The sequence below is a fragment of the Phyllostomus hastatus genome, unplaced genomic scaffold (assembly GCF_019186645.2).
Source record: "Phyllostomus hastatus isolate PE091 unplaced genomic scaffold, TTU_PhHast_1.1 phas_scaffold_501, whole genome shotgun sequence".
Classification (NCBI taxonomy): Eukaryota; Metazoa; Chordata; class Mammalia; order Chiroptera; family Phyllostomidae; genus Phyllostomus; species Phyllostomus hastatus.
Window position 1 is genome coordinate 57,913,463 of NW_025334033.1, and position 72,089 is coordinate 57,985,551.

Genomic DNA, 72,089 nt, shown 5'->3' on the forward strand with positions numbered 1-72,089 from the left:
CAAAGCAAAGTCATTAAGGTTTGTCTTATACATCATGGAAAACATTTTACTTTCACAAATAGCTTTGAGATTCAATCAGTATTTGGTACAAATTATGTGCTTTAGAGCAAAGCTAATATATGAATATAAAATGTTCTCTTAAATTTTCATACAGTCTGGACAATTTTATGTTTATCATCTGCTGTTGGTTGATCTGGTAAAATTAACTTTTATTTTTCCCCCAAAACTTTACAAACACAATGTATCGGTGCCTTCTACAGAAAAAGAAAAAGATTCACTTACTATGTCTATTTACACTTGGCAATGACTGAGAGCAATCCCTCACAAAGATTTATTTTTGTTCACCTGGGAAACCTTCTAGAACAGGGCTGTGTAGGTTAAGAAAGAATGAGAAGATAATAAGGAATGGTTGTTGACTTTGGAGAGAGAGAGCAGGACCTGAAGTCCAGAGCTGGTGAAACTTAAGAGGAAAAAGTTATTCAACCTGAAGAAAGGATCTGAGTTACAGTTTTAAAGCAAATGAGTGCATGCTCATTAATCCATCAAAACACAGACTCACTACCAAGAGTAACCCAGAATGCCAGTGCAATAAAGCACATGTGTCATTGGTGGACATGTAAATTGTAGCATGCCCTCTCGTGTTTGTTCATTTCTTTTGATGAATCAGTAAGTTTTTGTATTACCAGGCCACAGGAAGTCTCTAAATATTTCTAAGTATGAAAATATTTGATAAGAAAGAAGTTACAATACTAATTGATATTTTCAGTATGAAATATGATTGGGATTATCTTACTCCTTAACAAGTCCTGTGGATTTTCAAGGCATAAAACTCATTTGGTGATTTTTTTCAATTTTTCCTAGGACCCAAAATACAATATGAAAGTTCAAATAACCACATTGTTCTAGGAGATATGAGGAATTGCCTATATAGCTTTAAAACTCCTATGTCAACCTATAAGAAATCAAATTTAATATGCTTAAAGAAGATTAAATTATTACTGGAATTTCTGTAATTCCAACCACCTGTTTTTTTAAAAAAAAATTTAAGCACAGATTTAACAAGAAAAAGCTTTCACTAATGTGAGTATGAATAATCCATAGATTTAAGCTATCTGAAAATAATGCTTATCTTGCACTTAGTCCCATTTTAGCTCACCAGACAGTTATTTTCGAAGAGAATTCATGTTTGATTTACGGACCATCATGATGTAGTAATGAGATTAAATTTGAAAGTTAAAAAAATTGAAGAACAATGGGCTGGTCCAATTGTTAACACTACATGCTTTTTCCCCCCACCCTAAAGTGTTACTGTTAATTCGTCAGTGGAGAGCTTCCTCCCCTTTTCCTTTTTTATTTTATTGACTTGATTATAAATTTCATCTGACAATAGTTTCCACTAAAATGATGTAGGGTTAATTCTTTAGATAGGTGTTTGAAGGGTAATATTATTTGAGCATTCATCTTGTTTTCATGACTGTTAGTTATACAAAGAAAAAAATCAAAGGTTAGGATGTTTAATTCTATTTATACAGTCCTTGCTCACTGTTGATTTTATCTCATTAAATGTCAAACATTTATAGTAATGGTTCTAGTGTGTTTTGAGGAGATGAATATAGAGTATTAGATGGCCTAACAGTTGGAGGTATATACATTTTCATAGTATGAAATGCGGCATTGCATTTTACTTTATTGTGCAATATCTGTTCTTATATACCATTTTATAACAATTCACAATATTCCATATTGTGTGTTTGTAAAACAAAGACTACTTCTGAAAAATCCTTTAATTCCAGTTTCAGAGTGAGATACAGTTGGAAGAAAAGCTGAATATTACACTAATTACTTTGAGGTATAGCAGTAGTTTAGATTGTTACAGAAGAAGAGTTATTCTCCTGAGGAGTGACAGCTTCCAGAAAGCTGAATGCAAGACTAACCAAGCATAAAACTTTTATTTTGGGTCCTCTGTGCACTAGGAAAATGAAACTGGTTGCTTTAGCATTTGAGTCCTTTTTAAATAAATCATATCTGAAGGAAATTGAGAGGCCCAAATGCTACAGAGAGAAGCTATGAAGATATTCAAATTCAAGGTCACCAGAAGTCTTAGTGTGAAATCCATTTTTCTACCATAATTAAGGCAGTTCCCCACCAATTATAGGAGCACATTCTTAGGTGGTTAATAGAAGTTAAATCATTTTTTCTTATTTCTAGAATTAGCTATCTAATTCATAAAAGTAATTTTTTTAAATGGCTTTCTAAAGAACAGCTGTGATATCTATTGTATATGGAACATCCTTGCAGTCATGCTTGTTTTTTTGGCATTGAAATATAAATGAGAGTGATTTGCATAAGTAGAATATTATTTGCTCTGTTGATTATTTTCCTCTCTTTCCCCTTTTCAGCATATCATCAATTTCTATTATCGTAATGATAAGTGGTTCTTAGGGAGAAAATAAATGTTTGCTATTTTTGACCTCTCAAAATAGGCTAAAAATATGTTCATATAAAATTAGTATTAATTTAGACTTTTCTTAAATTAACCACAATATGTTCTTCGAACAAGGGTCAAATTCAAATCAAATGAGTTTAACTAAGGGTAGTACTTAGTATTAACATACAAAGAGTTACATCTTTATTTAAAAATACACAGACTTATCAAAATAATATTTAATGGCAAAATATGATTTTTGAAGGACTTAGTTTAATCAACTACCTTAAAATATAGATTTTTTTTGTATTTATTTAAAATTTTAGGTGAATATTTTATTCTGACCATTTCTGAAATAGAGTAAATACTTTCTTTAAAAGAAACAAAAGTTCCAATCTATTTTTTCTCCTGGGAAGTTATTTAAGCTGTTTTTAAAAAATTGATATGTTGAGGTCTTAACCCTCTGAATATGGCCATATCTGGAGATGGAGTCCTTATAAAGATAGCCAACTTAAAATGACATCATTAGAATGGACCCTAAGCTAATACACCTGGTGTGCTTATAAAAAGGGGAAATTAAGACACAGATAGACATGCATAGAGGAAAGATGATGTGAACACACAGGGAGAGGATGGCCATCTGCAGATAATGAGATGCCTGGAACAGATTCTTCTCTCAGAAACCTCAGAAGGAATCGAACCCACCAATATATTGATCTTGGACTTCTAGCCTCCAGAACTGTGAGACAATAATTTTCTGTGGCTTCAGGCTTTCGGTTTGTGGTACTTTGTTACAACAACTCAAGCAAAATAATAAACAGATTATTTACTACCATGTAGTCTATTTTCAATGAACATATTTTAAAACTGTCCTTTAATTGTCACTTAGGTATGCTATTAAGAACTTGCATTTAGAAGTACAATATAAGCATTAAGGGCATTGGGCTGCAGCATCCAACACACCTCTCTGGGCGATTTGTAGCAATTGCTTGTACCTCCATTTCATTTTTAATAAAATGGGATTAATAGATGCTCTTAATGAGAGTGGTTGTGAGGATTAAAATAGCTGAAATATATGAAGTTCTGATACAAGTGTATAACCTCTAATTAACACAATAAATTTAAGTGGCCATAATGGTGATAAATTTTTGATACAAATTAATATTGAAGTTTTAGCCACTGTGAAACAACCAGGATCAACTGCATTTCTAAAAGTTAAGATTTTCTAGGTATACAACTTCTCATGGGGTAGACCCTCCCACTACTTGGTGGTGCCATGTTATTGACAACCACCTCCCTCAAAACCTTCTTCATTGAAGAATGTGCATGAGCCGTGCATTGTCTTGCATCCTCTTAAGGGAAAAGATGTATCAGCTATCCCAATGATGAGATACTGAGTTCTAGTGAGGGATAACACATAGACACATGACTCTAATGCAGGAAGAACTGCAAGTTAAGATGAATTCCACATCTGAATTGTAGAATTCATTGCCTCTTACCTGTGCCTGCTTCCAGACTTCCCCACTCCTGTCTGTGCTTCTGAGAGAAGGCTTTTCTAATCATGTTGTCCCCTGCTTAGATCTTTTAACAAGTCATCTTTTAAATAACCAGTGTATTCATTCATCCCATCTTTACTTACAGCTTCACGTATGTCAGGTTTTGTGCTAGGCTCCCCATTTAGGCATGTGACATAGAAGGGCAAGAGAAGTGTCTGGGCTTAGTACTCTTCTCTTGAGTAGCTTTTATATACTTGCTGTGTTGAATATCTGTTGAAATATTGGAACCTAGAAGACTGCTTCTTTGGTGCCCCAGACAAAATTGGTCCCACTTGGTCACATTTGCATGGAGCCTGTGCTCACCTTAGTCATTGGAGTTAGCCATCCTGTATTATGTTTAATTATAGAGGAACTTCCTACTCTGCCACATTGTCTAATATGTGAATTCTTATAAAACACGTGTTTTCTCCTTTATATGCTCAAAACCTAGCACAGTAGCCAGTATAAATGGGGTGCTATAAATTAAAAACAAATTTATTTTTATAAATAGGGAAGGTAAAGAGAGAGTAAACAATCATGAAGAACTCAGTATTCATGCACAGCTTTGCATAAGGGAGGGAATAGACAAAAATATGGTGGAAAAATTGTCTGGCAGATGGAAAATCAAACCCAAAAGTACACATGTGGGGAAAGGAATATGTGCAGAAACTGCAAACAAGCCAATTTGGCCTGGGTCTAGTGTATATGAACGTGAATTTAAAGGCAAAATTTAAAGAAGCAAGTCCCATTTGCATTGTGGAGGCTTATAAATGCAAGACTAGGGAATCTCAACCTTAATCATTACAGCTCTGAAAACAGCACTCCATAACTCTCCATTGCCTCTGGCATAATCTGTTAACAGTTTGTAATTTGGAAAAGACATGGGAGGGAATTTTATTGACGTCCAGATACATTAACTCAAATTACTCTAGGTTTAATTCAACTTGAACATAATCCACTAATAGAATGTCGTTCTTAGTTACTTTAACATATTTTAAATAGACCACTTGGATGAATATGGTTCTTCAGATTTTTTTCTCTTAAATGGACAGTAAAAATTTACTCATTGTGTCCTATACATGCTGATAACTTTGATCCATTTATGCACATTAAAATCTCCTGGGAAATTGAGACACTTAAAACATAAATATATAATCAGTAACAAAGTGGGTTGCTAAGATATTATTCATGAGATCAAGAATAGTATTTCTTCACTAAATATTCATCTAATTCTCTGTAAAGCTTGAAGTAAACAGAATGAGAATGCAATGCTTGAGCTAACACAACATAGTGCCAAGATAATTTCAAGATGATGCAGAAACCCAGTCTACAGTTTATTTGAGGCCCTCGATTAAAAGATACATGCCCAGTATGTTAGTAGAAAAAAAATTCTCTAAAACAGCAAAATACGGCATGATTCAGACATTTAAAAATACATGTGCTATGTATGCCTGTATAAGATATATTTTGACGTCATTGGAAAATACTCACATACCTGACTTATTTGTGTCAACATGGATACATTTCAAAAACATAATATTGCATGAAGAAAAAGTTGAAAATTAGTCTTCAACTTGGATGCCATATAAGGCATTTAAATATGTCCAAAACAAAATGTGCATTATTTGATACACATAATATAGATGGAGCAAAAGAAGATTTATAGTTTTTCATGTGGAAAATAATAAAATAGTTAATAAATAATAATACAAAAATAAACTCCCGTACTCAAAACTATAAACCTACTTTAGACACACACTGTATGTACTAAAATTATATAGGTGGGAATGAGCTATACCGACTTTAGGGTCACCAATTTCTATAAGGAAGGCTGGAAAATATTAGACAAAGTGCTGGGTCCTTCGAGTGTCATTATGTACTTGTTGTTAAGTCAAATATTTGTATTTGTTAATTAAATAAATAAAATAATTGGCCCTGGCTGGTGTGGTTCAGTGGACTGAGTGCCAGCTTGTGAACCAAAGGGTTGCTGGTTCGATTTCCAGTAGGGGCACATGCCTGGGTTGTGGGCCAGGTCCCCAGTAGGGGGCATACAAAGGGCAACCACACATTGATGTTTGTCTCCCACTATTTCTCCTTCCCTCCCCTCTCTAAAAATAAATAAGTAAAATATTTTAAAACAAAATAAAATATTTGAAGTGAATTCAAGTCACTGGTAGGCGTGTCTTTGTCAAACCAAAACACTGGCTTTTAACAATAGCCTTGGCCTTTTGGAATAGTTGTTGACCACTTGCCTTCAATGACAGAGCAAAAACCTCTTGTCAAGGCAAACAATTCTAGGTTATATAATGTCTTTGCCTCCAGAAAAAGAAGAAGAAACTGGACTCCTTTACTTCAAAAAGACATGAAGATAGAAAGGACAGAAGGAAGGCAAGAAACTTAATTCTGCCTCTGTAGACAATACATTGCATGGTTTTGATATGTTTCTGGTATGTTGGAAATTATCTGAGCAGTATTATATAGCACACTTTAACATGACCTTTGCATTATTCTCCATAACAAAATTTTCTAAAATAAGTACATATGACATTTATAATCAGAAAAGTTATTTTTTTAATTACAAAATTGTCCCTGCCTGATGTGGCTCAGTGGATTGAGTGCCAGTCTGTGAAACAAAGGGTCACTGGTTTGATTCCCAGACAAGGCACATGCCTGGGTTGCAGGCCAGGTCCCCAGTGGGGGACACACAAAAGGCAACCACACATTGATTTTTCTCTCCCTCTCTGTCTCTCACCCTTCCCCTCTGTCTAAAAATAAATAAATAAAAAATATATTTTTTTGAAAAACCCAGTGGTTTCTAGGCTTAGGGGAAAGGAAAAGATAAACTAAACATTAAATGTGTATTATATGGCATATAGCTTTTTTTGCTTTTGATAAGATGCTTTTATTTTTTAATATATTTTATTCATTATGTTATTTCAGTTGTCTCAATTTTTCCCCTTTGTCCCCCTCCACGTGATATTCCCATTCCCTCCAGGAATCTGTCCCTTAGTTCATGTCCATGGGTCATGCATATAAGTTCTTTGGCTACTCCATTACCTATACTGTTCTTAACATCCCCCTGTCTATTTTGTACCTATCAATTTGTGCTTCTTAATCCCTTACCTTTCCTCCCATTTTCCTCCTTCTCTCTTACATATCATATATATTTAATTGCAATTGATTCCTATCATTTGTAAACTAAAGCATATTCTCAAAACAATTTAATTTCACAAATTGTAAAGTATTGTTACTCTATGGACTGTGATATAGTGGTAGATGTGACATTCCTTTCCCCGGACAAACTCACAATGTAATATGGAAGACTAAAATGTACACAAATAAGTCACATATTTTATTGTGTAACATTAGAGATTTGCCTGGAAATGCCATAGTAGTTATTAGAATAAAGGCTGTAAATCGAGTACCTCTGAGTTCAAGCCATCTTCTTACCTTGAAGAGAAAAAATAGAACCTTTCCAGCTCTACACATTGTTTCCTCTTTGGTTATGATCAGCCCATCTGTATTGTTTACTAGACAGCATAAAACAAAGGATCTCGAGCCAATGGCAGAACACACACTTATAAAACCATCTTATGGGTAATAAGTAAAAAAATATCATTCTAAGAAATTCAAAAACAATATTTTCCACCTTTTGCTCATTTCATTTGTTCTCTCTCCACCACTGCTCACTCTGCTCACTCACCTTCCAGCCTTCCCTATGAAATCGTTGAAAGAAGGGAGAAAACGTCTCTCTCAGAAACTGTGTTTTTGAGTAACTATCCTCTACAATCCCCTCCTTGTTTGTAAATTGTACATTCTAAGCTATGAAATATTTAACAAACCCGATGTTGATACCTTCCCTTCTAGAGACTTCTATTTTACAAAACAGATTTTTTTTTTACAACTGTGCCCCCTTCTGCCTAACGTGTACCCTGGGGAAATGTTGTTGGCTTTGAGATCCAACCCCATATTTTCAACAAACAACGGTGTGGGAGCCAATGAAATCCGATAGAAGCAAACATTATTCAGTGATCTCTGAATAGAAGGAGTTCATATTTCCCTTCCCTTTGGGGTATAACAGAAAAGGACACATTGGGCTGTGTGAACTGCAGCCACATAGAAGCAAATGATTTCAAAGAGTAGTGGAGCGTTTCATGTTCTTCGGAGTCAAATGGGAGTCCTAAACTGTCAAGCTTAGTGGCAGCGAAAATGGGTTTCTCTTTGGAGACCAAGATACATATTCATTTGCTTCCCATTTGGTTTGCTGATACAGCAACCATACCCTGGCAGGTGCTGCCTGGGATTGCCAGAGGGATGAAAGTAGAAATAAATTACATTGCTCTATTGGGTTCTCAGACCAATAGCAAGAATTAATGTTGCTCCATAAAGACCAAAGTGCTTCCTAGGAACTTGGGAAAACCAATACATCACTGATGGTGCTAACTAGTGTTCTGTATTAAAACAACTTAGTGAGTATCAAGATGAGAAAGGGTAAGAAAGAAAACTACTAAGAAGGAAACTGGAATGTCTTGAAAATTGGGATTAACAATTTTAACCATGCTGATTTAACTGTAATCAGCTCACTGTCACTTTTTAAAGTCAACATCTGTTAGCAGTGAAACTATTATATGCCACATATCAGGAACACAGTGCAATAAAACACAATTTCCGACATCTAAGCATTGGAGTACATTTTGGGAAAAAAATAGTGTAGAAGTACAGTTCCCAGGTGGTGTATTTTCTGATAGTTTAACCAAAGGATTTTGTGAGAGTAACAAGGGCCACTTCTCACTATCTGAAAAAGTGCATAGACTAGACCAGGAGATGCTACTGGGAGGTCAAGTTCTAATGGATGATCAAGGGTGATTGCAGGTAAAGTGGTGGGAGAAGGGGTGTGAGGATGATGATGATTTAAGATGTATTCTGGTAACAGAGTATATGAAAAATCGATGTTAAAAGGGAAAAAAAAAGGAAGTGCAATTAACAATCTTGTTGTGAAGTAAGGACTAATGTGAAGGCCCCACATTGTGGTTGGCTTGAGATCTGGGGAAAACCGAGGGGCCTTGAATGTCCTCACACAAGTTTATCTCACCACTGTGCTGGCCTTAAGGTGCTAGAGCCAGACACTCTTCTTATCACAGAGATCAAGCACAGCACCCACTGGTCTCTGAGTTCTGTATCAGCCCACGTATTATTCAAACAAGCAGATCACATCATGCCAGGAATTAGGGGTCACCCTACTTTTCTTATTACTTCAAATTCTACCTCCCTCAACCCCTGCTGATTTACTCATTTTCTGAGATCAACCCCCTGCAAACCTGCATGTCATGGTCAGGGTGCCGTCATTCCTCCGCTATGAAAATATGTGACTAAAATGTTGTTGTCAATCTCATCTGTTTAGTGTTGAGAATTAGATCTCAAACTATCCCCATAACCCTAAAGCAGGGAGTCTGCCTTCATCCATAGGTTGAAGACGAGAGAAATAGCACAACTTGGACAATGAATTAGTATGTTTAGGCTGCTATAGCAGAATACACAGACTAGGTGTCTTAAGTAACCTACTTTATTTTTTGTAATTCTGGAGGCTAGAGAGTCCGAGGTCAAGGCACTGGCAGATTCAATATTTGGGGAGGACCCACTTTCTAGTTCATAAATAAGCAACTTCTTGTTGTCTATGGGAAATAGCTAGAGAACTTTCTGGAGTCCCTTTTATAAGGACCCTAATCCCACTCATTAGGGTTTCACCCTCATGACCTTAGCAATTCCCATAGGCCCCACCTTATAATAGCATCACACTGGGGATTCTTATTTCGACATGTGAATTAGGAGGGCAAACATTTGGTCCATACAATTCTGCCTCTGTCGCCCAAACTTATGTCCTCACAATCAAAATACACTTATTTCAGCGCCGAAGACTATTAACTCACCCCAGTATCAACTCTAAAGCCTAAGTCTAAAGTCTCATCTAAATATCATCTAATTAGATATAAGTAAAACTCAAGGTAGCAGTTATTAGTTTTCCCATTATTGATCAAAGGAATGCTCAGGCAAATTTTTTTTTGAAATGTTTGCTTTTGTTTTGGTGAGGGTGAGTGTGGAGGTAGATAAGAATACAATAAAATCAGTTTTTATAAAAAATTTAAAAAGGAGGTGTTTTGCTATAGGGATATGAGAGCAGGAGGGGAAAAGGAAAGGAAGAAATTGTACACATACATGTAAAAGAGTTCCAAGTTGTTCGGCAGAAAATGGAGCAACTTCCTGCCTAACAACTCCCATTTTCTGCTGTTGTAAAGAACACCGGAGTCCCTCAGAATAATGGAGGATGTGGCAAAGTAGGAAATTGGGGAAGAATGTAGCAAGTTGTAAATAGCTGAACAAATATGGTGAAGAGTAAAAAGAGGCATCACTCAGGGCCACTGAGTTGTTATCACCAGGACCTTTTATTCTGCCCGATCTGAAATTAACCCAGACCACTCACATTGTGTATACAACAGAAATCCTGGCCTCGGAATCTCTGTGGGATAAATCAGCAGGATGCTAAGGCAGTTGATGAAAATTACTGAGGCCAAGAATTTTGAAATTGTATAGTTTATGTATATGTGTCTCTATATGTATGTTTATATTTCTCTTTTGCATAGTAGTTTCTCTGCAAATTATGTAAAATATTCTCTACTTGAATGCTTGGCATAAATGTCAAAGAGTATTTCTATAAAAGCAAACTCTTAGAAAACAGCTTGTAGGTAAGAATTTTGTAATGGAGGAAGAATAAGGCCCAAATGGGAAATGTATGCTTTACTTAAATGTAGGAAACATCTATAAAGATAAACACGATGAGGGAGGGATGACTTATGATAGTAGAAAGCCTTTGATGGAGAAAATTAAAAGGTAAATGTTATGTAAGGCAGAGAGATATGCTTTATGATTTTAAACACATTTAATTTTAATGTGTTTCTTTTCAAAGAAAGTTGTTTACTCAATGACTGCTGTCTTTTTATGATGAAGGACACTTGGATACAGACACACACAAATGGTGAAAGCCATGTGCCTACGGAGGCAGAGAGTGAAGTGATGCTTCCACAAGCCGAGGAACTCCAGGATTTCTGGCACCCATGAGAGACAAGAAAGGGTTCTCCCTTGCAGCCTTCAGATGGTATGGCCCTGGGACACCTTGACTTTAGACTTCCAGTTTCCAGACCTGGGAGAGAATGAATTGCTGTTGTGTTGTCACCTAATGACAACGGCCCTAGAAAAACAATGGGTCAGATGAAACATTCAAACATGTTTTCCGAAAGCCCAACATTGGCAGAAAAGTCCATTTTCTGAGCTGCTTATTTATTAATCAGATGCCTGCATTATCTGACTCCATCCGCTCTTTGCTGAAGTTATCATCACCAAGGGTCTCGCCATTCCTTTTTATGTAGAAATACCTCACTAACAAATTCTCTAATCGGGGCACTCCAGGATTAGAGCAGAATATAGTCATTTCTACAGACCAGAGATGTGTCTCTAGGTGCAAATGGGCTCTTACAAAGAACAAGCTGAATTCCTTGGAAAACTTCTCCTTCCAAACAGTCTATTCAGCTACAATTCAGTACATTTGACTTTATGTTTTCTGCATTCCTTTTACATTGGTCTACATTTCTCTGAAAGGTTTACATAAGAAAAAGAAAAAAATGTTAGGAAGAGAGAGGCAGGGAGCAGGGGAGAAATAGGGAAAGTAGAACAGAGTGAAGAAAAGAAAGAAGAGTTTCCCTTAAAACAATAAAGAACAAACTGGCAGTGACCAGAAAGGAAGAGGGAGAGTGAAAATGGGGGGAAGAAGGGAAAGAGTCAAGTCAATGAACATGTATAAAGGACCCATGGATAAAGACAATGGGGTGTTGAGCCCTGGCTGGTATGGCTTAGTAACTGAGTGCCAGCCTGTGAATCACAGGGTCACTGGTTCGATTCCCAATCAGGGCATATGCCTGGGTTGCAGGCTAGGTCCCCAGTGGGGGGTGCACAAGAGGCAACCACACAGTGATGTTTCTCTCTCTCTCTTTCTCCCTCTCTTCCCCTCTCTAAAAAATAAATAAATAAAATCTAAAAAAAAAGACAATGGGGAGTTGAATGTGGGATGTGGGGGATGGGCAGGGCAGGGAGAGAGAGTAATGGGGGGAATGAGGACAACTATAACTGAATCAGTAAAAATAAATTTTAAAGTGGAGACAAAAAATGTAATGGACAGCATTGACTTAAATACTTCTTTTCATAATCTTCAATCAGTAAGACTTCAATGTTTTTCCTTTTAGAACTGGAAGATTGTGGAGAACAAAGGTGCAACAGGAGTCAGAGAACATATTAACTCTTTCTGTACCGTAGCACATCTGAAAAAATGGTTGTTGTTATTAAGACATAAAACTAAAATGAGGGAGTTGCTGTCAATGCAGGAGTCCCTTGAGGTTCCCAACGGAAGTTTGGCCAGTATACCACAACCCTGTAGTATTTCTTTGGATTCAAGAAATCTTGGGTTAAATTATTATTCTAAAGTGCCTTGGCTGGTATAGCTCAGTGGATTGAGCTTGGGTGGTGAACCAAAGCATAGCAGGTTCAATTCCCAGTCAGGGCACATGCCTGGGTTGCAGGCCATGACCCCCAGCAGCCGCACATTGATGTTTCTCTCTCTCTTTCTCCTTCCCTTCCCTCTCTAAAAATAAGTAAATAAAATCTTAAAAAATTATTCGAAAGTGCCTCATTCTCTCCCCACCCCATAAAGTGTCACATACATAGCTCTCATACATTCAATTCTTTTCAATCAAAATCAGGAAAATGCCTTTGATAAATGAACCACATAGCAGTGAAAAATGCCTATCATTCTACCGAGAAATGCTACAAAAAGTAATATCTGTTGAGTATCTATTCCATCCTGGGCTAACAAGACTGTGCCCTGTGCAAGAATACAAAATGGATATAAAAGAGATTTTGAAATCTTCCCATCTGATTCACAGATCTCCTCTCACTGTGTGCACTCTTTTCTGTGTTTCCTCTTTCCTTCCACCTGAACTACCTTAAGGCATCCTCCTGTGGCAAAACCAACTTTGTCTTATGGCATGACAGTTTTTAAAATGCTATATATTAAATGCCGAAAGCTACAATTTTTTTTCCAAAACATAGACTTAGTGTTCTGTTTTACTGGAGTTTTGAAGTGTGTCTAGAGGCTCAATACATTATTGACCAAAATTGTTGGCTAAGTTGTTGATATAAAGTTAAATTTATTAGAATGATTAGATGGAGTTGAATCTAGTTTTTCCTACTCAGTTCCTTGACCCCTACTGGGAGGTGTGTTTGCCTTTTAAAATGAGCTTAAATTTATGAGTCACCCATTTGACACTTAATCATGTAAATTAATGACACTTGATAAATACGTCTTTTGCAATTGCAATGATGAATAAACTGTGTGTTTTGTTGACTGCACCACTTATAGCTCACTGATTTTGGAATGGGAAGGGTACAAGTTCATTTGTTCTATAAGGGTTTACAATGCCATTGCTTTGTCTTTGAATTTAAAATAGCCTTATCTATTCTAGGGACTTGTTCATTGAATGCTTTTTAAATCTAGCATCAAATATCATCTCTCTCTCTCTTTTTACTTTTAATGTAATTTATGTGTACTGCCTAATGCAGACACAGCCAGACAGAATTCAAAACAAGTCCCTCAGCTACATCTAGCTTCTGACCGCTTGGCCGCTACTCCAGGGTCCCCCCCTACAGTATAAACAAAACGGCAATAGCTAAAACACCACCATAAGATCTGGTGGACTCTGCCCAGAAGAAAGTAAACTCTCTCCTCTGTTCATGACAAGAGGTAGTTTTACAGCTTGGAGCAAGACACCCACTGAAGATAGGCTCTTACACTCCTGCAGACTAGGATATAGGGTTGCTGTCTTCCTTGGTGATTACACTAATTAAGAGACAGCGATCCCCGAGAAAGACATTTCCTGGGTTTTAAACTGGCAAGAGACATTTCAAACAGTGTATACACATTTGATTTCACTTATATGTGGAGTCTAAACAAAATAAACTAACAAAGTAGAAACAGACTCATGGATATAGAGAATAGAGTAACAGCTGCCAGAGGGGAGGGAGTTGGAAGACTGGGTGAAAAAAAAGGTGAAGGGAGTAAGCAAAAAAAATATAAAACAAAACAAACAAACAAACAAAAAACCCATAGGTGGATAACAGCATGGTCATTACCGGAGGGAAAGGGATGGGGTAGGTTAGAGAGGGTAAAGGGAAGATACAAGATGATGGAAGGAGTCTTGACTTAGAATGGTGAACACAGAATAAAGTATACAGATGAGGCATTATAGAATTATAAACTGGAAACCTATGTAATATTATTAACCAATACATTCAATAAATATTGAAATAATGAAAATGAAAATAAAAATAAATAAAAAATCCATATGCATTTTAAATGGCTGGAAAAACAATTTGTAATTGTCTGTCTTAATCAGATTACGATAGGCTTTTTCCTTTCTTTCATTATTTTGTGGGTTGACATGGGTCAGCACGGTGCCTGTCCTGTTGTATATACTGTTGGACAGCAGTGCAGTCTCCTGAGATTTGACTGCACTGAAGTTGTGCCGGAGATGTCACATTCACCTGTCCTGTGTCTCGGCGGATGGCTAGAAGGCTGGGGTCAACTGGGTAGCTGGGACAGCTAGGCTCTTCAATTTCACTATAAACTCTTAGGTGACCCTTCTCTTTATGAGGTTTTCCTTGATAATCTCTTCAGGAGAGAGACTAGTATTCCTGTATTGTGGCTCCAGGCTTTTTGAAGTCTCAGGTCTAGAATCCTCATTGCATTGCTTCCTCAAATTCTGCTGCTTAACGTGGAACCATTAGAAATGGTGTCTTATGCATTAGAAAATTAATGCATAAGTGAGTGTAAAAATCAGAAAGCACAGTATATTCAGGGCTATCTGCCAAGTGTAGCTACAATGCCAATATAAAGCAAATATCATTCAATAATCAAATGCAATTATGCTAGGTATAATGCATAGTAAGTATCTAAAACAAAACACTTGAGATATATGTTTTTTTTTTAAAATTTTCAATTTAGTAGTGTATGTATCAGTGGAGTAAACTAACTTATTCACTTTTACCTCAGCAGCATTATAAACATTGTTTGATCTCACTCTTTTTAATTCTGAAATGTCTTTTCCATTATGCTAAGTTTTCAGTATAAAATCTTCTGGTTTCATCTGTCTAACTGGTCAGTTATTTTGGACTCCTGGGATTAGAATCCTACCAAAAACCTCAGATTGCTTGGCTGGATCCCTAGAATATTTTCAAACTTTTGTCAGCTTTTTTTGTATCTTTGACTCTGGATTTTGTTCTTTAAACCAATTGCTAGCACCTTTGAGTGTGGGGGACTCTGCCCACAGGGCCCCTGGTCCATCCTGGATGAGAATAAGTCTACCAAGATGTGATCTGCTTGGGGAGGAAAGGTGGCAGATCTCTCAAAGGAGAAGGGCCAAGAGCCTTTTCCTGAGCTTTCACTGGGTTCATCTGCAAAAGAATACAGGTAAAACTCATTAATCATTGTCAGGCAGTAAGGGTCAAACAATAGATAACAAAGAACTCTGAGGGCCTATTCTGAGTCAGGGTCTGATAGCTAAAGAGAAATAAAATTTTTGAGAAACAAACTCATTTCTTGCTTGGACCCTTATCATTTAATTGAGAGCATTCTAAACAAAGCAGTTTTCACAGGATTTTAAATATTTTTTCTTAGGTCTGATTGCCTGGGGAACCCGTCCTTTCTAGCACATGGCTGCACCACCCTCTATCATTGTTTCAGGCTTAAGTCAGGCAGGGGAAGTAAGGCAGCCAAGAGATTAGGAGGCTTCTCACAGACAGGATGAGGAATCAGTCTTTGTCAAAGCTAAGGGGCAAGGGTCCATCACCCCTTTTTGCTGTAGCCCCCCAAGTTCTTCCTTAGAGACCTCCCACATGATCGTGCTTGTCTTAGGTCATTCCCCCCCTTTGGGGAATCTTACCCATCATTAGCTAACTGACCAAGCATTGGGGGCCAGTTATGGATGAAGTAAAAGGAGCAGAAGTGGCTCTTCTGACAGGGAGATAAGCTTTGTCTCCTTAGTGGCTTCTGGTCCAAAAGTCACCCACTCAGCCTTAGCCATGGAGGTTATAGCTTCTGAAACCAGGCAGGGCAGTTTCCAACATTTGAGCTAATGCCAATTGCTGGAAATAAATTCTCGGCTTCATCTGCTGCTCAACAAGGAGTTTTTAGAATATTTTCAGGTTTGTTTTTCTTGGTTAGGTACTAGTTAGTCTAGGATACTTGTTGAAAACCTTTAGTAGTAATCGAATATATGGAAAAATATAAGTTCTTTTGTTTGGCTTATCCCCTTGGACCAAGAAGCATGGGATACTCTATAAAATTATTGACTAGGTGAGTAATAATAGAGACAACACTTGAGTGGTTTGGAGATATTTAGCATTTGTATAAATATCTTTTCTTCATGACATTCAGTATTGTTGATGCTTAACAAGGAAGTGTTCGGACTTCAGAAAATAAAAGGTAAACCCCTGGATATTTACTTGTGAGAAAATATTTTGTGGAGGAAAAGTTCAAAATGCTAACATAAAATATAGATTTTATTGACAAATCATTCAGTGTATCCATAGCATATTTATCTCTCAAGATAGCTCAATGATAATCAACATAAAATGAGAGTATGCAATTGATACTATATACATCTTATGACCATGGCAATTAAAACTAATCCTTGATCAGTTACCATTAAAATGGATCCAATTTCTATTTTCAATTAATTTCAATTTTCAGTTGAGAGTCAATATGCCTTCCGTGTAACACACACACAAATGCACACAACCTTCATGTATGACAGTGTAAAAGTCATGTTTTCAGAAAAATTAATTTGTGTGTAACCACATTTGTATTTTGGAATAAAAAAAGACATGAATAAAAAACATTTCCTCTTCCTTATGAACTTGCCACATGTTCATACTTTAATGTCAGAGCTGGTACTACCATGTAAACGGACACAGCATGACATTGGCATTACCTGCTGCCTGGAAATAAAGAAATGACCACTAAGAGAGATTTAACATTAGAATGACTGGATGAGCCAAAGTGGAATATGGTATAAACTCATGAAAGAAATATGTTATCATTAGAAGTTTGGAACTGAAGTCCGTTCCTTTTCATTTTTGCTGCTAGAATATTAGTGATATTTTGGGTATATCATTAAAAATTATCATTCCTAGAATTTTAACACCCTTCAATTAGTCATAATCGTATAACCATACCTGAGACTTAAGAAGCTTAATGAATATATATGTACATTATTTAACCAGAAGACCATAACTGTGCTTTCAAACAATTATAGTCTGTCATATTAATCTTTCTTTTGGATGCTAGTCAGCTTCAAGGCTCTTTGAGCCATTTAAAGTAACTTATGATCTCAAGATAGATTTCTTAAGGGATGAGATGTCTGTGTGTACTAATTTAGAAAATTCCCAACTAAAATAATTACACTAAATAATTTATTCCTTTTTCTATTAGAGAAGATAGCTCCCTTCTCCTCCCTAAAAATGAATAAACCATGGGCCAGATATTGTTCATAAAAACTTTAGATTACTTTTTATGTAATAACTATTGAAATTACATGGCCAAAATGGTAAAATGTAATCAATCAAGAAACAACAAAAATTTTCCAAGATCCTTTGTAATTAAATACAAAAAAGTAACCATTTAAAAAACATTTCAATAATCCTTTAAAATGCATTCTTTACCTATTTGACAGTAAGCTGAATTTGAGTTTCTGAGTCTTTTTCTTTTAATAGATCTAAGAGAAATTGAAAAGTTGATCTGAAATAATTATTATGACCCATGAAAGGGAAAACTGTTCATGTTAAAACCCTCAGGTTACTTCAATTAAAATAAGAGTAAAATGTACACATATTTTAGATGATGAATTTTAAGTAAATAATTTAGCTGATTATCGTTTCTCTAAAATACCCCAAAGGTACAAATGTGGATTATGCAATCTAGAAATTGTCAGTTTGAACAATGGAGTAATTTGTGAGTTCATGGAGTGCCACAAAAAAAAAAAAAGAATAATAATGAGAGTAAAAATGGCTAGCTTAAAAATATAATAATACACAGTTGCCAAGCCAACTTTGTAAAGTGCTAAAAGAAATCTGAGCACTGAGAGTTCAACAAACTATTGGGAAATTTTAAGGAAATAGTTACTAAATCCTTTATCCTTGCTGAATTCCCCCTATCTTTATTGTCCTAACAATAGATCAGCTTTATAATTTTCTTAAGTCCCTTTCCTACTGTTACTAGTATGATCTCAACCATTAACTGACCTCCCATAGGTAATGTTTAATCATTTTTATAAACAATATTATATTTTATAGTAGTTTTTTCATTTGAATAGCACATACCATTATCAATTATTTTCTTATACTAGATTATTTAACTCATGGCTCCTATTCTTATTGCTGTCTACACTACAAATTTATTTCCCAGTTTTTCAAGAAAATTTGAATTAACTTTTCATGTAGGAATTACTTATATAAAATTTTAAAAGAAAGCATGCTGCTCTTTTCTTAAAGTTTCTTTTGTCATTTCCCTTTTTCTCCTGTTGACCTGTCATTACCATAAACTTCATCATTAATATCATTATCATGACAGCAGCTAAAACTTAAGAACTTTCCAGTAATTCAGGAGAAATGGAATCAGGAAGCTTAGGTGAAATCTGAACAACCTTTGGTAAATTGCTTAAAATTTAGGTACTTCAATTTTCTTATCTATAAAAGATGATAGTCATAAGCCCATCTTAAGGTTGTTTTGAGAATTAAAATTTAATTAATTCAAGAAAAATGCTTAAACATTGGCATATATTAAGAGTTAAATTTATTTGTTTTGTTTTATCAGAAATTTTGCTAAGAATATCAACTTTATCATCTCATCCAGTTAGCAAAACAATTGGATGAGATAGATGTTATTTCCATTTTACAAATGTAAAATTGAGAAGTAGAAACATGCTTTGTTCAACAGCACACATCAGAGATGGGATTCACATCTGGACACGTGCAGTTGCCAAGTCTACGTTCTTCAGCAACTTAGGACTTGAAAGGCTCCCATGTTGACTCTCTGCTCTTGCTAACGATGCATGGCCCCTGTCAGTAATGAACATGTGATTAAGTGCTTTCACAACCTTGGCACATTTATATCACTCTGGTCATATGCAGCCATATATGATCATAAAGTATATTTTTATTAAAAACAAACAATTCAAAATATGAAATGGGAGCTTTGGTTACATGGAAGATTGTATTGTAGAAAAGGTTTCATGAATTCTTAGCATCTGGAAGGCTGTTTTAGAGATATTCAGCCACTGTTACAATATTTGTTTGGGTTTCATTAGAAAATCCCTTAGTAGTTTCCATTGATGTCATTAACAAACATGTCATTCCATGGAGCTGATAATAGCAAATTACTGCAAATTTAGACATATGAAATATGCCATAGCAAAGTAACTCATCCATTTTTTTAATTTTTATTTTGCTTTAGATCTGCAATAGTATAATTTTGAAGTGAATGTTTTACATTGTGATTGAGCACACTAATGCTGGCAGTTTGAAGAAGAAATATGCATAGAAGTCTGCATTTTGCACAACATGAATTACATTTACTACTTACATGCTGGACTAGTGTGCTCTTGTTTTGCAAAAAAGTTGTATTTTGAGCACTAAATGTTCTGCTTTCATATAGGTCATGGATTTCAATAGGATGAACATCAACTGGAGAACATCCAGAAACAAGCAATCAGAAGAATGAATGACCTGAAAATGATCTCTTAAGAGTGAAATTTCAGAAACACCCAATGTTTATTCTGGAGAAGAGAAGGTTTGTGGTGAACATTCAAATTGACTTTAGGTGCTATAGAGTAAAAAAGTCACTTGACTTGGTCTTTATAGAACCAGAAACATTAACAAGTTATTACAGAATACTTTATTATGTTAAAACATTTCTAGACATACACCTTTTACTAAATAGCTCTTTGCTGTTGGATAAATGCTTTAGTAAGTCCAACTCTGCACGCTGTCCACTTCACCCACATTATTGTATCTAAGGGAACATGTAACTCTAAAACGTTCTGTATCCGTAAAGGCTTTCATTATTTAATAATGAAGAAGATGCTGTTATGCACCCTTACTTGGCCACCTGTAAATCATCTATTTCAATTGCTCTTACTTACCACTAAGAACAAAACTAAAACCAGTGGCAAATATAGCAAGAGCAGAAAACACCTCAATTCTTTATTTAATTCCACATCCCCCCACCAAGTTCTTTCCAGCAAACTGCCTTTCTGAATAAATGGCTGTGTACTTAGTGAGACACTGATAAATCATATCATTATCAAACTATTAATTTAGCCAATACAATACTAAGAAGCTATACACGAATTGTCTAACAGAATGAACGCTAATAGTGATGAATATACAATCTCAAATGTTTTTCAAAGAATCTTCATGAGCACAAGATGAGGGAGGCGTGATTTATTAACTGCCTATAAGGAAAAGACCTAAGGGCATTAGCTGATGATAAAATCAATGGAAATCCACAATGAACTATGCCAACCAGGATAATTAATCCATACAATTTAACTACATAAAGTTTTCCTTAATTTCCACATTAAGCTCTTAATCATAAAAGATTGGATAAATTTATTTTCATCTAGTTCAAGAAATTGAAATATAGCACACTTGTCAAGAGTTTTAAGTTCCAGGATCTTTCATGGTTTTAGGGTACTGGAAGAGGTAGAGTGTTTTGTAGTATGATTCTTGAGTGTCCTGTTTATCCAGGTATCTCTTGGAACTTTTCCTCTCCCACCTGGCCTTTGATCTGAAGGCATGATGGACCAAGTTGTGGTTCTTTTCCATCTATTGGACTGTCTCAGCTCAGATAGGTCTTTCTGCTGCATCCTTAAATTCTTTAGGGGACAGGTGAATCTCCTTAATGTATCTGTGTGAGGCTCAGGCATCATTGCTATGGATGATTTCATCTTTCTAGTAACACGAGGCATTTATTCTCTCTCCTTGTTCTTGTTACCTCCCCATCTCTTATCTCAGTGAAGGGTTGATTCCCCTCTACTTTTATGCCCTGAGACTCCCTCTACATCCCTGGAAGTGTGCAGCCAGAGAGGACATCTACCTCAGTGATGCCTTTCCAAGATTCTTTTCTCTTTTCTTCCTCTAATTCAAAGAAACTATTTCAATTCTCATCAAAACATCTCTTTCCTTAATCTTGAGAATTATTCCTTTGAGGAAGACTTTGGAATGAAGCTTTATACCTCAGAGACATTGAGGTAGGGACTCTGCCCAATATCTAAATGAATTGAAAATAAGGAGTAGGTGGAGGATCCAAACATGCCCATTATTTCCAATAAAAGCTAAATAAGAACACACAGGTAATACAAGAAACAAGTGAATATGCTAATTTTATCCCCAATTAGACCATGTTACGACCTAATCAAAGTCACATTGAACAAGAGAAGTGTGCGCTAGGTACTTAGAATCCAGTGGCTAAATTTCAATTTAACTGGGGGAAACATCCCAAAGAGGTTAATTTAGGTCAGTGTTTTTTATTGTCTAACAGTAAGCTCACCTATACATAAAACCTTAATTTTTATTTAGTTTTCTCTACATTTTTGATTTCCCAGTATACACTGGATTGTGCGTTCTACATAGTGATATAGCAACGCTGCTCTCCTATGAGCAGGTGTGTGCATTTTTGTCGCAGCTTCCACTGTTTCACTCTATGAAATTGCTTATGCCTAAGGAGACTGCATCCCCAAAAAAGGTCACCTCTTAATGTAAAATTAACACCACCAGAAGGCAAATTTCATCTTTGCAGTACAGGATGGCAATTATGGAGACAAACAAACAATCTAATGTAATCTCCAATATAATTCTCTCCTTAACTATTTCCTACTGACAAAATGAATATCACAATAGCTTTGCATCTTGTGATTTGTATCTTTTAATTTTTTTCTTGAATTTTCATGGATTTGTAATGTAAATTTACCTTAAATTTTTATCACTGTACATTAAAAATCTTTCAGGTTATAATGATAATTATGGCCTGGGTATTTTCAGAAGGTTATTGTTGGAGGTGAACTTGAATGAAAAATGTCAACGACAAAGAGTGAAAAAGTCAAACATTTGGGTGGAAGTGTTAAAACACAGCACATACACACTGCACAATTCCATTCCATTCACATACCGCTCCAGAAAGGAAAAGTCGGCTCATCAGTGACAGTTATTACTAGTACTACCTGGGGGGTGTGGGCGGGGCGGGTAGAGTAGTGCTTCCGAATGAAGCCTAAAGGATGTTTTTTCAGTAATTAAAATACTTAATGTCTTAATTGTGGTTCTGTTTTCATAAATATATAAATTTCAAATCAAAGTAGGTTCATTTTATTGAATCTAAATATTTCAGTGAAGTTAGGAAAAAATCGCTACCTCTTTTTCTATCTTTTAAATTATTCTTATTTTTCTTACCTACATTTGTTCTGGAAAGTTAAGCAAATGTGTAAAACATTTTTTGTTTAGATATTTTCTTTTAAAACGTTACATTAGCTAGTACTCTCAGGTTGCATTTAAAATTTATATCCACATAACTATTGCATGTGCAAAGTATGCATTTATATCTATATACAAAAATTGGTATAAAACCCAAGCTATTAGATGTGTAATTATCCAGTTTTCATGAGCAGATTTTTTATTTGCATAGGCAAATGTGGACATATATTATTTTGACTGTCAGATATATATATGTGTGTGTGTGTGTGTGTGTGTGTATATATATATACACACACACATATATATATCTTCCAATGTTCAGTATTCTAAGCTATTCCTAAGCTACTATTAAAGGGCCCATTCCTTTGGAAATACATATCTACCTATTACTACTTAATAATATGTATTTTATATACTATATATTAAAATGTAACTAATATTGATTCATAATAATAAATACAATACAGCATGTCATACTATTTTTTTGTTAGCAGAAGATGTAATCTGTTATATTGCTTAGTTTATAAAATTATGACTCTGTTTATAGATACATAAGGTTATTAAAACTGTTTCTTGTTGAACTTTATATTTAATAAGTACAGAATAAACCTTTATTAACTATTTACTGGGTAATTAAATATATATTTTGAAATGTGCATATTGCATAGATTTAATTAATAAGAATATGCTTTTTGTAATTATCTTTCTTTTGGTAGCCTAAGGATTTGAAAATCTTATGAATAAAAATTAAAAAAAAACAAAAATATTCTTATACACTGAAAATGATATGTTATTCAAAATTTAAACATATGTACAATATAAAATTATACAATGTATATAAAATCATAATTTCAAGGTCCAATGGAAAGAAAATATTTCAAAATTAACAACATAACATATAAATTAATAAAATTAATGTATACTTGTCAATTAAATTAGGTAAAAGATGGTTAGTGTTATTTTTTTTAATCCTGGTAGTTTGAGTCTTTAAATGCCAAGTGAGTTACACATTTTCACAAAACATTAATTTTAAAAAATATACTAACTTAAATAACAAGCACTCCTCCTCCTTAGGTGAGTGCTGTTTGCATGTAGACCAGCATGAACAGTTGTCAAATATATACTGTCTTTTTAATTTAAGAATATATTCATTTCTAAAAATATACACTGAACCTTTTATGATTTGCAGACTTGATGATTGGATTGTTACCATTTTTCTCCAGTGTGTGCATCAAAGTGAAATCTATAGGTAAGCATTTGAGTAATGCTGAGATAACTGGTCTCAGTCTTTCAACAACAATAATTATGAATGTTGAGCAACAGAACATACATGTGTGTGCACACGCACGTGCATAGTCATGTATTTAGATACTGGGGAACAATTACATCATCACTGAAGAGGGTGTTGAATGAAATTAGAGAAATACTTTTAAATATGCATTTAATGAGTTGTAACATAAATACATTATATATAATAAATATTTATATATTATATAAATATATTATGGATGATATATGTGTATTATAAGTGTAACCACATACATAGTAAACACTAGACTTAGATATTGAACATTTACATCTGCATCTCTATATGCATATGTTTGGATGTATCTTATGTATGTCTACATATACTCATATATGCAGAAAGTAAGAAAACTAAAGTCAGTAAGAATTTCTTAAAGCAAGAAAAATGGAAATACAAGTTACTCATGGTAATAAATACAATATTTGAAAAGTCAAATTACCATTAATTATATAAAAAGGATACAGTCTCACTTGTGATTACAAATGTGCTAAGTAACACAACAATGCCATCTTAAATCTGAGTAACTGTAATCTGGGTCATACAATGAGTCACATCTAAGGGTAGATGTGGCAATGAGATGTAGGAAGAGCTAGGTCCTCCTTGGAGGAACTTTGGGGATGTTGTCATGTGAGAAAACTTCACAGTCCTAAGGAGATGGTTAGAGTCACGTGATGGATACCAGCTCAGTTAACCAACCTCTCTCGCTTACTGAAAACCTGCTTTATTCCAGCCTGTGGACCACATTTACTATAAAGTGAAATAAAAGTGTAGACATCCTGTTTTCCTTACCACAAGTACCTCAAAGCATTGCTGCAAGGACAGAGGCTCCAGGGGGAGGAGGATAGGTAAATAAGCCAAATATCATTAGCAATAAAAGAGGCAATCAAAATATAAGAAGAAAAAAAAGGAAAGCATTTACATATTCTTTTATTCACTGGTAATGTATGAGAAATCCTGTTGCATGATAGCAGCTAGTGTATGTTACTAATCTTTTTACATATATACTATTTTTAAATATATAAAGCTTTAAAGTACAATACAATATTTCATATAATCATAACAATGACTTCAAAATATGTGTAAATTATAGAAAATGGTTAACAGTACACTTGTAAAACAGAGAAAAGTTTTTGCTTGTTTGTTTTTTTAAATTATTGTGAATAACTAAACCACCTGGGATAAAATGAAAAACTGGCAATGGTTACTTAGATATAGAAAAATATATAAAATATACACATATGTGTATAGAATGTTATCATTTGTTTCTTTATTTGATATTAAACATTTGTGCAAATTGTTAAATAATCTTCCATATTGTGATTTTTAATGGCAGCATGGATTTTACTTTATACAATGCTGAAATTAGACCATTTTTCTGCAAGATTTATTCTGTTTGTTATTATGAATATAGTAGCAATTAATGCACCTCTTTTACTTAATAACAGTTCTTAAGTAAACATAATGACATTGAATAACAATGTTAGAGAACATAAAATACATGAAGAAATATTATAATTTAAAATAACACATTTTTTCCAAATGAGTTATTAGTTAATTTTCAAAGTATTGGCTATATTAAACACTTTTATACAATGAGATTCATTTTGAAAATTTGTTTTAATTTAATTTTTCAACACTGAATATTAACTTTTTGTTAAGTAGCAAACTTTTATGATTTTTCTCTTCCACAAAATTACTGCTCTTTTATTCTCTTCTCCACTCCTCTTCCCTGTCCCCCACTCTCTCTTTTACAAACAATTGATCCCCATTATTCACAGATTCTGCATCTGCAAATTTGCCTGTTTACTGAAATGCATTTGTACTCCTAGAATCAGTACTTGCAGAGCATTTGCAGTCATTCATGATCGAAACATTTGATTCACCCCGTACGTACATCATAGCTGAACTTAAGCGAGGCTATATTCTGGCTTCTTTATTTAGTGCTCGTACTGTAGACAGGTGTCTTCTTCCCAGCTTTGTGCGAAGTTTAGGCGTTTTTGTACTCTTTGCTGTTCAAAATGACCCCCAAGCATCGTGCTGAATTGTCTGGTGTTCCTCAACTCAAGCAGGCTGCGAGGCCTTGTGAAGAAAGTACATGTTTTTTAAAAGCTTCATTTAGTTACGAATGGGCTCAGTGACTGTGAATTTGATGTTAATGAATCAACAATATGCATTAAATATAGTGACTTTAAACAGAAACACATGGTTCAAAAGAGTTATATGAGGGGGGACCCCCCCTAAAAAAACCCTTGTAATTATCTTCGGGAGGGTGGGGCCCTTGTAGTACAGGCTTCCCCCACCAGGTGAGTGTTCTAGGAACCCATCTGGATCAGTGTACCAGCTGGTGTTGTGGTGAGTGGCTGTGTTCAGCTTCAGTGAATTTTTATAAGAGATTCTTTCAACCTCTTTGCCCATTTCAGGATGGGTGGTTTACGAGTACCTGCCCACACCTTGCTTAGTATTTAGCAGTTTTTGATCAAAAACGGCATGACCCCTATCCCCAACTCTCCCCATTCACCCTCTCTCTCCCCAAGTGACTTTTATTTGTTTTCCTGGATGAGAAAAGTCCTCAAAGGGAAATGTTTTGCCGATATTGAAGAGGTGAAGCAAAGAACAGCAGAAGCACGAAAAGACATCAAAATTGACAAGTTCCAAAACTGTTTTGAGCAGTGGGAAAATGTCTCAATAGGTGTATTGCATCAAATGGAGAGTACTTTAAGGGTGACTGAAGTTTAAACAAGAAAGAATAAATACACAATTTTTTAACAAATACAGTCCAGTTTTGGGGGGTCCCTCTTCATATATTAATCAGTTGATAAACTTTCACCAGTGACTCAAAGAAACCTAATTCTGTATTCCACCTAGAAGCAATGATTCAGAATATATTCATGCATATGCGGTGTATGTGTGTATATACAGTAGTTAATCTGTAGTCCATCGTCTGGTTACAATTGTTTTTTTTTAATTTTTGCTGTTTTTTATCCCTTATTCTTTAATAAATAGAAAAACTTTTCTGAATCTTTTCATTTACTTTATATATAAGAAACTCTTCTCTATCCCTGAACTAATTCATATGTGCTTATATTATCTTAGAGTTGAATGATTTATCACACTGAACACTTTAATACATTTGGATTTTATTTTATCATGTAATGTGCATAACACTGTTTAAGAAACCTGCTCTATGATTAAATGTTTCTTTTTCTTTCACACGCTGAAGGCAAATGGAACTAATAGCTGTGTGTCCTGTTACATATGTAGCTCCTTTTGAAGAAATCTCTGTTAATTAAATAAATAGCCCACATTTGGTAAGAGATAGCTCCCAGATCTCTCCTGAAGATTGTGAGATGGGAGCTACCATCAACTGTAAAGCAACTAGGTAAAATATTTAACTTTAATTTATTGTCTGTATGGAGATGTTTTAATTATTGTTTATTTTGCTTGGGACATGTTATTTGTTATTTCACAGTATGAAAAATGCTGAGGACATCCTTTGCATTTTAATGGGACTAAGTTCTCAACATCTCACTGCAGGCTTTTGGCCTGGGTGGTCCTTGGAATGGGACCCCAGTGTGCTGCCCCAGATGTCAAATTGTCCCTGGCAGGCAAGATTGGAATTGACAATGGCCTTGTTCCTTGGGCCTGGCTGCTGAGCATTAGTAAGAACCATTCCAACTCATCTGCCTAGTGCATGGATCCAGCCCACCAAAATTATGAATTTGTTGTTTGAAATAAACAATCTCAGTCTTCAGATCTCCCTACCCCACTGAGTCCTTCCTTTGGAACACCAAAGACAGGGTGAAAAAGTACTTGAGAGAAGTCTTTGAGACATGCTTCCTAAGCTCAAAAGCCAAAGGAATGTTGTAGTTTCCTTTAAAATGTATGTGTCAACTTGGACTTGGCATTCATTATAAACAGCTCTGTGTGCCAAGAAACTAGTCTTAGGAGAAAAGCTTCAGTTTAAATAGTTCATAGGACATAAAAGTCCCCTTCAAGGCACAATAATGGCAGTATCGATCTGGAAATCTTCCACACATTAAAACATTCTTACTTAGGTACGTTTTAGGCTCGTCACTGTAATGAAGAGATTGTATTTTTGTTGATCTTAGTCCTTTTGTTCTTTTCATAAAAAAGGGGGAAAGAAGAAAATTGTGCTTTCTGTCAACATTTTACACTACATAAACTGAGAAATTCTAAACAGCAGCTGAAGACTCTATGGATACACAGAACATAATTCTAGTATTTCTCAGAAAAATGTCACCAAGTGATTAAACTAAAGTATTAATAATAAATAGTTTAGCAAGTGATAAAGTGTCATTAAGAAACTATCTGCTCTCTTTGAAGACTGTCAAGCTGGTTTCCATAAGTTGCATAAATAATGTTTTTGAATTTTGTTTTGTTTTTGCATCTTCTCAGACTGAGCTTGTCTCCAACAGCTTTCTTGTCGACCTACATGATTGACACTCTTTTTCGTTCAATCAGATTATTATTACTGCATACTACATTCTTCACGTTGTTTCACTCCTAAAAAAAAAAAAAAGCCTGAAGCAACAATGGGTGCAGAGAGAATCTCCTGAGTCCCAGATTTACTCCATGATCATCCTCCCTTCCGTTTTCTCATCACTGTACTGACACGAGGAGACCCAAATCCCCAAAGGATGATCTTACCTAATAATTCAGTGGGAGCCTTCCTCTGCTACTTCTTGAGGATATTTTCTTTATGGGCACCAGGTTTTCCAATTCCGTTGATTCTTAGGTCACGGGGGTCAATGGTACAAATTCTAAAAATGAAACACTGAGGGTGCCACTGGGGATGCCTGTTCCAAACTCTTGGTTGTTGGACCTGAAACTTCAACTATGGAGACATAGGAACATACAACAGACATTGGTTAGTGCATGTTCTGCATGCCAGAGGGTAGTGCTTAGGGTTTTGCCAGAGCCAGATTATACCAAATTATAAAAGGTCATCTTGCACATGTCTTCTCAATTCCCAAAATCTTTTCCTAGCTGCTAACTTTCAGTGATGTAATTTTGGTGGCTTTAAGTCAGCCACAGTAAGAGTATCTATACTGTGAAAATTGGCAAATGTACAAATTCACACCTATTTATGTATTTATTTATTCCTTCATTCATTCATCGGAAAGCCAGTTGTTCCACTTTTGCCAGCACACCAGTGGTACTCTTTCAATTATGCAGGCAGTTGTCTTGGAACTGGCAATTTATCTGATTTTTATCCCATTGTTTCACTGTGCTTGTAGCTGCTAGATGATATGGTACAGAGTAGATGCAGGAGACTCAATGGTAAAGTACATTTTTCCATGTGCTTTTTGTTTGTTTTTTGTTTTGCTGTAAAAGGGTCACCTGTTCTGGGAAAAGATGTGCAGAATCCAGTTGTAGAAAATCAGACATTTTATAAGCTGCCTGATAGTGGTACTGACACCTACCCAGATAGGTATCCATTCTGACACACATCTAAGTGATATTTTATCAGTCCTGGTACTGACAAAGTACTTCATGGAAGGTATGCAATTTAATCAATGTAATACTAACTGGCTGGTTAAACTCCATGCAATGCTTTCCTGTCAAGTGCACAGCTTTGGCTTCTGCTGCTAGCAGTCTAGGAATTAAGTAGTGCTAGTAATGTAGTTGCACTTAAAGACAAGAATCCTCATTTTCAGCTGATGCGTATTTATCCCTTGCATCACAGTCATTTCATTTCTGCACTCGGTAGCTAGACTTTGTGATACCAAAGAGGGAGGCTAATTTACCTTTCCTGCCATGTGATCATCCTGTCTAGCTGCTTTTTAAATGCACTCCTGCTGCAGACAGCCTTTGAATGTTATTAATATAAGACTCTAAGATCGGCATACAATGTACTGACTCCCATATAACCATCCATGTGCCTCCTCCAAAAGCTGCTTTGCCTCTGATCTGTCAGTTTTGCTCCTCCCAGAGCCCTAAATCAAGACCATCTTTATTTTACTCCCTGGGATGCTGTGTGTATATGTACTGCATGTTACTTCTTTCTTTCTCTAAAGTACATGTAACTAAGTATGTTGCTTAGACTTTAAATAAAAAGATGCCCCTTTCCCTTCATTATTGTCATTAAGACAAAAGTTCAAGGAATGAAGAGTGATGAGATATTCAACAGCAGCAAAGATGCCAGTGTGATGGGAGCTAAGGAAGGAGAAAAAGGTGAAGGATTGGAAAGCATGGTCAGACATAGCAGGTGCTCCAACTACGAACAGCCTGAAATATTAGATACCTCTTTTCAAATTTTATATATGATGAATGATAGTTCAATTACTTTTTATAATACAATTTTATCCCTTCTTTTATCTATGCTGTGTTTAGAATTTTTCTCCTTTATTTCATTCCTCCCTCTCTCCTCCCTCTTCTCTTCCCTTCACCTCTCTCCTTCTCTCTTTCTTTTTTCCCCCTGTTTTCATTTCCCCTTGTTAAACCTGATGTTGAAAGGGAGCATGATCACTAAATACTTTCTGTGCTGACCATTGTATTGGCTGCTTTAAGAATCATAAGCAATGTTGCATCACATTGTTAGAATAAGCTAGACCAGTTTAAGTATAGCAAGCATCCTATATGCTAGAGAACTTGTAGAAATATCTGAGGCATCACCTTCTCCATCTTGTCATCAAAGGAAAAAATCTCAAACAGATGGACATTCGACTTCTTTATGAAACTTACTGCTTTGTTGAAATACTATTTTTGAAATGTTATTGTATTTGAGGATAGCTTTGTTTGTTCTAAATGTCTTATTCTGACTTGAAATCTATCTTCTTGAAACTTTCATTCACTGGTATTATTTTCTCTGGAAAAGAAAAAAAAATCCTGCTCTCAAAGTGCTCCTTCAGGTATTTCTTCATACTTATTGAATATGAATTAAGAAACACACTACCATTTATATTATCTTGTTTATACTTCTTTTGCAGTCTCCATGGAAGTTGGTGATAAACATGTATATAGAAATTGAAATATATTTAACAGCAAAATACCTACTCTCCCATCTATCCATCCTCTAGAAGAAGCTATGTCTCTAATTAATTAGTGTTCCATGAATTGATATGTTTAGATGAAGTCACCTGCCAAATGAAGAGCTCAAAATGACATGCAACACAGCTTTTCCAACCATTCAAGCTAACTCCATTCTTCAATAAAAAAGAACAATATTGCCCTGGTGTCACTCAGTGGATTGAGTGGGGGCTTGTGAATCAAAGGATCACTGTTTCAATTCCCAGTCAGGGCACATGCTTGGGTTTTGGGCCAGGTCCCCAGTAGGGAGTGCATAAGAGACAACCACACATTGATGCTCCTCTCCTTCTCTTTCTCCCTCCCTTTCCCTCTCTAAAAATAAATAAATGAAATTTTTTAAAAAGAACGATATTGTGGTATTTTAGGGCTGGGAATCCTTTAATGGTCACTTAAGTCCTGTTTAGAAATTATTGTCATGAATTTGCTTTTGACGCATGTTAGTGATCCCATGGACCAAAATAAGTGGCCCCATCTGGATACGTACGTAAAGTAATTCTGTTAGAATGTTCAGTTTTTATTTCTCTATTAATAAAATAGTAAATTTGTATGTTCATTAATTTTCTTCTAACCTAGTCACTTGTGTCTACTAAGGTACAAATTTCCAGACTTAGGTTTAAATAAGATGAAAGAGACCAACACTTATATTCATGTCTCCAAAGAGTTAATAAATCATTTAAAGTACATCTGTAAACAGTGTGGTAGTCACTCTGTGATGCATCGAAGTAGGTGCTGAACAAGACCCAAAGTCCCCTGTTAGGAGATGTCTAATGAGCAGTCGATTATATACATCTGGAGTTTTGCTCAGAGGTCAGAGCTGGAGTTAAAAAATGTGAGAGTCTTTGAAGATGACAAGGGCTTCTTACTTTCCAGAAATGTTTTCCAATATGTGTTCTGAAGAGCTCCAGCTCCTTGACACCTTACTACACTTTCTAACTTAAAATCTTAAGGAATCTTGCAGAAAAGAAAGTAGGTAACTCTGTTAACTAAAATTGTCAAATAATTTATAATGAGCCCTTTTCTAACAGAGGCCCTGATAGCATCTCACAGAATTTCTTTTCTAGAAAACAGGATTAGAAGACTCTGATTTATATCATATGTCCTTATGCAAAAAACACTTCCTCAAAATATCAATAATGCCAACATATTTGTACATGGTCATTTATTTGACTATTAAAGTCTGAAATACAGAGAAGACTTGACCATTATGATAGTGTGACATTCCTAGCCTTTTGTAGAATTATCCTTGCCATCTCTCAAGTTGTATCTCAGTATTTTTGGAAGGGTTTGACATTTAATTTTCAGAGATAAATGCTAAGAACACCAGCATACACTTCCTTAAGAATTTTCTAGCAAAAACAGGGAGATCAATACATGTCGGCACTATATTTTTCTACCTCTTACTTCTCTTGATATTTCCTTGTGCATCACACCAATGGTCAAAGGAAAAACAAAATAGAAAATCAATGTGGCTTATCTAGATGCAAAAGGCGCATAGCTGTGTGTGTGTGGGTTCATTCGCATGATGTCTCTTAACTCTATTTGTCCTGCTTTTTCTGACCCCTTCAGAGATGACACACACCAATCTTGGACTTTTCAGAGAAAATCTCTTGGGGTGTCACCTTGTTTGTAAAACTTGGAAGTTTTAAGAAAACACTGTCAGGAGATTATAACAAATGCATCCAGCTGTCCGCCCCTGCCAGGCTTGGGAGCACAATGGTTGGAGAAGAAACAAGTGGGGACAGGAGTGGCCAAGCAACACCTGCCGCGAGCACCGGCCTTTTCGGGGAGGCTCGCAATGGGGCCTGCACTCCCACAAGTGGGCTTCTGATGGGCCCTGCTCTCTCCCTCCCTGGCTTTAATATAACTGTGTTTCACAGGTGAACCAAAACTTATAAAATGGGAAAAGGGGTGTGAGGAAGAGCTGGCTAAACTACTCTGGCAGTGTTCAAATAAAAATAATGAAAACAAACGAGGGACGGATGCCTTTTACTCACAGGCCAAGGAGGAGGGAAAAATCAAAGTTTTTGGCTGACTGTACCTGCTGGTAATAATTAGGTCAGGTTGCTGAGAAAGTAAAACACTGTGTTTTTTGAATCTACGTTTCTCAATTTTTCACGGAATTGGACATGAAGCAGGTGCCTCCATCCAGCCCTCGGCTGCCACGCGCCTGGAGTGTGCACAGGAATGTTGTTCCTCTGGGCATGGGGGACTCTGGGTTTTATAGAGGCTTCTGGGCTCTGGTTCCTCCCTCCTGCTGGTTCTAGGTAAGTGCTCATTGGCATAGGACGGATTTGGCCACCTGTGGTATGTGTGAACAGACTAGAATGCGGGAGCTCAGATAAAGAGATGAATTGTTTGGTTCTCCCAAATACCAACCTGAAATGAGAAGCCCAGGCATAAAATTCAATAATTTGTATCACGTAGGAATCCGCTCTAAGCCAAGTAGAGAAGCAGGGGCAGACATGGATGTTTTTTTTTTTTCATGTTTTCTCTAAAGAAACACCTACCTAAAGGTAATGGGAGAAATATAAATATCTTTAGTAGGAAAAACCCACTTCAAAGCCCAGGCCGCGCTTACCTCAGCAGCCTTCCCTTTCCAGGCACACAGAGACGCTCTCGGACGCTGCAGGGCTCGTTTTGTTGTCTCCGGCGTTCTGCACTTCGTCCCTGTCCTCGCTGAAAAGAGGCACTCCGAATTGAATGTTTCACTCGAGGAATGACCTAGAAGAGTCGTTTTCTTGTGGTTGTTTGGTCAATATCTTTTTCTTTATTCTCTACACATCCCTGGGTAGGTCACCTGAACTCCCCCACTCACCTCCAGGCATGCAGGTTTATTGTACGTCTCGTGAAATTGTTTTGCAAATATTTTAATGGATTTGAAGTTTCTTGGTAACTGAAACTGTACTTTGCTCACATGTGTTCAGCTTCGTTCACAGTACCTAACACATTTTAGGCTGTCAGTACTTATTGATTAAATCATGCATATTCTTTGTGTTTTGAAAAACTCTCCTAGCCCCCACAGTAACTACAAAATAAGAGCCAATGTCTTTAAAGTGGAATCATACCAGAATGATATGATTTTTGCAGCTCAGATCCCCTCAGACCAATCATGGAGGGTGTCAGGCTAGCAGGGGATATATATATATATATATATATATATATATATATATATATAGTGTATGTGTGTGTATCTGGACTACATATATATGTATATATACATATATATTCTGTCCAGAAGGCATCCAGCCATGTAATATGAAAAATAAGCATTTATTGAATGAGATTTAAGATACAAGAAACATTGTACGTAGGACAATGTTACCTCATTTCCCTTCAAAGTAAGCACCTTGGGACCTCACACAGTTCTCTCAATTGCCATCACCCACCCCATCATATTATCCTGAATCTCATCGACAGTCTGAAATCTCTGCCCTTTCAAAGGTGATTGCAGTTTCGGGAAAAAACAGACATCACAGGATGCCAAATCTAGCTATAGGGTGTCTGAGTCACCTGGGTGATTTGATGTTGCACCAAAAAACTCTGCACTAGACATGATGCATGAGCAGGTGTGTTGTGATGAAGCTGCCGATCACCAGTTGCCCACAGCTGTGGCCTTTAGAATTATCCAAGTAGTTTCCATGGAGGAATATTCAAGCTTAATGTAAAATCTGATGCAGATCCATTGCTCTACTCGCTCAGTCATTTTTAATGTGCCAGCCACACAGTACACATGCTTACTCAATGGTGTCTACCACCCCCACTGGCTAGTACAGTGGCCATCACTGTTTAAGCATGCACATTCCAGTCCACTCTCCTTGGCTTCCAGGTTACACTAATGTCGTGTAAACGGTTCTCATTATATTAACAATGGCTGGACTTTTTCTGGACAGGATATTTTATACACACACATATATAATATATAATACATATATATATAATATGTGTGTATACATATGCATAGATCCCTACTAAAAGGAAATAGGAGGTGGACTATGCAAACATACGCGCTAGCTAACGGCACCAGACCACAGGGTGGGCAGCTGGGAAAGAATGCTGATGAGCACCTGGAGCCCCAAGTGCACAGGCCAGAGGCGTTTCTACAGGTGGAATGTCTCTCTCTCTCTCTCTCTGAGAAACCTCAGCCTCACCTTGAAAACCTTGCAAAGGACTTAGTCAGGTCTACACAGATTATTCAGGACATTCTTCCCTACATAAAGTCAACTGATTAGGAGCTTTAATTGCATCTGCAAAATAGTTTTAAAATCATCCAAATTAGTCTTTGATTGGACAATGAGGGACTATAGCCTAGCCAAGTTGACACCTTCAGAAAGCCATCGAACTTTCCAAATAAACTACTTTTTCCTTAGTTTCAGTCTCAAATTCAGCTTTGGGAGAACCCAAGCTAACACAAGACCCAGCGTCATTTTTCTCTTGTCGTATTTGCTTCCCACTGCACTTGGCCTCATTCCCTCAGTCTTAGTCATGCACAAGTGTCTGCCACTTATCAGACAAAATCCTATTAACTGTTTCCACTCTTCTACTATTCTGAAAATTCTGAACCTGGCGTAACTTCTATTTTCTAAATCTTATCCCTTATCCTCCAGATGATAACAGTGATGGCCATTTGGGTGCATTTTCAAATGTCCCAGCAATCTTCACATTCTGTGCGAATGAAGCTCTCCTTGCCTTTGTTCAGTATCAGTGCATGTGTTTATGTGGAAAGCATTTATTGCGGCTATCTAAAAAGTTCATTCTTTACATATATGTATGAAATTATAATTTATGGAAATTATGGAAGTGTTTCATTCCATTTTTATAATGCCAGTACCAAACAGTGACTTGAATATAACACAGGTAAAATTTTTGCTTACATTCAATCGAGACAGTCCAAAATTTCTAGGAATTCTTAGGGATTTCTAAGTGGCCATATGTAGAAGAAAACATTTTCTCTTGTATTTGTCTTTTTATTTTTAAAAAGGTGCTTAGAGCATGGTAGAATTGGTTGAGGACTTAGACATTTTAAGTCAATTCTTTCATAAGCAGACTAACAGGAAATTATGACAACCTACAACCTTCTCAGAGGCTTACCTACAGAGATGAGGAAAAAATAAATCCCAGAAATTCAGAAATGTAACATTTTGTAGTATAAATTGTATTCTACCCTTTGCCTGAAACAACATGAATGCCTTACGATCTCTCTTGTACCAGAGAAGCACCCTGAAATATATATTATCCAGGGTGTGGCAAAAGTAGGTTTACAGTTGTGAATACGAAAAACACAGAGTTTATTCTTGTATTATTATTAATTATTGCCTTTGTTTCCATATGAATGACTGTAAACCTTCTTTTGCCCCATCCTGTGTTTGCCTTTATCTGGCACTGGATCTGTTCGGGCTAACAATGTCTCTATTTAAAGATTTCAGCTAAGCATAGTCAGTTAAAGTTTACATTGGTCTTAAATAAGTTCCTCTCAACTGATTCCAAATCTGAGAGCATTATATGACATGATTTTTTCCCATCTCCCTATAGTTTGAAGAAAGTTTAAATGTTAGGGAATGCTTGTACAGATAGAAATCTCAAGGATACTTAGCATGTGTTCAATATTTTTTAAAACCCCATAATTATGACAGAAATTAGTGTTGCTTAAAAGTTTAAGAACACAATTTATAATGTATAGTTATAACATCTATCCATGAGTGGTTATTAGCCAACTCTTTGTAAAGCAACACTATATGCTGTTACACATACTGCCTGTTCGCTACCTGTTCACTACCTGCTGTGGGCTGAATTGTGTTCCCCCACCAAACATGTGTTGATGTCCTAACCTTCAGTAATACACAATGTGACCTTATTTGGAAATAGGATTGTGGCATATGTAATTAGTTAAGATGAGATTTATGAAATAAGGGGCCACCTTATTCCAGTACCAGTTATGTCTTTATAAGTAGAGAGCCATGTGAAGGCAGAGACACCCAGGGAGAACGTCACCTGACAAGGCACACAGAGATGGGAGTCATGCAGTTAGAAGACAGCGAACACAAGAGTGCCGGCACTCCACTACAGGCTTTCAGATGGAGCATAGCCCCGCGGATATCATGATATCAGACTTTTAGCCTCCAGAACTGAGACAATAATTTTCTGTGTCCTGGTGCACCTTGTTGCAGCAGCCCTAGGAATATAACCCACTTTTTAACTATCCAAAGGACCCACACTGAGAAAGCATAAAGGCAAAACACCCAAGCAGAAAAGGAAAGCAAGATGAAGAAATGACAGCTGCCAACAACACGAGGGTGTGCAATGCATCGGGCAGGGGGGTTGCTGGTGGTGCTACTGCCTGGCCAGTTATTTGAAAAGTTAGGACTCAAAATCACCCTATGAAAGAAGGAAACCATGGATCAAAAGGCCATGTGACAACAAGACTGGGGCCCTTAATCCTGAGAGACTGGCCTGCCTTTCAATAGTTCTGTTCACCTCTCTTACACGTTTGTCTCCATCAGGTGCGGGATTACCTCACAGTACTTACAGCCTATATCTCAAAGCCAAAGCAGCATGCACTAAGCAAAGTAAATATGCAAGTGAGGACTTGGAAGTTATTTTGTATTTTTACAAACAATTAATTCATTTTTCTATTTTGTCTTTCTTTTTGGGGGGAGAGGGGTGCTTTGAAGAAAATTGCAAACATACATAATCTACACATTGACGGATTTAAAAACCTGATCTCTCATATCCCATTTGGTCTAAGCTAGTCCTAATCAGCTCAATACACTGGTCTTCAGAAAAAATTTCCTTAAATGGTCTTAATTGGAACCTGAACAACTTTAATAATAACAAGAAACTGAGAGTAAGAGGAGGTCAGATTTGGATAAAATACAAATCTGAAAAATTAGACCTGACAAGCTATGAACAATTTCCTTTAAAAATTATTATTAAAGGAAATGGCTTAATATTCAAACTCATTATCAAGTTCAATAATTATATATTACTCTTTAAATAAATAATAACTCTTTTCTGAATCAATGCAAACCACACTTGAGCTATTTCATCAGCATATGTTTGATTTGTAAATACAGGGCAAAGGAATAAAAACAACAAAAACACCCTATTAAAAATCAGACTGATTGGCAAAATGCCATTTTAGCTCTTTCAACAGATTTTAAAAACTCAGTCCAGCATCTGAATGTAGGGTAGTTTTATCTTTCATCACTGCTGTTAAGTGACCATGACTTGTTCACTCAAGATTTAGTTCTCTGCAGACTTCCAAAGTGTAAACCAGACCTTGAACCTGGTTTTAAAAGGACATTTGACACAAAAGGTTATAGAGAGACTAAAATATCTCTTTTGTACGGAAATGTTTACCCCAAATTGATACTGAATTCTTCTTCTTCCAATTACTCGCACATTAATTTCAATGTTGTTTTTCCAGTTTTCTTTTCCCCACCCTTGAATGACAGATATATTAGCTAAGTTTGTCAGGCTAGTATTCTGTACCCCAGGGAAATCCTGGGAAGAGCTGACCTCACACTCACAGCATGCACAGCCAGCTCAGACTTTTCTATCAGTCAGGGCCTGGGAAGGCCAGGCAGGGCCGCCCTGCCTTCCCTGGTGAGGTCGATGATCAAGTTTATTCCACCAGGAAGGAGAATGTTGGTCAGGGGCCAGATGCATGGCTTATGCTGAGAGTGAACTTTCCGACATTTGAAATCTGCCATATCAAATTAAGCAGAATAAAGCCGGCTGTTTGCCCGATTATTTATAACATCACAGGAAACTTGGAAGGACTTAATAAAGAATGGAAATATTTCTCTTTCCTCAGAAAGAAGCTTGCCTCTGCCAAGATATACAGCAACTGGCTGGGTATGGGAATGGTGCAAAGGAGTTCCCCTTTCCAAGGTTATTAAAACATACCTGGGCTCATATAAAAATCTAAACTTAGTATGAGGATGGACAGTGTGGGGACAGCCTGGGATGAGACACGGAGCCTCTGCTTCATATGCATACCAAAAATAACAGGAGTACTTGATTTTGCTGAGAATGTCACTGACCATAAGCTCCAGCCAAAGGTGTTCATCACCTTAATGAGCCCCAAGAACTGTAGCTGAAGAGTGACTTTGAAAGTGACTTTATCATCTTCGCTCATTTATTGACCCGCATTGAGACCAGAAATCACTGATGAAAGCTGGCAGGGAAGTTGAGAAATATAAATGTTGTGCATATGAAAGCTTTTTTAGGGCAATTTTACTTTTTTAATTACAAGACAGTGTTAAATCCATATAAATCATTTGATAATGTAGAAACATATGAAGCCTCTAGTTACTCAGCAGGAGATCACTTAGAGATACAATTATTAGCATTTTGGTGTATCTTTTATCGGTCTTAATTTTATACAAAATAAAGTCCACATGCATAACCTGTCTATAAAAATTACACTGTTAAGTAATGTGTATTTATATATATACACATATATATTACACACACTTTCACACATATAAATATATAGTTATACACACATCAACATATCTGTCTTGAACTTTTAGTTATCTTTGAAAATCAGGTGCTTAATGGCAGCCTAATATTTAATCAGTTGAATATTCCATACTTTATTTAAAATGTCCTTTTTTGTTTACTAAGCTGTTTATATCTTTTCCTGTCCTGCTATTGCAAAAAATGCTACAATAAATATCCACATACAGAAATATTTCTACTTTTAATATTGCTTCCTGGAATTTTTAAAAAGTGGATTTAACTGGGTCAAAGAAAATCAACACCTTTCAGACTCTTACTACATATTTCCAACTTCTTTCCAAAAAGTATCCTGGGGATACATGTGGTTAATCTAAACAACCATTTTCAAAGTTCTGAATCAAAGTCCCCATCCTATCTTTTTGATGTACTTAAATGCAATTTTTCTTCCTAGCATTTTCTTTCTATGTAAAACTTAATCAAGTTTGTAACATAAGTTTTGATTTTTGCTCAGTCTGATATTACACCAAATACACATATTCATGTAATGCATACCTATCCATTAATGATATTTTTGATTCCCAAAACGTATTTTTTTAGTTACATTCTCTAGCCTCTGTAGGACTATGCTTAAAATTAAATATGTAGATTTTAAAACTGTTACATTAGGACAATATGCGTCTTTTTTTCTATAAGATCCATGCTCTTTTGATTAGTATGGCCTTATAGTATAGTTTGATATTAGGCGGTGTGATTCCTCCAACTTTGTTCTTTTTTTCTCAGATGGTTGTTGCTATTCAGGATCTTTAGATGGTCCATTTAATTTTTTGAAATATTTGGTCTAGTTCTGTGGAATACATCATTGGTATCTTGAAAGAAACTGCATTGAATCTGTAGATTGCTTTGGGTAATATGGATATTTTTATGATGTTACTTCTTCCTACCCATGAGCATGGTATATGCTTCCACTTATTTGTATCTTCTTCAATATTTTATACTTTTTAAAGTACAGATTTTTTACATCCTTAGTTAGGTTTATTACTAGGTACTTTATTCTTTTTGAAGCATTTGTGAATGGGATTTGTTTTCTTAATTTCACTTTCTGTTAGTTTATTATTGGCATGTAAAAATGCATCTGATTTCTGGATATTAATATTGTATCTTGCTACTTTGCTGAATTCATTTATCAGTCCTAGTAGTTTCTTAGTGGAATCTTTGGGATTTTCTATGTACAGTATTATGTCATCTACAATTAAAGAGAGTTTTACTTCTTCCTTTCCAATTAAAATGCCATTTATTTCTTCTGTTTGTCTAATTACTATGGCTAGGACTTCCAGTACTACATTGATTAAGAGACGTGAAATCCTTGTGTTGTTACCAATCTTAATGAAAATGCTTATAGTGTTTGGCTTCTGAGCATGATGTGGGCAGTGTGTTTGTCATATAGAAAGTCCAGATATAAAGGTACAACTTTATGGTCAATTAATACATGATAGAGGAAGTGAGCACGAACAATGGGATAAAGATAGTCCATTCAGTACATTTTGTTGGAAAAACTAGACAGATACAAGCAGAAAAATGAAACTAGACTACATTCTTACACACACACAAGAGTAAACTCAAAATGGATCAAAGACCTAAGTGTTAGACCTGAACCATAAGAATCTTAGAAGAAAATTTAAGCTGTAAAATCTCAAATACTGCTCCATTGCTCGTAGAAATATTTTTCTGATATATCCCCTCAGGCAAGGGAAAAAGTGAAAAAAATGAATAAATGTGACTAAAAGTTTTTGCATGACAAAGGAAACTATCAACAAAATAAAAAGACAACACACAGAATGGGAGAACATATTCACCAATACATCTTATAAGGGAATTAATCCAAAATTTATAAAGAACTCATAAAACTCAACACTAAAAACATAATCAAATTTAAAAATAGACAAAGGACCTGAACAGACACTTCTCCAAAGAGGACATACAGATGACCAATAGACATATGAAAAGATGCTCAACATCACTAATCATCAGAGAAATGCATATTAAAACCACAGTGAGATATCTCCTCACACCTGTCAGAATGGCTATTGTCAATAAATAAACAAACAAGTGCAGGAGAGGGTGCGGAGAACAGTGAATCCTTTTGCACGGTTGGTGAGAATGCAGACTATTGCCGCCACTGTGGAAAGCAGTATGAATATACCTCAAAAAATTAAAAATTGGATCTGCCTTCTGACCCAGAGATTCCATGTCTGGGAATTTATCCAAAGAAACCTGAAACACTAATTCCAAAGAACATAGGCACCCTTAGGTTCATTGCAGCATTATTTATAATCACCATGATTTGGAAGCAGTCCAAGTGTCTATCAGTCATCAAATGGATAAAACAATTATGGGATATTTACATAATAGAATACTACTTGGCCATAAAAAAGAAGAAAATTTTACCTTTTGTAACAGCATGGATGGACCTGGAGAACATTATGCTATGTGAAATAAACCAGTGAGAGAAAGACAACTACCACATGATTTCCCTCATAAATGGAATCTAATAAACAAACTGAACTAACAAAAGCAAAATAGAGACAGACTCATAGAAAGAAAGCAGGATGACAGCTCTGGGGTGAGGAGAGTTAGGGGGTTGAGCAAAAAGTACAAAGGACTCATGGACATGGACAACAGTGTAGTGATTGCATGGGTTGGTATAAGGGGATAAATGGCAATGGAAAAAATACAATAAAACAATTTTTAAAATTAAAAAAGACAATATGTGTGTACAGTACAGTTTCAGTACAAGTAACATTGGCTAGTGTAGGTAGTTCATACACATGTGTGAAAATCAGGTCTGTGTGTGAATGGCTGTAAGTCTCGTGGTACTCACCTTCCATGTGTAAGCCTTGCTGATCACAGGTACTTGCTAAAGTTAAAAGGAACTGAAACCCCATTACACCTGAACACAACACACAGAATCGAATCAAAGAGAGAGCGGAGTGGAGGAAAAATAAATACATAAATACATTACTAGATAGATAGATAGATAGATAGATAGATAGATAGATAGATAGATAGATAAGAGATAGAGAGGCAGATGATAGAATGGGACAAAAGGATGGTAGAAGATAAAAGAGGACTGAATTAGGGGACAAAGAATAGCAGATGAAGAGAAAGAGGGTATAAAGGAGGGAGGGGGCATTGTGCTCTGCCAGCTGCTTTCAGATATTTCTCTGTGACAGATTTGTCCTTATCTGTTTTTCTTTTCCTCCTGGAAATAGCAGTACAGTCTAAGAGACAGAGGCTAAGGCATAGTTACCTATCACATCCAGTTCTGGGTGATTTTGATAATTCTTTTTTTTCCCCTCTCTCTCTCAGCCTTCTTTCTCCCAGGGCAGAAATGCTATCAGCTCATCAGTATTTCACAGCATTATTTTTGCAACAATAAGATAATAAATCGCAGGCATCAATTCTTGAACATTATTTCCTATGTACTTCCAAAATTTGAATTCCTTAATTTTTCCTCTAAAAAATGATAGACTAGAGATATCATATGTGGAATATGTTTAAAGTACTTTAAATATTTTTTCCTATAAATGTACCAACTTCTTTATATTTATTTACAAAGAAACTAGTTTGAGGAACAAGAATATAGTTCTTTGGTAGCTAAAACAAAACAGAAAGAACACCCTGTTTCATTTTATACACACATGCATAATCAATATATATATATTCACAAATATATATACATATTGTCATTCATATATACACACATGTATATATTTATATTTCATTATACATAAGTTATACTTGTCTAATAAAATCTAATGATGTTTTTTATTAAAATGTCTCATTAAACATTTACACGTTTGATTCATTTTAAGTTCTAGTCTAAGGCTTATAAAACAATATTGCATTGTTTAACATTTTTCCACATTTTACATTAAAAGCTTGGTTTCCTGAAAGACATTATTAAATAGAGTCATTATAGAATTAGTGAAAAGGTTGCTGCCTATTTAGCTTTCTTATAAAGAATATCTACTATTAACTGAAAAGTCTTTTAAAATGTCTCCCTTTTAACCTACATATTTATATGATGCCAAAGCAACTCATTAAAACACTAAATACATAAAAAGATATTCATTTGTCTATCTTAAAATACACATTAAAGAAATTTTTACAATGTAAAAAATTCCTGATGTAAAAGAAAGTCTTACTAAATTACTATTTTATTTTGGAAAATATAGTTATTTTTATAAACATATGCTTATTTACACCAATGGTTATGTTATCTCAAATGGATTATTAAATATTTATTTTTATTTTGATTTATAACACAGTCATTATTGACTGATTAGAGCATAATTTTATTTCCTTGAGCAAACTTCTTATTTTTAAAAAACAAAGGTTGGACTACATTTTTTTCTCAAACTGTAGCCTGAAATGTTCCATAGTGGATTTATTTGGAGTGCTCATAAAAATGTAGGTAATGAGACCTGCCCCAGACTCACGAGGTCAGAATTCATTCAGGAGAGGCCTTTCACAGGAGGAAACTTGGAGAGATGTAGTATCATTAGAATCTGAGTGCTATCTGTTAGATAGTCTCTGCTAACCTCGTTCTGCTCCACTGCAGGTGGGTGAGCCCCAGAACCCCTGGCCCTGCAGCGGATGGAACGTCGAGCTGGATGCCTGGATTCCACGGCCCCGAGGCCACTTCTGTGTATCTCTGTTATAGGGTTGGCAGGTAATACAGAGACGCCCAGTTAAATTAGAATCTCAGATAAAGAAGGAAACTGTTTTTTAATATAATATGTTCCATGTTATATTTAAGATATACATAAATTAAGAATGTATTCATTATTACCTGAATATTGTGCGGAGCATATTTGTCCTATATTTTTGTCTGTGTGCTTGCTTTGCTACATCTGCCCAGGCCCACTTTTGTTGGGACAGTACATCTTTGTTCCAGGTTGGTAATACTTATAAACAGACTAGGTGAGATAATACAGCAGGTCTTAACTATAGGGATGATTAATTGTATGCACTTAGGGTCAGATGGGGAAATGACTCAACCCAGAAATTCTCTTATAATCACAGAAGTTTTATCTAGGATCTCACCTCCTTACAAGGCAAACCCCTCTATAACCATTCCTGAGAATTTTTTTTTTCCAAAAAATCTTTGTGGAACTCATGTGTTTCTGCTTCCAATGGGTATCTACAACATTTCACTGTAGTTCCACTCACTTTAAAGTCATTAGCACATGGGAAATAACCATTATCAGAACTGGGAATAGGGAATGTGCAGTTTAGTCCCTATTGAAACGTTGGCTCCATGATTTCAAAATTCAACTCCGCTTTTGGCTGTCTTTACATGGAATGGTTGTAAGAATGTAAACATTCTTGGATTTCTTCTTCCTTATGTTGTCCGTCCCTTCATAATGCATGAGTGACCTCTCCTTGGGCTGATAACATTACTGGACTCTGACTTTGTTTTGACTAAGCCCAATACCCTCTCTTCTCCCAGCAAAACAGCCTTCCCTTCAGCAATACTGGCCACTCAACAATCTTTTTAACGTTTCTGATTCTAGTGCCTTCTGATTCTATGTGTTACAAATAAAAATACGTTTTTTGGGTCTAAGAGGAAGGATTCTGTTTTTAAGAGAATTGTCAATGATATAAAAACATGTATTAATATCATCTTGCCTGTTCATATTTTCTTTTACTGCTTATCTCAACTACAACTGAGCAACTGATACAAAGTCTTTCATTTTTATTTATTCCTCTGTGATTAGAAGGCGATTTTTTTGCTTTTTTATTTAATAATGATTGCCTTTTTTCCATTACAATTTAGTCCCCTTCTGCTCCCCTACCCCCAGCAATCACTGCATTGCTGTCCATGTCCATGAATCTTTTTTCCTTATTGCTCAATCCCTCTATTCCTTAACCTACTTTTCCACCCCTAGCTGCCATCCTGCTCTCCATCTATGAGTCTGTTCCCATTTTCCTTGCTTTCAGTTTGTTCATCAGATTCCATATGTGAGTGAAGTCCCAAGGTACTTGTCTTTCTCTGACTGGCTTATTTCACTTAGCATAATGTTTTCCAGGTCCATCCATGTTGTTACAAAGCGTAAAACTTTTTTTTTTCTTTTTTTATAGCCAAATAGTATTCCATTGTGTAAATGTCCCATAGCTGTTTTATCCACTCATCTATTGATGGACACTTGGGGTGCTTCCAAATCATAGCAGCTATAAATAATGCTGCAATGAACCTAGGGGTGCCTATGTTCTTTAGAATTAGTGTTTCAGGTTTCTTTGGATAAATTCCCAGACATGGAATCTCTGGGTCAGAAGGCAGATCCAATTTTTAAATTTTTGAGGTATATTCATACTGCTTTCCACAGTGGTTGCAACAGTCTCCATTCTCACCAACCATGCAAAAGGATTCCCCATTCTCCACATCCTCTCCTGAACTTGTTGTTTGTTTATTTATTGACAATAGCCATTCTGACAGGTGTGAGGAGATATCTCACTGTGGTTTTAATATGCATTTCTCTGATGATTGGTGATGTTGAGCATCTTTTCATATGTCTATTGGTCATCTGTATGTCCTCTTTGGAGAAGTGTCTGTTCAGGTCCTTTGTCTATTTTTAAATTTGATTATGTTTTTAGTGTTGAGTTTTATGAGTTCTTTATAAATTTTGGATTAATTCTCTTATAAGATGTATTGGTGAATATGTTCTTCCATTCTGTGCATTGTTTTTTTTTATTTTGTTGATTTCCATAGCTGTGCAAAGTTTTTTTAGTTTGATGTAGTCCAATGTACTTATTTTTTTTCTTTAATTGCTCTTGCCTGAGGAGATATATCCAAATAATATTCCTATGAGCTATGTTTGAGCTTTTTCTGTCTATGTTTTCTTCTATGATGTGTATGGTTTTGGGTCTAACATTTAAGGCTTTGATCCATTTTAAATTTATTTCTGTGTGAGGTGTAAGAAGGTGATTTAGTGTCATTTTTCTGCCTGTAACTGTGCAATTTTCCCAACACCATTTATTGAATAAACTGTCCTTAGCCCATTGTATTTACCTGTTTCCTCTCTCAAATATTAGTTGGCTATAAAGGTGTGAGTTTGTTTCTGGGCTATTTTGTTCCATTGATCTATGTGTCTGATTTTATGCCAGTACTATCCCTTTTTGATTACTATGGACTTATAGTATAGTTTGGTATTAGATATTGTGATTCGAGGTGATTTCTTATTTTTTAACACATGGAATTCTCCTCAAATCACTTCCATAGTAGATTTCCACTTTGGCAATTGCCATCACCATGTTTTGAGATAGAAGGTGATGTTTGGCCTTGTTCAAGGTTCAGACGAGGAACAAGAATTTGACTTCAAAAGCTGAAGTTTCCCTGCATGTCAAATATGAACATTCTTTTGAATTCCAAAGGGCACATTTTCATTTATTTCTCTCAATCTAGCAGCTTAGGATAGAACTTGAATTCAGAGAATACCTTAGTAAAAAACCCAGTAAATATTTTGAGTTGGAGATATGTTTAGGGCAGTTTATTTCATTCATTTTTTTCCAGACAATTATCTACCCACCTTCCAAAAAAAACCCCTGTGATATTTTGATATTTGATATTTTCAGGGCTTTTTTTCTTTTTTTTTAACTGATGCAAAAATAAAATCAAGCTCATAATCAAAATGTGGAAAGAAAATTTAAATGGGACACTTATATGTATCAATATGGTACAAAATGATTCTCTAACCAAGTTATGTTATTTTCTCCAAAATTACATGTTTTTATTATTTATTGTTTAGATAGTCATGCCTGCTGTCATTACCAATGTTTATTCAATTACCATTTTAGATCCTAAAATAATAGTATTTACCAGGTTTATACTTCACTAGTTCTGTCTTTACCTCATAATGTAAAAATAGGGTTACAAGAAAGGACGGTTGGGAAAACAACAACACATTCCCAGCATCACAGAACAAAGCTATCTGCATTTACCTCAATGGTTTTTCTGTCTCTTTCACAACCAAAAATAACCATAATGTTTGTCATAGTGTGCAGCAAAATTTAGTAAATATTTTGGTTTCAGAAATTTTTACTTTATATGGTTATTTTAAGGATTACCTAAAAATGTAAAAGTGATTTTTAGCATAACGTCTATCAAGTAGGTACTTAAATTGACTTTTGCCCTGTGACTCTTAAGTAAACTTGTCTTTCATGTTATAATTTGTATAATATCTAATCAAGTTGATGCCTCAACACTCATGCAAACATTGTCATTGTATATTTTTCCTTTCCTTATATCTGTTCCCTTTTTATTACAGAAATGATGCAACAATTGTTAATAGTTTTTCCTTTGCATTATTTTTTACATGCTGGGATTCCTATGGTAGAAGATATGAACATTGAGCTATTGAAAGAATGTACCAGTTCCCACTACCAGTTCCCACTACCACAAAAATAGTTATACCCCACCTATTTACCACCACTTTATCAGGATCACCTCATTACACTAAAAACTGATATTCAACATAATGATGACAAAAGGTTGTTTATTTTTATTAAGCGCACCTTTCTTTTATTACTATGGGGGACAAACCTTTTCTAAAATTTTATTTCTACTTTTTATTGCCTATCTATGTCTGTGACTTAGTTCCATATTTTTTTATTTTTAAATTGAAGTTATATACTACCAGGGTTTTCAGTAGGGGTAAAGAAATAACATGGTTTTGTGGAGCCTAGAATGGGTTGGCAAGGACTGAGAGCTCCAGTAGCAGGGACTCAGGGATACTTACAAGGCTACGTAGAGGGTGATGAATTCTTGAGTGAAGGCAATCAGTGGTTGTGTGGGGTTTTGCCAGAAGTGGCAGATGAGTGAAACAACAGAGAGCTGGGTAGTAGTGAAGAAACAATCCCCACACTAAATACTTGTTCTTTTAGAAACCTTAACTCATTTACTTCTTGCTCTCCATGATTTTACTCATTTTTTTTTGAACTTGGATCATTTAGTAAAGTATCATTCCTTTAAATTTATTTTTGTCTTTTTTTTCAGCTATGCCTCATTAAAAGGTGCTTGATAAGAAGCAAAGAGAGTGGAAAACCTGAATTGGATGCACTTGGACACCCAAGTTAGCCAAGGATGTTAAAAATTTGATTGGTCTCAAAAGCAACAAACAGTCTTGACCAGTGTGGCTCTGTTGGTTGGGTGTCATCCCACAGAGTGAAAGGTCACTGGTTCGATTCTTGGTCAGAACCTGGACAGGTTACATGTGAGAGTCAACCAGTCAATGTTCCTCTCTTGCATCAATGCTTCTCTTCCTCTCTTTCTCCTTCCCTTCCTCTGTCTCTAAAAATAAATAAATAAAGTATTTTCAGGAAGATAAACAAACGTGGTATAATTCCTTTGGCAGCAGGGTGTGGCTGTGAACCTTAGGAAGTATAGGTAAAAAACAGAAAATGTATATATCACCTTCCTCCTACTCTCTTTCACTTTCCTCCCTTTCTTTATTACCATCAATCAAAACACTTAGGAGATAAGAGAAAAATGTGTCTATGTACTTAATTTCAGATGATTATCAGAAAGTGGTTATTCCCTCTTATCTGTGCCAAGATGAACTGATAAAGAGAGACAGAGTAGCACGGATACTTGACAGGTGAACCGAAGGAAGTGATAGCAGTTTACTGTGTGGAGTGGAAGGAATATGAAGAGTTAAGCATCATTTGATGCTTTTGACATTTCAGGAAATCCTGTATTACCACCCCAGCCACTACCCAATGATTAATTGCATTTCAGGAAATACTATATTATCACCTCAACCATTACCTAATGATTAATTACATATGTATGATTCATGCCCACAATCAATCTGTTTGTGTATTGATAAGCTCATTCTGTATGCCTACATGTGGAAAATGGGAGATACTAAGCAGGTTTCTTATTTCTTTTTCACTTTTAACCAGGCATGACAACTGAAGAACAGTATCTGGATTTTCCAATAGCTCTCGGTCTCTGGAGAAAAATGCATCATTAGATAAAATACATTTATTTAATATGGAAGGGAAATTGGTTGCAAAGTAGGGTGTAAAACTTTACTTAAAAGCTATTTCTACTCATAGCATTTTCTGTGTACGCTATAATGGAGTTATGGTGCCATAATGGTTTGCTTACAGGCATGCAATTAAGCACCTGCAGTCACTCCACAGGATGCAGATTTCACATGAATAACTATTTTATAAATAAACAAATAGAAACTCATACACGTGAGGGCAAAGACAAATACTGATTCAAGTTTATGTTTTAAAAAGACAGTTCACACTTTCTAGAATATCATTTGTTTTCGCATGTAATTGGATTCAACCTAGCCTTTCCATTTCCCAGATGAATAGTTCATGATATCGTTATTAACTTTATAGACTTCTGTAGTAATTTAACAAGAATAAGACTACAATGAGCAACTGCATTAAGGTAAATGTAAACAATATACGAGTAGTGTATATGGTAAACATAAGCTTGTCATTGCTCTGATGTAGGTGAGAGTCTATTTTTGATCATTCATTCCCTCCTAATCAGTTTCAGGGTGTTTCGTGAGAGGGCAGGACTTCTTCCTCACACCTTCTCCTATGTTCTCTGGACCTTGAGTCGCTCCTTATTTTCAGGTCTTGTGTGACATATGGGGGTCTTTGCAATTTGTCACAATTCAGCAACAGCCGGTACAGAAACTCAGCTTTGCTCCAGACCACCTAAGTGACCCTACATAAGCTGCAATACTTACATAAGCCTGAATTTGTTCAAGCGAAAAGTAGGGATAGAAATGACAATCACCTACTAAGTGGGTGTCAAGACTCTTCCCTCCCACAGGGAGGCCACAGGTCTCACAAGCAGGTCATTTTCTCTAAGATTCAGCTCCCGTTGAAAGAGCATCACCATTAACAGTGAGAGCTGTCCTCGCACTGGACTTGGAAGGCTGTTTCTTTCCACCTGTGCCTGGACCTCAAATGTCTGCAGCAGAGCTGGACAACCAGGCTAGATCTCACAAATGGCTTTGCCAAACCTGTGGGTAACGAAGGAAATTAGTTTACGAGTTTCCCAGGATACATCTTACAGGCCTTAAGAAGATCCAGTGTGAAAGGAGGGGAGAGGGCATAAAGCAAACCAGTGACAGAATAAGGACAATGACAGTTTCATTAACCTAGAAAATATGGCACATAGTTTAAAGCATATTAAGGGATCCAGGTTGCCTTATTTGGGCAGTTCAGAGTTCTCAAGATTTTGTAGCACATTAAAATAAGACTGCACTTTCATCAAGCACAATCGTAAAGCAGTAACAGCTTAGGTTTCAGCAACAGGTGTATCTGAACGTTGTGTATAAAATTTACCATTAGCTTTGAGGCTTTAGGGATGTTGTTTAGCCTCTGAAAGACTGGAGTCTCCATTGGTAAAGGAATGATAATAACAGTACCTACTTCAGGGCCACAAAAAAGGACTCAATGGCTTAGATAATATGACACAGAATTAGGTCTTAATAAATATTAGGAATGATATTGAAAGAGGTAGGGTATGAAGTTAAAATATGAAAAGTGACAAATGAGATTGAAGGTCTTTAGCAAGACACACATTGGTTTCTAACAATAAATTTATATAATCCATAAACGAGTCAAATTAGACTATTTTCTTCTTAAGCTTTAGGATGCTCTTTCATCTCTGCACCTTCTCCCAGACATACTTATCAAATGCCACCCAGAAAACCTGTTCTGAAATATTTAACCCTGATTTAAATTCTTCTCTGATTTACTGTGTTCAAACCGAAGCCAGATTTATGAAGGAATAAGAAATTTCTATCATACACTATAACACACATTAGAATATGGTTTGTGGTTGGTTATTCCTTGAACTTTGTTTAATAGATTCTCTCACATGGTGTACTTTCTATATGGTATAAAAATTTGCTTTTATTTTAGGTAAATGTATTTGTGGTAATTTTTATACTGAATACCAGGCCATTATTCCAGTTTCTGTAAAACTGTTTCTAAAAGAAATCCCAAGTATAGGTTCATATGATTTTGACCTGTTGTGAATTCTAGGCGTTCAACCAAAAGCAGACCTCTTACTCCAGAAGCCCAAGTATTAGTTTTAACAATCCAGATTCTCTGCTAAAACTTTGTCATGAAGCACAGCCCTCTCGAGTAACTTTTCTTCGATTGCATGTATAAGATAACACTAAATAAATGAACTATTTTATTCAGAAAACATAAAAACCAGTAAGTTTTACTAGCTGTTCAGGTTCACCTCCTACACGTGGCGTTTTGTGGTGTGTGTGTGTGTGTGTGTGTGTGTGTGTGTGTGTGTGTGTGTTGTACTGTTTCTCACCCAAGGGCTATAAAGAGCTTGCTCTGGTCAAGCCCCAGAACACTTCTCCTCCCTACGAATAGCAATTGCAATTGTTGTCAAGACACCATGTCTTCACTGCTTCTCAAAGCAATCCAACAAAAGTGGGGGAGATTAATGGGGGAAGTTGAAGCTCGTGTTATATCGCATGCACTCAAAAACTTGCCAAGTTTAGAGTCAAATTAGGTATTGACATTAAACCTTGAAAAGCCGGTGGTAAAGACTAGGATAGCAACTAAAATTTACAGCAGAATGAAATGTTAGAGTCCTAATAAATGTCCAAGGAGAACATATACTGTGAGAGAGCAGACTCAGTCCAAGGTTATCTCAGATTTCAGAGAAACATTTCTATTAAATCCCTACATAAAAAGAGGAGGAAGAGAATACTATTTTAACGATTCACAGAAGAAATTTTGTTCCTCTTAAGTTACTGTGAACTCACCCAGATTTTTTTTTGTCCAGTATAATATTCTCATTCTGAGGCCTAAGAGTCATCGCAGTCAAAGTAAAAGTGGGAAATGGATAAAAACAACAAACAACATACTGGATTCTAAGCAGAAGCCCAACACCTAAGGCAAGACTTGTCATTTTCCTGCTAGTTCATTTCATGCCAACTTTCATAACGTCGAGTAAGTGTCACACGCTAGAACTATGCCTACTTCCCCTGCAGGATATAAGTTAGCAAATTGTCAGTCACAAGTCTGATGCAGCAACAGCATATGTTTGATAACCTGGTGTAGAGAGCTGGTATTTCAATAATAACAAGAAATAATTTCAATGAAAACAGGAAAACTTTATTCAGATCATGATGACAATTCATGAAGTTGCTCCAGCACCACCCGAACCCCTCCAAATTCTGGAGCAATTTATCCCCTCTTGTGGTCAAAGCCAGAGGGAGGCGTAGAAACAGCAACACAAATTGAAAAACATGTTCAGTGCTCATAATAAAGTACCTGCCTCTGGCATTTTTCAGGTCATACTACAAGTAAGCTTGCTGCACCCTGCCTTCTGCAGACCTGTCTCACTATAATAGAAATTATAGTGGCGAGTCTTATAGAAATTGATTTGATGAGAACTGAGAACTATTTGAGGTTGGAACTGTGAACAGCTGTTGAGTAAAGAAATGAAGAATCATCCACAGGTAGTGAAAAAAGCTCAACAACATGGCCTTTTAGTACAGACAAGGAGGGACAGACTTTAGCACCTCAGGGAAGCAGTGAGCAGAGCAGGCAGGAGCAGCAAACTGGAGACGTCTCAGAGGTACCCGGTAGTGAGGAAGAAATAGAAGTTAAAAATTATACCAGACATACTAATAATGTACTATGTGGCAGGCGCTAATCCAAGCTCATTAAAAATCTATCTTCAGCCCTGGCTGGCGTAGCTCAGTGGATTGAGCATGGGCTGCGAACCAAAGTGTCGCAGGTTTGATTCCCAGTCAGGGTACATACCTGGGTTGCAGGCCACAGCCCCCAGCAACCGCACATTGTTGTTTCTCTTGCTCTCTCTTTCTCCTTCCCTTCCCTCTCTAAAACAAAATAATATAAATAAATAAATAAATAAATAAATAAATAAATAAATAAATAAAATCTTAAAAAAATCTATCTTCATAGCAACCTATGAGATGGACATTACAAATCACCCATGTTTTGCAGATGAGAAAACTGAGGCACAGAGTGGTCAAGCAACTTGCCCAAGGTCACAGAGCCAGTAAACGATGTGCTTGAGTTTGGAAGACAGGTGGTCCATCTCCAGAGTCTGTACATTGCTGTCAACTCCAACAGAAAGTGTTTGAAGACTGTTAAATGAGACTGTATTTCAGTTTCAGCAAGGAACTCATTAGTAAAAGAGAAAAAAGAAATTAGTACAAGCGCCCCCACATTCCTGTTCAAAAACTCTAAATTAGTTATCATCTATTAGGCTATGCTGCAGTAAAAAGTAATCCTTCAAGTGGCAAATACTCAAGCTGTATGGAACCAAGTGTTGGCTGAGTCCTCTCCTTCAGCATCTCTGCTCTGAACCTCGGTTTGGGGTCAGGCTGTTACCAAGAACACCAACAGTTGTGACATCAGGGGGGAAGAAGGCCCTGATAATTTTAGCACCTATTATGTATTCCCGCCTGCATGTGATAGTTGTCACTTCTAATTATAACCTGTTGGCCAGAGCTACTTTCACAGCCCTGCCAGCCAACAGAGGAGCTTGGGGGGAGGGGGCAGCCCTGTCACGTGTGTGTGTGGAAAGGTATGTAGGAGAGGAAACTATGAGGGGAAGTTGGGGAAGCAGAATATTGTGCAAAACACAGTCATTATTCCCACTGACAAGGTAGCTTAACACTCCTTTTTAAAGGCTTGACGCCTCACCGACTCAATGATACAAAAGTGTCTGAGCATCAAGGCCAGGGACATTGAGTTGGATGAGAGAATGCCTTTAGAAAAAGTTTTTGTGATATCCTGACACTTGCCTCACCCCTGACTCATGGACAGTGGAAGGAGATGTTCACTCTCCTCATCTCAAACCTAAGGGACCAATTGCAAAGGTCAGATTGTGTCCTCTAGAATTTGGGGACCTTCTGAGTCACTGACAGAGGAGTGCAGTAGCAACTGAGTCACTGAGCTGTTCTACAGCTTTCAAGTGCTTCTGCACAAGACAGCCACCCAGAGGGGCTATAGGACCCTAGGAGAGCAAGGCTCGGGGGTAACAATCTGAGAAGAAAGAGCAGCAGGGGACACCCTGAGAAGCCACAGTGTCCCCCGTCTGCAGAGAGTCCCCCATATGCGGCAGGAGTTCTGTGGAAACAAAGTAACACTCCCCAAAAAAGGATCAGCTTTAGAACTCTGCACAGCCCAGGGAACACCGTGCTCACAGAGTGTCAAGTAAACCCATTTTCCTCTCCTCAACTCTCTTTCTGTATACTCCTCGCCTCCTTCCATGGAGTGGCCTGAACACAGCTAATGGTCTGGAGAGGGCGTTTGTGTGTGGAGGGAGAGATAGCATGGAAAAAGCAGAGAAGGCAAGTTGACGATGCCCACCTTTCCTACTGCATGGTTCCTACACTAAGGCCGGAGCTTTGTGAGGATTGGTCATGAGAGGGGGAGAAGCCAGTGAAAGGAATATTGGTTCTGAGGTTCAGAATGGTTTGTATAATCCTGAGCAAGACACACTATTTACAGACCTGAGACTGCTGGGTGACTGAAGCAACTGGGCAACATTGACACTATCTGAAAATCACATAATCTGTAGGCCCGCTTGTGACCTCATTCACCACCTCAGGAAGAGTTAGCAACACAGGACAGCTTAGCATTGCTCCTTGATGGACTCTAGAATGTTCCTCCTTCAATATAACAGCTTCAGAGGATGTCCAAGATCGAATATAAGACTGATTCTTCTAAAATATTTCTTTGTTTTTTTTTAATAGTATACAGTAGAGCTAAATACCCTGAATGATCGGCTCCATATACAACCCAACACCACAAGATCAGTTAGTTATTTATCTTGTCCCACGCTAGGCCATTTTTCTGAGTGGATGCTTTCTCACACAGGTGGGCACAAGATTTCTCAGAACACCCCTCTGTGAGTACACAGCAGCTGACACCGTGGGCCAGGTGTGGCTGCTCACCCCTGTACACAGGTGGGTCCTCTCCCCACCCTGCCTGGGTTCTTACTGCTCATTGTCCGGTTACCCTCCCACGTGGCTGCCTTCTCTGCCACAGAAGGGACCCTAAGCCAAGTGCCGGGCTGCCACCCTCCCCAAGTTGGACCGTTCTCTCCCTCGTTGCCTTTATTGTCCCAGTTTGGGCCATCACAGTGCCACTGTGCTCTGCTATGTCTCCCTCAACTGGTCAAACCTCATGGCTTTGGGGGGAAATTGTTCAAGAAAAGAAAAGATGAAGAAAAATGAGAAGCGAGAAGGTATCCAATTAATTGTTTTTTTATGACTTTAATGGACTCTTTGGAAACCAAATTCATTTGAATTCAAAAATATAATTTGGTCTACAGTTTTTTAAAATGTACCTGCTATTTCCATAGATAAGTGCATCCATGATACAGAGCTAGAACATCTATGGTTCTTAAAAAACTGGAGAAAATAATAAAAAAACTAAATTTCTATCAGCCTGTTTCATAAGGCCTTCTATAGTTCTTAGGATACTGATATTAGTAATCAAGATAATGCACTTGGTTGAAGTCATTGTATGTCTTAAGAAAAAGTGATTTTTCTGGTAAAAAAACCCAACTTGTTCTCTGGCCTTATGGAAGGACAGCTCCCTTCTCGGGGTTTTATTTCTAATACTTGCACAGGGAAGGTGTTAGACTTGGTGACTTCAGACCCTTTTCCATCATTAACATTCTTTATTTAAGGATTAAATAAAAAGCAATTTACTTTCCTCCCTTAACCTGATTTTTTTTTCCAATAAGTACATTGTTCAGTAACAATGCACTTCTTGTCTTACTAACTAACTGAAAGATCCATTAAAAAAAGCATTGTGACCCAGAGCACTGGCTACCTTACATTTCCAGAAGAAAGCTTTTAAGAACTGAAGTTCTACATGCATTATTTACTTTAACTTCCCATCTTTCATGAAACCAGACATGCCCTTTGGATTCTAACTTCTCCATCAACCATGAGAAGACTTTTATGTGGTTATGTCTGATGTTTTAATGTAAGGAAATAAGGAAAAAGGTGTTTTTTTTTTCTTTAAATCCTGGGATTGTTTTAAAGTAAGGGTTTCATTATGACCTGATATCATGTTCATCCACTTTGCAAATCTAGTCACATTCTTCATAGAGAGAAGAGCATCAATTATTTTTAAGATTTATCCTCAAAGATGTAGGATTCTTTATCAGCATAATACAAATCAGAAACGAAGGCAATTTGAATTGTTTTGAGAGGAAAGATTTCATGGCATAGATTTTGGTAGGAGAAAATAAAATCCTCTATATAGTGAGAAGTATTTGCTTTGCTTTAGATTGGGATTTTCAAACTGTCATAAAACAAATTTCAACTGAGTAAATTTGAAGATTTAATTTGCTTTTCTAAGGGATTCATTAATTTGGCAAAATCCCATCAAGCAACTAGAAGGGCTCTACACATAGGGGCTGTACACATGGAAGCTTTTTCCAAAGAGAAGGGTGGGGCAAGAGAGCTGTTTTTTTTTTTTTAAAAGAAAGAATTATTTTAAGGCCTGGAGATATATGTGATATTTATAACATATATTATAAAATATATTTATATATTTATACATTGTGTAACATAGACATATTATAAATATAAATAAATATCTGCCTAAAATTATACATATATAAATGTGTGGCATATTAGACATATTATCAATACATAAATATATTCACATTTATTATGAATATATAAAAATGTATATTTATATTTACATGTCATAAACATTTATATATATATATATGTAGATAAGAAGGGGAAGGGCTTTTGTTTATGGGGGATGGAGAGGGACCGTGTTATAGATTATTCTTACTGCTTGATTAGAAAATTCCAAGTGATGGATTGAGATAATGTTTCTGGGAGAAGTTGAAACTGCAGTTAAATCAGGTACTACATTTAGGTTTGGTATCATGAGCTTTTAGCATTCGTGATGCTATTTTGGGTTTGCAGTTTTTGTTTTTTTGTTAACAAGACTAATACATGGTGGTCTGCGTTGCTGGATAAACATGAAGGGATACGAAGGAAGGGATAGAAAATCTACCATTCATAACTGCATGGGGTTGAGGCAGGAAAGTTAGAATAAGGAGCAAAAGCCTGAAGCTTCTATCCTTTCTCTTTTCCTTCTTGGCTGGAACATCACAGACTTGCCCTTCCCTGACCAGCTGTCCCCTACTTCCCCATTGCCAGTCCCCTGTAATTGAGAGGACCAATAAAGAAATCACTATCTGATGAAGGGAGACAAGGATGAACCGCCTCAGCAGTCACCCTTCCAGTGTCAGAAAAGAGGACCACCCTATCCCCCCCCTTGCCCAAGTTTAATACAAGCCCTCTACCCAGACCCCATTGGCACGTCTCATTCTCAGAGGTTGCTGGCTCTCACTTCCCAAGTGCATCCTACCTCTGTAATAAAATTACTGTGATATGCTAAATCCTTCTATCACTCTCTTGAATCCCTTCTTCTTCCATAACAAGAACCTGGATTGCATTGAGGCCTCCCTTGACCTCCCAGAGGGTGGGAGGAGGCACTGGCATCAGGCTCATTTGTGGAGTCAACCACAGCACAGCGCAAGGGGACACAGATAATCCAATGGCGGACATTCTATGGCCCATGCAGTATCAGAGGGATATTAGAAGCTGTTGTTGGATGTCTACATATACTGAAATAAAGAGCTTCTTATCAAACCTCTATTCCTCTTACTTAGAACTACATATTGTTTCATTTTTTAAAACAGTTGTTTTCAGTCTGTTTATTCACTCAATTGAAATTTGAGTAAATATTTCAGGAGAAAATATGTGAGCCCCTTCACCACGTGAGTCCTGCAGAATTTGGTAAGATTTTAGTGTTCACAAGCTAACTGTCAGCACTGCGGAGTCTGCTGCACTGTAGCCTGGAATCTGAGAAATGTGTGAAATGAAACAAAACATAACAGATCAGGCTTTCAAAATAATATCTCTATTAGAACAAAGGGATGTTTCACCTTATAAGAAGAAAAAATGTTTTTACTGCTTTTTCTTGCTTCAGATCCTCTTCTTCCAATGGGAGTGCAAGCTCTTTGATATATTTAATGGAACAAAAGGCAACAGGAGCCTGATGTCTGGAAACTCTAAGTGCCCCGAATGCTGTTAGAACACTGAAGTGTACTTTATCCAATGATCACTTTGATGACCCAGGATATCCTTTCTGACCTCTACATGGAGGCATTTGATTTCTGTGTGTATGTGTGTATTTTTCCCCTTCTGGTATAATTTATTAATTTTTTATATATTTTTATTGTTGTTCAAGTACAGTTTTCTCCATTTTCAACCCACCACACCCTCCTCCCCACCCATGTCCACCTCCCACCTTCAAATCCACACCCTTTAGCTTTGTCCATGTGCCTTTTGTACATGTTCCTTGCTGCTCACCCCCCCATGACCCCCAGTATCCCTCTCTCCCCTCCTCTCCAGTCACTGCCAAGTTGTTCTTTATATCAATGTCTCTGGTTGCATTTTGCTTACTTGTTTGTTTTGTTGATTAAGTTCCACTTATAGGTGAGATCATATCGCATTTCTCTTTCACTGCCTGTCTCGTTTTGCTTAGCACACTGGTGGCAAACACAAGGCCCTCCACCTTGTTTTATCCAGCCTGGCACCTTGTTTCTACCCAGAAGCAAAGCCAAGCTCTTTCTTAACTGTTAAGGAGTAGTTACATTTATACAGTCCCAAAATTACATTCAGCCCTTTGAAGGCAACCATAAGGCTGATGTGGCCCTCAGTGAAAATGAGTTTGACACCCCTGAAGCATAATGCTTTCCAGTTCCATCCATGCTGTTGCAAATGGTAGAAGCTCCTTCTTTCTTTCTGCTGCTTAATATTCCATTGTGAAACTGTATGTGTGTACTTTAAAACAAGTGGACATCTTACAGATTAAAGGTTTAGACATTTGTATAAAATACATTTATATTTTTAATCTTTAAAATGAGTAAAATACTGTGAATAGACTTATTGTTAAACACGAATGTGCTAAGTTAGAATATCCTTGAATATTTCTCTACTTCAGGGGAAAAAAAGCTTTTGAAAGAAGAGATATGAAGCCCTAATTCTCACTTGGATTCATTATTTAAAATCTATTTATCTACCTATACCTGGGAATTTATCCCTGCCTCTCTCTCTTTCTCTCCCCTCCCCATCCATTAATGTTTGGCTATAGTTTGTTTTAGTATGGACAGAATCACACTTAAACAATTTCCCAAAAAGAAAAACTAGGTCATTTTAAAAGACACAAACCTAATTAAGTAAAAGGTAAACCTACTGCCTCATGTAACTACACCATGGAGATGCTAAGGTAAAACTGATTCTAAACAACCAGAACAACAGACAAAAACCCAAACAAGATTTTACTCTTTTTTTCAACCCCTGCTTTATCCTGTGGTTTGACCTCATGTTCTCCCTCTACAGATGGACTTATTCCATTTTCTCAGACTTGTTGCTAAATCCCCAATGCTGACAGCCGCCACACCCGTCCTCATGGAACTTGACAAGTGGCAGGAGAGTTATCACAACTGTGGAGCTGGCCTGTCTCTGAAACTGTGTGCTTGCTGAATTGAGAAGCCTGGAGAACTTCCAAGTGCTCCCACCCTGAGCTCAGAAGGAGAATTTGACATACTTGTATATCTCTAGGTGCTTGATCCATGTACCAATCCAGTGGCTTCTCCTTGGCCATGGACAACTCTAGGAGAGCAGAGATTGGCTGGTGCACCCGTGGTTTAATGGAGGAAAGTGAATACAGTGGGGGCAGATGCTTCCTTCCCTCAGTGTAGCATGGAGGAAAACATTATCCCGGTGGGGGAAAGCTGGAAGTTTCTACCACCTCACCTTAGAGAGCTGTGAGACCTGTGGAAAGAGGCTACAGATATACAGAGAGAAGTAGCAAACTCTCAAACTCTCATGAGTCAAAGAGCTGTACTGTGCAGGGGCCCAGAAGAAAGCTCCTCGGACACCAGCTGTTCCCAGCCAAGACAAGATGGCAATGACACTGATTTTTTTTTTAAGATATTGGTCTCTTTTTCCAATTCTTCATCACCTGTCCTAAAACTGGAGGGGGTTGGAGAGAAAAAGTTTTGAGACCAATTTGACCTTCGAGCAAAAGAAGACCATTAAATAGACTATGAATAATAACCTCCAAACTGGACCTGGGCAGACTCTCATTAAAATCATTAGAAAATCATGGACTTATGGAATCTGCCTAAAATGTTATATCTCTTTAATCCCAAGTAAGAAAATCATTGGAACAGATTCTGATTGGTCAACTTTCACTCCAAAATCCAATTCAATGTGTGGTATATAATGTATGGATGGACACCTGCCTCCACACTTAGATATTTGGAACTGGCAGAACTTCCTCCAAATCAAGAGACTTCCAAACCCCAAGAAGGATGAGTTCTGATCAGATGAAATAATAAACATTCTTGCCACACACCCTGGAAGAGAGAACAGTACAACTTCTATAGAGGGGTAACTTCGATAGATGACATTCCTCTGTCCAGAATCTTTTCTTTCAGCTCAATCACAATTTCCCTTAGTCTTTCTTCCAAATCTTTTTTCAAGTCATTTTGTTTGTATTCATGAGGCTTTAGTTGTTGAAACAAGTTAAATCATTTAATTAAAATGAAAAACATCTCAAGGAAACCATTTAATTTCTTTTCCTTTAGGACTTTTCTTAATCCATGCAATTGTCCTTAGGATTGATCTGAATATTTCTCATTTTTATGGGCCATCTTTTTTTCCTAGAATATTTAGTTTTCTATTAAAACTGTAAGGTAATGTCATAGATTATGCATAATAACAGTATATACTCATATGTATATACATTTATATTTATATCTTTAATCATATATTTTTACAAACATGCAGAACATGTATAGTGCCAAACTTCTATGTAACAAACAAATAGAGGAGTTAGAATTCAGGGTTATCATAGGTTATGTACCACAGCATTAAATTTTCAGGTTTTCTATTTTCTATTTGCTGATTTCAAATAGAGAAGTTTTTGGTACTTTCAGAAAGAAAATTGCTTTTAAAATCTTGCTTTCTCCTTTGTACTATTCTATAATGTCTGATTTCAATTATTTATGTATTTATTTTTTATATTATAGATCCGGTATTATATTGAAACAACTCTTTGTAAGTGGTTTCTCTTCCAATTCATCCAAGTCACTTTGAAATCTAACATTAAGGATCACCTGAAAACAATAACAATTTTCTCAATTCCAATTCCTAATGCAATCCTAAAGTTGGGAGTAAAAATTACTATCACTGTTTATTTTATTTCATGCTAGGTGTATCCATTCCTGTTGAAATGAGTTCTCGGTATCATTCGACTACACTCACCTCCTCACAGTGTCCTAGTAAAAGCTTCTCCCCTGGTGGCAAGACCTGTCTTCACGGAAGCAGCTTTGGGATGGTCATCTCTTCATACCATTTCTCTCAGAGTGACTGGATAAAGAGAATGACTTTCTCAATTTCCACCTTGTCTTAACCCATCATTTCAGGGAACATTTTCCCTGCCCTAACTCATACACCTTTGAACTTATGTCATATGGAATGTAATGATTCATAGTCAGGTGTGTTTGACTATTGTGCACTCTACAACTATCTCAACTTGCAGTGTATATATTGTGATAGGTGCTGCCAACATGGCTTAAACTCCAAGAATGCAAGGAAGCAGGGGTTTTTAAATTTTCCATTTGATTGCTTTGATATAATTCCTAGCATACCACCATACACAGAGAGGTTCTTGATAAATGCTTGAGAATATTCCTGGCTCAGTACTGTAAGTTTAGATGACCAGAGTCCTAGAATGATAGAGCTGGGTGTATCTTCGGAAATCAGACCTCAGCTCTTTCACTTTTTAGAGGAGAAACTTAGAACCATAATTGTTAAGTTGCTTTTTTGAAACTTCTGGAAACAACCTGCTGGCAGAGGCAGGACTGGGGCAGAGATATTTCCAATTTCATACAAACTCTCTTTCCCCCTCACTAAATTATACTGCCTCTTCATTTTCTAGAGCCTTAGTTATTTCTAAATATATCCAGTGGAGGAGAAAATGAGGCAATTTGTCGCTTGCCTTTGCTAGATTTATAGCTCAAACATCTAGATGCTCTGGTAGAAACTTTAAGGTGGATAAAACTTCCATGGGACACAACGCTATGAATGTGCATTGAATAAATTACAGAGAGAATATTTACTTTATTAAACACTTGCATTTATTTTCCTAATTGGACCACTGTCTCAGCAGTGTGTGCTTCAAACATCTAGTGGATCGGTGGCATTTTCACTGTGCTGCTTCCTAGAGGACAGTCATTACCCAGCACAGGAGAATAAGGTCATATCACACATCTTCAGAAGTGATGCAGAGTGGCACTAGCAGTGGCAAAGTGTGCAGTGATAATGGCAGGATCTGCTAGAACTGCCTGGTTTGCTTCCAGCCCTGATCCTCTGGTGCCTCCATCTTTATACTTTTATCTCCTCATTCATGCCACCGTTCCCTTTCGATCCAACCCTTTCTTCATCTACTCTTCATCTCAGCTATTCCTCTTCAGGAAATCTAATTCTTTCTTCCCCGCATCTTTATTTTTGATTCACAAGTACTTTCTACAGATACCTTTTGGTTTCCAGCTCCCCAGAGGCAATCCTGTTTTGGGTACTAGTACAGAATATGGTCCCCCATAGAGGCTTTTAATCACTTTTTTAGATTTAGAAATAGTTCATATGTCAAAAAAACTAAGTTTTTTTTAATTGAAAGTCTGATCCAAGAGGCATAGGCTAATGGCTGTGCTCTATAGCACTGGTCTCTGAAAAGAGGGATCCCGAGTTCTCGGTACCGTGTTGGAGCTAAAAGATGCTTCAAGGGTGGAGTGATTTCACTATAATTTCTCCAGCTGTACCATACAGATTGCCTCCCTCTGCCCTAATGTAGAGTGGGTTTGACTAGCAAGAAGTTCCAAACGATGCCATTAGTTCAGGAATCCAGGGTGGATGCTCTAACTCAGCTGTTTGTCAAGGCAATAGCTGACATTTCCTTTTCCTCCCGCTTCCTTTGCTAGGAGCATGTGAATAACTCCAGAATCCTTGCACACTAGGGACTAGACCATAGAGATAACGTCCTCCCTGAGATTCCTACCTGGCTCTTAGAAATAATTTTTCCTGTAACACTTGACAGCATTCCAGAACCCCTGATAATGATATAAGCTAACAAACAGCTTTTACTGTTGCCCAAAACTTTTAGAACCCCATGTGGTAACACTCTTTACACCTATAATTTGTGCGTAACAAACAGTTCTGATTGGTGACCATATGTCTTTTTTATTATTAAAATAGAACTAAAACATATGACTTAAAACTTAATAAATAGATAAATAAATGCATATATACATAAATAAAATATTTATCATTCAATAAATGTTTTTCTGATTTTGATACCTAATAGGCAGGACACAGAAATAATATATGTTCTTATTAGTACTGTAAACTTTTGGAAAAAACTTGTCAAACTATTGCACTGTGCTTGAGAGTCTAGTTCAGACTCGCAATTAATTCGTGAGAACAGCAGTATCTGAAGTTGTTAAATGACTGGTCTTGTAGGCCAGAGCAGCAAAGACAGTGCTAGGATTTCTTCCCCCAGGTTGGTACTTTCCCTCATTCACATATCTACCTCTATAAACGATTCAAAACTCTCAGTGTGAACTATTCTTATATATACTCAACTCTCTCTACTTGTAAAGTATTCCACAGGCCTTCTGGAGTTATCTCATATAAGTAAGCCACACTTGCTTGCACCTTGAGGGTTTTGAAACACATCTACAAATCCCTAGGAGGTGTGTTCTTTATTGTTTTGTGACCCAGGGATGGCTTGTTACTTCAATCCTCTGAGGAGCCCACGAAGACAAATAGCTCAGAGCTTCTTGTGCTCTCCACTGTGCACTAGACCAGATAAAAGAGGTTTGGGATACAGGTTAAATCTTAACAAACATTCTCCCTTCAGGATTACACTGCTGTTTCCACTAGAGGGAAAAAAGAGATTTTAGATATCAATGCACATTAAGAGTTGACAAGACTTTTAGTGAACAGGAGCAGAACAGGTTTAGTAATATAACGAAACCCAGTGAGCAGCAGCTTCGCAATGATGCACACTGGCTGTCTCAGTCTCAGGGAACAATACAAATATAATGCATGACGGTCAAATACAACACCATTGCAAAAGTTATTTGGCAATGTGCTGAAGCCCTAAAGCTCATTCTATTTCATACTTGGTAAATTATACTTTTGAATGATAACTAAAAATGTCTTTCTCAATGGACTCAAAAATTAGCCAAAAGAACATTCTATATTTTCATTACTCAAATATTCAGCTCCCGCATTACTTTTTTTCTGAACTCTTCCTAAGGGCCACTTCACTTTGAAAACCTCAAACAATATGAACAACGGTTCATATTGTTATGATAGTCCTCAAAAACAGGGATTGAATTTAAATATTTAGTTGGAGGCAAAGAGTTGAACAGCATCCTGTCTCCAACTAAATTAGAAATTATTTTTGGTCATCAGCTAGATTTCTAGTGACTAAGAACTGTGTTCAGTCAAGGGCAGGGGCTCAATGAAATTACTTGAATGAATTGTTTTCTATAATATAAACATAGTATTGTATAGTAGAAAGTTCTTGTTGGAATTAAAATCAATATTAAGGGTAGTCTCTGAACCCATCAACTCCATCACCATGTAAATACAACTCTGCAGTAAGATTGTCTTTCTCTGATAGCTGGTTCCTAGAATGGTTGAAACCAATCTTGCTTTATGGGTAGAACTGTGACTCCCCCAAATTTTTATGTTGAAGTCCTAGTGCCTTGCACCTCAGAATGTGAACTTATCTGAGCATAAGGTGGGTCAGGATATAATTAGCTAAATTAAAATTAAATCATTAGGATGGGCTCTAATCCAACATGACTGGTAGTGACATCATTGTTAAAAAGAAAACAATAGTCCCAAAATAGTATCACTTGTGTTAAAAGCCCACAATACTAAAACCAGATTTAATACCTGATCTAATTGTAGTTTCAACTTTTTATAGAAACAATCTTAATCAACCAATCTGGAGCTTTCTGGTCAACACCAATGAGATAATTTTTCATGTGGGGCCCTTTGATCTCCCATAGAAAGAAGGAGGAATCTTCATGATAAAGATTCATCACCATCTCTGGTGCCCAAAAGATTTCCTACCAAATCCTTTCCTTTCTTTTGTTAATAGCTCCCTGGCAACAGACTTCTTCCTATAAAAACCTTCCACTTTGTACAACATTTTGGAATGCCCTTCTGGTTGTTAGATTAAAGGCTGGCTGACATATGAATTGCTTATTAAAGACATTTAGAGAATCAAATTTACTCAGTTCAATTTTGTAGTGTGCCATTATAAATAGGGGACATTTGGAGATAGACATGCACATGGGAAGAATGTCATGTGAAACTGAAGAAAGAGATTGGGGTGATGCTTCTATAGACTATGTTAACCTAGGTAGCTAGATATCAGTAATGACAGGGAGCAAAGGGAGTCATTCATTATTAAGCACTGTCAACTAGGAAGCATAGGCTTACTTCCCTAGGAAACTGCAGCTTCACCCACTCTCTAGGGAAACACCTGTCTGTTCCCCACAGCTCAGGGGAGGAAAGGACAGAACAATAAAGAGGGAGGTCCACACATGCGCAGTAAATGTGAAAATGGTTCGGAGGGTGGTGCTTCTAAGGTGCTTCTAAGAGGTGGTGCTTCAAAAGGAGCCAAACTGGCAGCCATAGAGGCCTGTGAGTCTAACCTGGGAAAAAGTTCAATTGGTTAGGGGGTGGATCTACATTTTGTGGGCTCCTGCCCACAAAAGCTCAGGAAGTTGATTGGTTATTTTGAAAAAGCTCCCAATCTTTCCCAAGCCAGAGATAAAGCTTTCCCAAGCCTTTCATCCCAGGGAATAAAGTCCTTCTTTCCCTCCCCAGTAACACGCGCTTGGCTTGTTCATTCTTGTGTTCTCTCTGTGGTAGCCATGTTGGTTTAGCAGCCACCTGGGGCCCACGGCAGACTGCATCAACTCTGAAGAGCTAAGCTTTAGTACAAAACACAAACTCTGGACATTCACCTTTGTCTTGGCTTGGCTGAAGACACAGTTGGACTTTTTCCATGGCAGGATAGACAAAAATGGTACACCAGGAACCCAAAGGCAGCCTTCTATTTCCACCTAAATAAATCTTGCCACACCACAGTCTCCCATGTGTGGGTCTATAAAATGCTTTTCTCAAGATCTGGTGAAAGGGTTCCAATTCCACTGGCAACATAAGGAACATCAAAAACTGCCAGCAGGACACCACAAGCTAAGGAAGAGACATGGGACAGATTTTCCTTCACAGCTCTCACAAGTAAGCAACCCTACGGATGTCTTGGTCTTGGACTTCTGGTCTCCTAGACTGTAGTCCTGAGACTAGTCCTGAGCTATCTAGTCCTGAGATAATATTCTTGTCCTAAGCCACTATTTTATGGTACATTTTTTACAGCAGTCTTGGGAAACTAATATACTTGCTTATGCCGGTTTTGTGTTTAAACTATAGTTATTCAACTGGCATTTGTGTATGCAGCTAAATAATAAGTCAGTTACTTGTGCTTGGGTTGTCTCAATGTGTATTAGAAGTGCAGCCTTTGCATGTTTCAACTTCCTTAACATAAGTCAGTATTTCACCTACTTGATGAATGGAAGATCCATTGATTCTATCCATGTTATCCTACTAAGATGACAGAATTTTCAGGACGCAACACTGTCTTTCCATCTGCCAGATATGCTAATGTAAGCATCAGCCCTACTGACTATACAAGGAAGAACACATTACCCTGGGAACCCACTGATTTTAGAATCATGCCATCAATCATTTTTGGATTTCTGCATTTACCAAGTCTTTTTCTGAAATAAAGAACTGTAACTCTCATTTCCTTATACAGCTAGATACCCTTCCTCTCTGTTCATATTCTGTCAAGAGAGAGGACGTAGAGTGGCATGTAGCTTTCTTGACCCTTATCCTTACACTGCAGCACGTCTCCCCTTGTGCAGAATTACTCATCCAGTGCTCCTACTGCAACTAGAAGCACAGTACTTGGTCTCATTCAGACGCATGTTGTGAGGTTTGGTGGTTCTACCTATCTTTTTTTATGAGTACAATGTATGACCTTGTAAGTCACTTAAATTCTTAGTGTCATAGTTTCTTCAACTGTAAAATATACATAAAAAACACTAGATCAAAATAGCTTTAAGTCACTTCCAACTGGAACTTTTTAAAAAGTGGACATGAGCAATGTAGTCCTTCATCCATTCAGCAAATGAGTACTGAGCACCTGTGTATGACTAGCACGTTTCTGGGACTCTGCTCTCACACGGTTTGCAGTCCAGTGGAAGACATACCATAAACACTAAAATAAATCCATCCACCGAAGAGAATTAGATACACATAAATTGTATATTTATGATATAATATAACATAAAGTGCAGTGATGGTGATGAGAAGAGGGTGACCACTTCACTGGTTGGACTGTGAAATAATTTCTGGATAAGAAGGTGATACTGCCCTGGCTGGCGTAGCTCAGTGGATTGAGTGCAGGCTGCGAACCAAAGTGTCGCAGGTTTGATTCCCGGTTGGGGCATATGCCTGGGTTGCAGGCCATGACCCCTAGCAACCATACATTGATGTTTCTCTCTTTCTCTCTCTTTCTTTCTCCCTTCCCTCTCTAAAAAACAAATAAATAAAATCTTTAAAAAAAAAGAAGGTGGTACTGAACCTGAAACAAAATGACAAGATGCAACCCACATGGGATGATTCCAGGCTGAGTGGGCAGTGAGTGCAAAGGTCCTACAGCAGGAAGAAGCTTAACTCTTAGAGGAACCTAAAAAGAGACAGTGTTACTAGTAACTAAGGAACACACAGGTTAGATAGGGTCGGACTGATAAACGTGGCTGGACCACCTAGGGCCCTGCGAGATTTACGAAGGAGTTGGGGTCCTGCTTTTAAGTTCAAGGGCAGACATTTGAGGGATTTTAAATCAGAAAGTGATAAGATCTTATTTACTTCAGTGACTGTAATCAATGCCTCTTTCACCAAAGCAAATAAATTCTCAGACATATTTTTCTGTCTGAGAATTTTCTTCTCTTCTCTTTTTGCTGATTTGGTTTTTGCTTTCTTTTTAGTGTTCTTCCTACGTATCTTTCATTTTTCTTCTTATTTTTTCCTTCTTATATTATTAATTTCTGTTTATTTGTCTTTCTCCCTTCCCCCACCTTTCCTTTTTTTTCTTTCTTTCACCAAGCAGCACCTGAGATATGTCATAGATTATTTGGCAGAGATTGTTTTCACTGAGCAGAATAAAGCTGCAGACCCCACTAGAGGTCACTTCTGACCCACTGATGAGTCCTTGATCCTGTAATTTTGCCTTGAGTTTATAGCTAACCCCAGGAGACACTGCTTCTTCTGTCTCTGCCTTTTTCCACCTTTATTGCCTCCCCAAAGATCTAAGCCAAAGGCATTGTAGCCTACATCCTCCCTGGACCCAAGCCACCCCAGGAGCCAGGCAGGCTATGCAAACAGGCCTGCCCCGGGTGCTCTGCTTTGTTCAGAATAGATTGGCACTCTTCAGCTAGGAACTTGGCTCATTGACAAAAGTGGCATCATTCTGTCACGTGGAATGTCACCGGAAAGGCTGTGATTGTGTGAGGAATGCCTGGGCTGTCTGTCTGCCTCCTGCCCGTGGGCCGCCTGAGGGTCCTGGGGCTTCCTTCAATTGTCTACACTCAGTTTACTGGCCACTTAAAGACATGCAGACCTGCCCTCAGCCTCCTGCTGAAAAGCGAATCTTCCTGTGATTTATTTCTTATTCGTATTTGAATAAGAAATTCATTTTGAACTGACAGTCTTATTCATTAGAGGAATTTTATAGTACAGGGACAGTTGAGGCATCAAGGACAAGTGGGTCCCTATGGTACTCTTCCCCTTGTACCTTTATCCACGTGTATGAAAAATTCCCGTGCACACTGTCTGTGTGCACACATGCTTCTGTCCTCATTTCAGGAGTGAACAGGTGAGGCTAACCTTTGCACACATTTCATTCTACAAGTTGACTGCAAATTCCTTGGTGAGATCAAGAAAGCAACAAGTTTGCTTCTGCAGATGAACCTATGAGTTGAATTTGGTAACTTGCAAGAGTTCTCTCCTACTTTTCTTTCCTCACACCCAAATTTTTTTTTCTAAAATGAAAACATAATTTTTGGAAAGCCAAAAAAATCCCACATTATGAATAAGAATTCTGAGTCTCACTAAGTTTAAATAAAGTCTTTCCCAAAAGCTACAGGTCTGGCATGTAAGAGATCAAAAAAAGACTAGGTCCAGGAGGTCCTGAATTAGTGCCTTTATTCTACAATAGGGTCTATGAGCTTTTTCTGCAAAGGGATAGTGTGTATTTTAGTCTATGTGAGTCATATGTTCTGTGTCACAAGTACTCAGCATGACTGCGGTAGCACAAAAACAACCACAGACAACACATACATGAATGGGCTGTGCATTGCTATGCATTGAATAGAACATTGCTGTGCTCTACTCCAAAGCTTTATTTATGGACACTGAAATTTGAGCATTTTATAATTTTCATGTGTCATGATACATTATTCTCTTTTTATATTTTTATCCATGTAAATATGTAAAAAAATTAAAAACATTCTTAGTTCATTGGCCCTAACAACACATGTGGCAAGTGGGATTTAGTCAATGGGCTGTGGTTTGTAGAACCAAGTATGTATGGAATTATGACCCTGTGAGATTATGACCCTGAATTCATTTTAGCCCCAGGGAATGGGGAAGTTAAGGTCTCCAGAGCAATTTCCTTCATTTTAAATCATCAGCTGAGTCTTGGGGATCTGTCCTCATGGATTAATTTCCATCACAATTCTTTTAAGAAATTAAGTAAAAATATTAATTGAATAGATGCAACTTAAAGCAGACGAGTCACATTTTTAAATATATAATGAAGAATTAGACTTACAGAAGAGTATTGCTTATAGATTTTATAGACTTCTGAAGACTTCTCAGAAAAAAAGTAAAAAATATTTTCCATCCCAGTTCAATTTAATCATTAAAAAAACACACACAACACATTGGGTCTGCAGCCACAGATGAATATATTATGCAGGCTATCTAGAATAGCAAAACTGCCCCTTTTCTGATTATCGAAACCTAAAAAGAGCTTACTGATAGTCTCTTAAGATGAAACACTAAGCAACTGCATAGGTTCACATTTTGGAGCTAGAAGAAAAAAATAAAAAAAAAAACACCAATAGGTAATTCAATAAAATAAGCACTCAAATCATGTTTGTTAACAATTACGAAAAGGTTACCAACTAGAGAAATTGGTCTGGGGTTAGGAGGTGCCAGAAAAGGAATCTCTCATCTTGAAATCTGGTCCCTAAATAAAGCGTAATTGTAGGGTGTTAGTCAAATTCAATGGAAAACCAATAAAATGAAAATACTCCTTTGATATTTCATCTTATGCATTATTGAGATAACAATTTTGAAGTGTAGTTTCTAGGAGGCCTGTCCAGAAGGTATCCAGCCATGCACTATGAGAGAGATGTTTCTTGAACAAGATACAAGATACAAGCAAGAGTGTATATAAGACAATGAAGCCTTAGTATGCTCTGAAGTAGGCATCTTGGGAACCTCACGCAGTTCTCCCAGTCACCATCAGCTGTTCCATTCCATTTTCCTGAATCTCACTGATGGTCCAAAAGCTCTTCCCTTTCAAAGGTGATTTTAGTTTTGGGAAAAGCCAGAAGTCACAGGGCATAATATCTGGGCTGTAGGGGAGCTGAGCCACTTGGGTGATTTGATGTTTTGTAAAAAAAAATCCCTGCATGATAGGTGATACATGAGCAGGCACATTGGCATGATGAAGCTGCCAATCACCAGTTGCCCATAGCTGCAGCCTTCTGAATCATCCAAATAGTTTCCTCAGAGGAATGTTCAAGCTTAACACAAAATTTGTTGCATATTCATTGCTCTACTTGCTCAGCCATTTTGAATGCAATGACCACACAGTACACATCCTCACTCAATGTTTTCTACTGCCTCCTCTGACTCACACAGTGAAGTCGTCATTGTGCACAAGTGCACATTCTAGTCCACTCTTCTTGGCCGCCAGGTTATGTCGATGTTGCACAGACTATTGTCATTATGCTAACAATGGCTGGACTTTTTCAGGACAGGCCTGGTATATTTGTGCTTATGTTTATCATGGAGAACAAATATTTAAACATACCAATAAAACATACCTATGTAAATGTTCCCCTGAGTCAGAGAACTCCATCTGGGAGGCCAATGGTAGTATTAAGAACAAGTCTTGCTGGGTACTGAGAAGTAAGGAGGGGAGAGAGATCAGTGGCTCTTTTCTATTGCCAGTGTTCAGGTCACTCAGTGTTAAAGAAAACTGGAATTCTTCAGCTTCTCCTCTCAGTCCAGATTTTGTCCTCCTTCAAGTTTTGCTCAACTCCAGATTTCTCCCAGAGACTTTCTTAATTATACCTGCTCAAGAA